Here is a 72,089-nt window from a genome sequence, read left to right on the forward strand (position 1 = left end):
ATTCAGAACGCAAATAATTTTTGAGAACGCGAACATTTCTTGAAAACTGGAACATTTTCTGGAACTCCCGAACAAAATTTTGAAAACACGAACATTTTTTGAAAAAGGGACATTTTTTGAATTTCGTGAACAAGTCTTTTTGGAAAACATGGATTTCTTCAAAACTCTGCAACTTTTGAAAAAGAGAAAAAATTGACAAATAATAAAGCAAAAAGAAACAGAAACAGTAAAAGAAAAAGAAAGGAAACAGAAAAATAAATAATGAAAATAAATTACAAAAGAAAAAACCGGTTCAGGAACCTTCTAGAAGGTTCCCAAAACCGGCAAAAACCAGCTCGGATCACCTAGAAGGTTCCCAAAACCGTTCAGGAGAAAGCTACGCGTAATGTTATTGACGGGCCGGCCCAATTGGTTCGATAGGTCGACTTGCCTGTGTGAAACCCCGACTTTATGACACAGAGGGCGGCACATAGGGAATTCCACGTTGATCACCATTTCGTCCATGGTATGGGCTGCCATGCCGGGTCGCAAACTGACGAGGGCCTAAGATGCAAGTCGATAGGTCGACTTGCCTGTGTGAAACCCCGACTTTATGACACAGAGGGCGGCACATAGGGAATTCCACGTTGATCACCATTTCGTCCATGGTATGGGCTGCCATGCCGGGTCGCAAACTGACGAGGGCCTAAGATGCATGGGCCTTAAGGCAAAGGCCGGAGCGTCACATAGGGAATTCCACGTTGATCACCATTTCGTCCACGACATGGGCTGCCATGCCGGGTCGCAAACTGATTGTAACCCGCAACATGTTGCTTAGGACATCTCCAACGCCGACCTCGAACCGCGAGAGCTATTTATTGCCTTAAGCAAGCGCAGGTGGAACATCTCGCTGAAGGGTCTACTACTGGGGCCGGCCCAGTTGCCTGGAGTTATTGAACAAAAATGGAAGAGAAATGGGGTGCCGATGGGAATCGAACCCTGCTCTCCCGGTTCACAACGACTGCGGCTAGCCACCTGTGCTAGGCCAGTGTCTGTGACATAGGGCGACAGTTGGTAATGCGAAACAAGCCAGGTAATTCATTGTTTATTCTCCATTTTATTTAGAGTTTTTTTTTGTTTTCTCCGTTTTTCTCTGTTTTCATTGTTTTTTTCTCTTTTCTTTCCATCTTTGTTGTCTTTCTTTAGTTTTCTTTTTTTCTTTTTTCTCCTCCATTTTTTTGCTTTCTTTTTTCTTCTCAATTTTTGTTTTTTCTTTTGTTTTTGTGTTCCTCTAAATTTTCATATATGTCAAAAACATTTTTTAATAAGTGATCACCATTTTTTATACACGTTCAACATTATCCAAACGCTTATTCAACATTTTCTAAATACTTCATCAACATTTTTTAATACATGTGCAACATTTTTTAATACTCGTTCAACATTTTTTAATATAATTCAATATTTTTCAGATAGTTGTTCAACATTTCAAATACTTATTCAACATTTTCAAACACTTGTTCAACAATTTTTAATACTTATTCAACAATTTTCAAATATTTGTTCAACATTTTTAATACTTATTCAAAAATTTCAAATACTCATTCAACATTTTCAGATACTCGTTCAATATTTTTAATACTTTTTCAACATTTTCAAATACTTGTTCAAGATTTTTAATAAACTTTCAACATTTTACTTATTCAACATTTTTGAAATTCTTGTTCAACATTTTTTTCAAATATTTTTGTAGAGTGTTTTTTCTAATATATATATTTAGAATATTTTGAAGTATAAACAAAAGTAAACATAAAAAGCAAAGAAAAGAAAACATAAAACACAGAACAGAAAGAAAAAAAAAGAAAAAAAGGAGGCTGGAACGCGGCTGGGCCGCGACCCATGTATAGCTCTGCGACGCGAGAGGCTGCCTTCCTCTCGTGTAGCGCGAGAAATGGGGGAGCCCACCTCGAATCGCCCGCATCCGGACTGCACGGTCCGAACGTGTTGTGCCATTCAACACGGAACTGTATCGGTCCGTAGGTGGTCCGGACGTATTTTTTCCCGCAAAACGAAGATAAACATGGGGGCTTTGTGGGCATCCGCACCACTCCCATGCCCGCGCCTGACCGTCCTAGCCCACCAAAATCACTCCCTCGCCCGCGTGCGCTTACTGTCCGATACGGTCAGCGCCGGTCCAGAGCGTCAACGCCGCATTCATGCCCGACCAAAGCGGACGTGACCTGTCACTAACGACGGCATTGAAGCGGCGCGCTGGCCGAGAGAGCGCCGCCCGCGTGCGCTTCCCAGTGCAGGCGACTGCTCCGCGTTCAAACGACACCACAACCGTATTTTTGTCCGCCAGCCGCCCACATTAATAACACACGGTTGCCAAGGATCCTACTCCGGCGCCACCCGTTTGTCCCTCTGCCGCCCATCATTGCCTCCTCGCCCGCTATATGAACTGCAGCCCCGGCCATAGCTGCATTCATCCTCATCCGGTCCCTTTCCCCTATTTCGCACCACTCCTATCATTGCCTCCTCGCGCGCCAAAGCTCCCTGGGACGGACTGTCGCTGGAGCATAAGAAGGAGATGGCCGCTATTGCTGCTGGCTGGCTGGCCGACAGGCAGCCAGAGGCCGATGTTGCCACAATGAAGTATGCAGCCTGCGACGAGCCGGCACCATCCTTTTCGTTGGCGCCACCCTCAGTGGTGTATTGAACCATGACCATCGGCGAGGCCCGTGCCCATTACATGGACATGGTGCGAGAGGAGCAGGTGAAGAAGTTCCAGGAGACGCTGGCCGACGCAACCTACAACCTCCAGCTCCTTGATACGTCTCCAACGTATCTATAATTTTTGATTGTTCCATGCTATATTATATTCTGTTTTGGACATTAATGGGCTTTATTATACACTTTTATATTATTTTTGGGACTAACCTATTAACCGGAGGCCCAGCCCAGAATTGCTGTTTTTTGCCTATTTCAGAGTTTCGCAGAAAAAGAATATCAAACAGAGTCCAAACGGAATGAAACCTTCGGGAACGTGATTTTCGGAACGAACGTGATCAAGAGGACTTGGACCATACTGTTGGAAATATGCCCTAGAGGCAATAATAAATTGGTTATTATTATATTTCCTTGTTCATGATAATCGTTTATTATCCATGCTAGAATTGTATTGATAGGAAACTCAGATACATGTGTGGATACATAGACAACACCATGTCCCTAGTAAGCCTCTAGTTGACTAGCTCGTTGATCAATAGATGGTTACGGTTTCCCGACCATGGACATTGGATGTCGTTGATAACGGGATCACATCATTAGAAGAATGATGTGATGGACAAGACCCAATCCTAAGCCTAGCACAAGATCGTGTAGTTCGTTTGCTAAGAGCTTTTCTAATGTCAAGTATCATTTCCTTAGACCATGAGATTGTGCAACTCCCGGATACCGTAGGAATGCTTTGGGTGTACCAAATGTTTCAACGTAACTGGGTGGCTATAAAGGTGCACTATAGGTATCTCCGAAAGTGTCTGTTGGGTTGGCACGAATCGAGACTGGGATTTGTCACTCCGTCTAAACGGAGAGGTATCTTTGGGCCCACTCGGTAGGACATCGTCATAATGTGCACAATGTGACCAAGGAGTTGATCACGGGATGATGTGTTACGGAACGAGTAAAGAGACTTGCCGGTAACGAGATTGAACAAGGTATCGGGATACCGACGATCGAATCTCGGGCAAGTAACATACCGATTGACAAAGGGAATTGTATACGGGATTGATTGAATCCCCGACATCGTGGTTCATCCGATGAGATCATCGTGGAACATGTGGGAACCAACATGGGTATCCAGATCCCGCTGTTGGTTATTGGCCGGAGAACGTCTCGGTCATGTTTGCATGGTTCCCGAACCCGTAGGGTCTACACACTTAAGGTTCGATGACGCTAGGGTTATAGGGAATAGATATACGTGGTTACCGAATATTGTTCGGAGTCCCAGATGAGATCCCGGACGTCACGAGGAGTTCCGGAATGGTCCGGAGGTAAATATTTATATATGGGAAGTCCCGTTTTGGCCACCGGAAGAGTTTCAGGCGTCACCGGTAATGTACCGGGACCACCGGAGGGTTCCGGGGGTCCACCGGGAGGGGCCACCAGCCCCGGAGGGCCCTATGGGCTGTATGTGGAGAGGGACCAGCCCCTTAGTGGGCTGGGCGCCTTCCCTCCCAGGGCCCATGCGCCTGGGGGTTTGGGGAACCCTAAGGGGAGGCGCCCCCCTTGCCTTGGGGGGCAAGGCAACCCCCCTGGCCGCCGCCCCCTCCTCAGATTGGATCTGAGGGGGCCGGCCCCCCTCTCCCTTGCCCCTATATATATGTGGGGGTGGGAGGGCAGTACAAACCCAAGTTCTGGCACAACCCTCCCCTCTTCCATGTCCTCATCCTCTCCTGCGGTGCTTGGCGAAGCCCTGCAGGATTGCCACGCTCCTCCATCACCACCACGCCGTCGTGCTGCTGCTGGACGAAGTCTTCCCCAACCTCTCCCTCTCTCCTTACTGGACCAAGGCGTGGGAGATGTCACCGGGCTGCACGTGTGTTGAACGCGGAGGCGCCGTGGTTCGGCGCTTAGATCGGAATCAACCGCGATCTGAATCGCTGCGAGTACGACTCCTTCATCCGCGTTCTTGCAACGCTTCCGCATCGCGATCTACAATGGTATGTAGATGCACTCCCCTTCCCCTCGTTGCTAGATTACTCCATAGATTGATCTTGGTGATGCGTAGAAAATTTTGAATTTCTGCTACGTTACCCAACACCTACGTCAAGACATCAACTAGGAAGGCACGAGGTAGGGGGCGCGCCTACCCCCCAGGGCGCGCCCTCCACCCTCATGGGCCCCACATGGCTCCACCGACGTACTTCTTCCTCCTATATATACCTACGTACCCCCAAACTACCAGATACGGAGCCAAAAACCTAATTCCACCGCCGCAACCTTCTGTACCCGTGAGATCCCATCTTGGGGCCTTTTCCGGAGCTCCGCCGGAGGGGGCATCGATCACGGAGGGCTTCTACATCAACACCGTAGCCTCTCCGATGATGTGTGAGTAGTTTACCTCAGACCTTCGGGTCCATAGTTATTAGCTAGATGACTTCTTCTCTCTTTTTGGATCTCAATACAATGTTCTCCCCCTCTCTCGTGGAGATCTATTCGATGTAATCTTCTTTTGTGGTGTGTTTGTTGAGACCGATGAATTGTGGGTTTATGATCAAGTTTATCTATGAACAATATTTGAATCTTCTCTGAATTCTTTTATGTATGATTGGTTATCTTTGCAAGTCTCTTCGAGTTATCAGTTTGGTTTGGCCTACTAGATTGATCTTTCTTGCAATGGGAGAAGTGCTTAGCTTTGGGTTCAATCTTTTGGTGTCCTTTCCCAGTGACAGTAGGGGCAGCAAGGCACGTATTGTATTGTTGCCATCGAGGATAACAAGATGGGGTTTATATCATATTGCATGAGTTTATCCCTCTACATCATGTCATCTTGCTTAAAGCGTTACTCTGTTCTTATGAACTTAATACTCTAGATGCATGCTGGATAGCGGTTGATGTGTGGAGTAATAATAGTAGATGCAGGCATGAGTCGGTCTACTTGTCTCGGACGTGATGCCTATATACATGATCATACCTAGATATTCTCATAACTATGCTCAATTCTGTCAATTGCTCAACAGTAATTTGTTTACCCACCGTAATACTTATGCTCATGAGAGAAGCCACTAGTGAAACCTATGGCCCCCGGGTCTATTTTCCATCATATTAATCTTCCAACAACAAGCTATTTCTGGCACCGTTTTTATTTTGCTTTCTTTACTTTGCATCTTTATCATAAAAATACCAAAAATATTATCTTATCATGTCTATCAGATCTCACTCTCGTAAGTGACCGTGAAGGGATTGACAACCCCTTTATTGCGTTGGTTGCGAGGATTTATTTGTTTGTGTAGGTGCGAGGGACTCGTGCGTGGCCTCCTACTGGATTGATACCTTGGTTCTCAAAAACTGAGGGAAATACTTACGCTACTTTGCTTCATCACCCTTTCCTCTTTAAGGGAAAACCAACGCAGTGCTCAAGAGGTAGCAAGAAGGATTTCTGGCGCCATTGCCGGGGAGTCTACGCAAAAGTCAACATACCAAGTACCCATCACAAACCCTTATCTCCCGCATTACATTATTTGCCATTTGTCTCTCATTTTCCTCTCCCCCACTTCACCCTTGCCGTTTTATTCGCCCTCTCTTTTCCGTTCGTCTCTTTTCGCTTGCGTCTTGTTTGCTCTTGTGTTGGATTGCTTGCTTGTCACGATGGCTCAAGATAATACCAAATTGTGTAACTTTACCAATACCAACAACAATGATTTCCTTAGCACTCTGATTGCTCCTCTTACCGATACTGAATCTTGTGAAATCAATGCTGCTCTATTGAATCTTGTCATGAAAGATCAATTCGCCGGCCTTCCTAGTGAAGATGCCGCTACCCATCTAAATAGCTTCGTTGATTTGTGTGATATGCAAAAGAAGAAAGATGTGGACAATGATATTGTTAAACTGAAGCTATTTCCTTTTTCGCTTAGAGATCGTGCTAAAGCTTGGTTTTCATCTTTGCCTAAAAATAGTATTGATTCTTGGAATAAGTGCAAAGATGCTTTTATCTCTAAGTAATTTACTCCCGCTAAGATCATCTCTCTTAGAAACGATATCATGAATTTTAAGCAACTTGATCATGAACATGTTGCACAAGCTTGGGAGAGGATGAAATTAATGATACGTAATTGCCCTACACATGGTTTGAATTTGTGGATGATTATACAAAATTTTATGCCGGATTGAATTTTGCTTCTAGAAATCTTTTAGATTCGGCCGCGGGAGGCACTTTTATGGAAATCACTTTAGGAGAAGCTACTAAACTCCTACATAATATTATGGTTAATTATTCTCAATGACACACTGAAAGATCTACTAATAAAAAGTGCATGCGATAGAAGAAATTAATGTTTTGAGTGGAAAGATGGATGAACTTATGAAATTATTTGCTACTAAGAGTGTTTCTTCTGATCCTAATGATATGCCTTTGTCTACTTTGATTGAGAATAATAATGAATCTATGGATGTGAATTTTGTTGGTAGGAATAATTTTGGTAACAAGGCGTATAGAGGAAACTTTAATCCTAGGCCTTATCCTAGTAATTCCTCTAATAATTATGGTAATTCCTACAACAATTCTTATGGAAATTTTAATAAGATGCCTTCTGAATTTGAGACTAGTGTTAAGGAATTTATGAATTCACAAAAGAATTTCAATGCTTTGCTTGAAGAAAAATTGCTTAAAGTTGATGAATTGGCTAGGAACGTTGATAGAATTTCCCTTGATGTTGATTCTTTAAAACTTAGATCTATTCCACCTAAGCATGATATCAATGAGTCTCTCAAAGCCATGAGAATTTCCATTGATGAGTGCAAAGAAAGAACCGCTAGGATGCGTGCTAAGAAAGATTGCTTTGTGAAAGCGTGTTCTTCTAGTTTCTATGAAAATAAAGATGAAGATCTAAAAGTTATTGATGTGTCCCCTATTAAATCTTTGTTTTGCAATATGAATCTTGATAATGATGGGACTGAATATGATCCACCTTTACCTAGAAGGCGTTCCAAAAATTCGGAGTTTTTAGATCTTGATGCAAAAATTGGTAAAAGTGGGATTGAAGAGATCAAAACTTTAGATATTAATGAACCCACTATTTTGGATTTCAAGGAATTTAATTATGATAATTGCTCTTTGATAGATTGTATTTCCTTGTTGCAATCCGTGCTAAATTCTCCTCATGCTTATAGTCAAAATAAAGCCTTTACTAAACATATCGTTGATGCTTTGATGCAATCTTATGAAGAAAAACTTGAGTTGGAAGTTTCTATCCCTAGAAAACTTTATGATGAGTGGGAACCTACTATTAAAATTAAAATTAAAGATCATGAATGCTATGCTTTGTGTGATTTGGGTGCTAGTGTTTCCACGATTCCCAAAAACTTTGTGTGATTTGCTAGGTTTCCGTGATTTTGATGATTGCTCTTTAAACTTGCACCTTGCGGATTCCACCATTAAGAAACCTATGGGAAGAATTAATGATGTTCTTATTGTTGCAAATAGGAATTATGTGCCCGTAGATTTTATTGTTCTTGATATAGATTGCAATCCTTCATGTCCTATTATTCTTGGTAGACCTTTCCTTAGAACGATTGGTGCAATTATTGATATGAAGGAAGGGAATATTAGATTCCAATTTCCGTTAAGGAAAGGCATGGAAAACTTCCCTAGAAATAAAATAAAATCACCTTATGAATCTATTATGAGAGTCACTTATGGATTGCCTACCAAAGATGGCAATACCTAGATCTATCCTTGCTTTTATGCCTAGCTAGGGGCGTTAAACGATAGTGCTTGTTGGGAGGCAACCCAATTTTATTTTTAGTTTTTTGCTTTTTGCTTTTGTTTAGGAATAAATATTTGATCTAGCCTCTGGTTAGATGTATTTTTATGTTTTAATTAGTGTTTGTGCCAAGTTAAACCTATAGGATCTTCTTGGATGATAGTTATTTGATCTTGCTGAAAATTGCAGAAACTTTCTGTTCACGAAAATAATTTTTAAAAATCATCAGAACGTGATAAAATATTGATTCCAATTGCTGCTGATCAATAAACAAATTTTCTAGGTCTTCCTATTTTGTCTGAATTTTTGGAGTTCCAGAAGTTTGCGTTAGATACAGAATACTACAGACTGTTCTGTTTTTGACAGATTCTGTTTTTCGTGTGTTGTTTGCTTATTTTGATGAATCTATGGCTAGTAAAATAGCTTATAAACCATAGAGAAGTTGGAATACAGTAGGTTTAACACCAATATAAATAAAGAATGAGTTCATTACAGTACCTTTAAGTGGTGTTTTGTTTTCTTTCGCTAACGAAGCTCACGAGATTTTCTGTTAAGTTTTGTGTTGTGAAGTTTTCAAGTTTTGGGTGAAAGATTTGATGGATTATGGAATAAGGAGTGGCAAGAGCCTAAGCTTGGGGATGCCCATGGCACCCCAAGATAATCTATGGACACCAAAAATCCAAAGCTTGGGGATGCCCCGGAAGGCATCCCCTCTTTCGTCTACTTCCATTGGTAACTTTACTTGGAGCTATATTTTTATTCACCACATGATATGTGTTTTGCTTGGAGCGTCTTGTATTATTTGAGTCTTTGATTTTTAGTTTACCACAATCATCTTTTCTGTACACACCTTTTGAGAGAGACACACTTGATTCGGAATTTATTAGAATACTCTATGTGCTTCACTTATATCGTTTGAGTTATATAGTTTTTGCTCTAGTGCTTCACTTATATCTTTTAGAGCACGGTGGTGATTTTGTTTTATTGTTCTCTCATTCTTCACTTAGATTATTTTGAGAGTCCTACAAAACAGCATGGTAGTTTGCTTTGACAATGATAGGCATTCAAGATTAGTAAAAAAAATCTTATGAGTGTGTTGAATACTATGAGAAGTTAGATGCTTGATAATTGTTTTGAGATTTGAAGATGGTGATATTAGAGTCATGCTAGTTGAGTAGTTTTGAATTTGAGAAATACTTGTGTTAAATTTTGTGATTCCCGTAGCATGCACGTATGGTGAACCGTTATGTGATGAAGTCGGAGCATGATTTATTTATTGATTGTCTTCCTTATGAGTGGCGGTCGGGGACGAGCGATGGTCTTTTCCTACCAATCTATCCCCCTAGGAGCATGCGCGTAATACTTTGCTTTGATAACTTGTAGATTTTTGCAATAAGTATATGAGTTCTTTATGACTAATGTTGAGTCCATGGATTATACACCTTTTCTCTTTCCACCATTGCTAGCCTCTCTAACACCGCGCACGTTTCGCCGGTATCATACACCCACCATATACCTTCCTCAAAACAGCCACCATACCTACCTATCATGGCATTTCCATAGTCATTCCGAGATATATTGCCATGCAACTTACCACCGTTCCGTTTATTATGACACGCTCCATCATTGTCATATTGCTTCGCATGATCATGTAGTTGACATCGTATTTGTGGCAAAGCCACCGTTCATAATTCTTTCATACATGTCACTCTTGATTTATTGCATATCCCGGTACACCGCCGGAGGCATTCACATAGAGTCATATTTTGTTCTAAGTATTGAGTTGTAATTGTTGAGTTGTAAGTAAATAAAAGTGTGATGAGCATCATCTTTTAGAGCATTGTCCCAAGTGAGGAAAGGATGTTGGAGACTATGATTCCCCCACAAGTCGGGATGAGACTCCGGATGAAAAAAAAGAGGCCATAAAAAAAGAGAAACGGCCCAAATAAAAAAATGAGAGAAAAAGAGAGAAGGGACAATGTTACTATCCTTTTACCACACTTGTGCTTCAAAGTAGCACCATGATCTTCATAATAGAGAGTCTCCTATGATATCACTTTCATATACTAGTGGGAAATTTCTTTCATTATAGAACTTGGCTTGTATATTCCAATGATGGGCTTCCTCAAAATGCCCTAGGTCTTCGTGAGCAAGCGAGTTGGATGCACACCCACTTAGTTTCTTTTGTTGAGCTTTCGTATACTTATAGCTCTAGTGCATCCGTTGCATGGCAATCCCTACTCACTCACATTGATATCTATTAATGGGCATCTCCATAGCCCGTTGATACGCCTAGTTGATGTGAGACTATCTTCTCCTTTTTTTTGTCTTCTCCACAACCACCATTCTATTCCACATATAGTGCTATGTCCATGGCTCACGCTCATGTATTGCGTGAAGATTGAAAAAGTTTGAAAATACTAAAATTATGAAACAATTGCTTGGCTTGTCATCGGGGTTGTGCATGATTTAAATATTTTGTGTGGTGAAGATAGAGCATAGCCAGACTATATGATTTTGTAGGGATAACTTTCTTTGGTCATGTTATTTTGAGAAGACATAATTGCTTAGTTAGTATGCTTGAAGTATTATTATTTTTATGTCAATATTAAACTTTTGTCTTGAATCTTTCGAATCTGAATATTCATACCACAATTAGGAGAATTACATTGAAATTATGCCAAGTAGCATTCCACATCAAAAATTATGTTGTTATCATTTACCTACTCAAGGACGAGCAGGAATTAAGCTTGGGGATGCTTGGTACGTCTCCAACGTATCTATAATTTTTGATTGTTCCATGCTATATTATATTCTGTTTTGGACATTAATGGGCTTTATTATACACTTTTATATTATTTTTGGGACTAACCTATTAACCGGAGGCCCAGCCCAGAATTGCTGTTTTTGCCTATTTCAGAGTTTCGCAGAAAAAGAATATCAAACGGAGTCCAAACGGAATGAAACCTTCGGGAACGTGATTTTCGGAACGAACGTGATCCAGAGGACTTGGACCCTACGTCAAGACATCAACCAGGAAGGCACGAGGTAGGGGCGCGCCTACCCCCCCAGGGCGCGCCCTCCACCCTCGTGGGCCCCACGTTGCTCCACCGACGTACTTCTTCCTCCTATATATACCTATGTACCCCCAAACTACCAGATACGGAGCCAAAAACCTAATTCCACCGCCGCAACCTTCTGTACCCGTGAGATCCCATCTTGGGGCCTTTCCTGGAGCTCCGTCGGATGGGGCATCGATCACGGAGGGCTTCTACATCAACACCGTAGCCTCTCCGATGATGTGTGAGTAGTTTACCTCAGACCTTCGGGTCCATAGTTATTAGCTAGATGGCTTCTTCTCTCTTTTTGGATCTCAATACAATGTTCTCCCCTTCTCTTGTGGAGATCTATTCGATGTAATCTTCTTTTGCGGTGTGTTTGTTGACACCGATGAATTATGGGTTTATGATCAAGTTTATCTATGAACAATATTTGAATCTTCTCTGAATTCTTTTATGTATGATTGGTTATCTTTGCAATTCTCTTCGAATTATCAGTTTGCTTTGGCCTACTAGATTGATCTTTCTTGCAATGGGAGAAGTGCTTAGCTTTGGGTTCAATCTTGCGGTGTCCTTTCCCAGTGACAGTAGGGGCAGCAAGGCACGTATTGTATTGTTGCCATCAAGGATAACAAGATGGGGTTTATATCATATTGCATGAGTTTATCCCTCTACATCATGTCATCTTGCTTAAAGCTGTCGGATGTGAGGTTCCGGCAAACCCTTAAGGTTCGAACACTGGGGTGCGCGCGAAGTCTTTCCCTCCTACCGATCTACGCTCTAGCTCGCTAAGATCTCGCGAACGAACTCGACGAACTCACAACACAAAAAGACACGAGGTTTATACTGGTTCGGGCCACCGTTCTGGTGTAATACCCTACTCAAGTGTGGTGGTGGTGGATTGCCTCTTGGGCTGATGATGAACAGTACAAGGGAAGAACAGCCTCCTGAGGTTGAGGTGTTCTTGTGGCTAGGCTCTCGATCAGATTGGATCAAGCTCAGACCCCCCCCACTATGGTGGCTAGCTCTACTTATATAGGCCCTGATCCTCTTCCCAAATATCGAGCGGGAAGGGAGCCAACAACGGCGGGCAAATTTGAAGGGGGACAACTAGTACAAGCTATCCTGACAAAAGCGGTCTTCGCCTGCGAAAAGCTCTGGTGGTGACGCTGCCTTGGGCTCCACGATGACCTCCGTCTCGCCGTCCCCCTGGTCTTGGTCTCGTTGCACCAATATAGCAACCTTTGCCTGATGTCTCGGTACTCTTCGCCTGCGCTGGCCTCCTTAGCACCAAAGAGGAAATAAGGACGCTGCGCGCGCTGGCGCTCGCCTGGTGCCGTTCGTCATGGCTCACGTCACGAGAGCCTCGTGAGGGTTTGCCCCGCCTTGATATCCCCGCTCCTCGCGAGCCTTCCTGGCTAGGCCACTCCAGAGGGAGTCTTGCATCGTCTGCCTCGCGAGGCTTGGACCCTCGCGAGGGTCTTGGATGCCTTGTCGATGAAGATGGGCCGTACGGCCTGCCTGCTTAGCCACGCCGTGGGCCGCAGGCAGGCAAGTCTGGGGACCCCTGTTCCCAGAACACCGACAGTAGCCCCCGGGCCCAAGGCGCGCTCGGGCTTGGCTTCCCGGTGAAGCCAAGGGTCAAGTTCGGAGCACCGCGGGCCCCAAAAGCCTGCGGCCTCAGTTGACGCGTGGCGGTTGATTGGACGTGGGCGTCTCCACTTCCCCACACTGCCTCGGCAACTGCACGACTTGACAAGTCCCTGCGACATGCAAGGAAAACCATCATTACCTGCGATCATGGGAGATGCCGGTTGGCCTTCTCTTGCTATAAATGGGGAGGGGGGCGGAGCCCCCGTTGCCCATCTCTTCCTTGCTTGCTTGCTCCTTCCTCCTTGCTCCATCGCTTGCAGTGACACCCATGGCACCATGAAGGAAGTTCTCCGCCGCCGAGAAGGGGAAGACCCTCGCGAGGGACCCGGCTCCCCGGCGCCCAAGCGCGGCCGCGGCCGCCCGCGCAAGCATGCCGTGACCCCCGCCGTGGCCCATTGTCGAGACGGCGCCACGGCACGCGGAGTGGGTCATCCCAGCCATGGCGGTCCAGTTGATGAGGGGAGGCATGCTATGGTGGCATGGCCTCCTCGTCCGCGCTTCCACATAGTGGAGGTGTCGCCGGAGTTTGTCGTCTGGTCGGAGAACCCGGCCGGCAACTGGCTCCAACTTCTGCGCTTCTTCACTGGCGAACTGCCGGCCTCTGGTCCAGGCGAACTCTGGCTGCAGGCGGATGGCTACTGCAGCAAGGCCTCTTGGGTTGCGGTCGAGACTTTCGCCGCGGGCAACATAGCCCTGGCCCGCGGCTGGCAGACATTCGCCTGCGCGCGCGGCCTGGGCAGGCGGTGCACCCTCCACTTCAGGTACGATGGTGGATCGACCCTCTATGTGAGGGTGTTTGGGGAAGATGGTCGCCGCGCCGGGTGCTGCCCCGAGGCGAACGACGGTGAGGAGGTATTCGGCCTTGGGGACGGTCGCGACGAGGACGAGGGCGAGCCCACCCTCGGCGGTGACCGCATCTCGTCCAGCTATGGCGGCTCTTCCTCCGGCAACAACTCCAGCAGTGGCGGCTATGACCAGCCGCCGCGCCCGTTTTGAAGGCGGCAGTGGGTCGTCTCGTCGCCGCACCTCCGTGAAGCGTGAGGAAGGATCCGGCTGGGCTCGGGGTAGCGCTAGGGGCCTGTCTTCGCGGATCGCTGCAACGTCAGTTTTGTTTTACTCTTTCCCTGCATCAAGAATGAAACCAGTATGGGCCCAGGAGGGCGTGTATCGAACTATGGTTCCTCGGTTATAGCAGTATGCGTGTTGTTCTTGTTGGGGAACGTAGCAGAAATTTAAAATTTTCTACGTATCACCAAGATCAATCTATGGAGTCATCTAGCAACGAGAGAGAGGGGAGTGCATCTACATACCCTTGTAGATCGTGCGCGGAAGCGTTCAAGAGAACGGGGTTGATGGAGTCGTACTCGTCGTGATCCAAATCACCGATGATCCTAGCGCCGAACGGACGGCACCTCCGCGTTCAACACACATACGGAGCGGGGACGTCTCCTCCTTCTTGATCCAGCAAGGGGGGAGGAGAAGTTGATGGAGATCCAGCAGCACGACGGCGTGGTGGTGGAAGTAGCGGGATCCCGGCAGGGCTTCGCCAAGCGCAAGCGGGGAGGAAGAGGTGTCACGGGAGGGAGGGAGGCGCCAGGGCTTGGGGTGCTGCTCCCATGCGCCTCCCCACTATATATAGGGGTGGAGGGGGCTGGTTTCTTGCCCTCCAAGTCCATTGGGGCGTTGGCAAAGGTGGGGGAAAGAAATCCCATCATTTCCCTTCCCCACCGATTGTTATCCCCCTTTTTTAGGGATCTTGATCTTATCCCTTCGGGATATGATCTTATTCCTTCTAAGGTGGGATCTTGGTGCGCCTTGACCAGGGGTGTGGGGCCTTGCCCCCACTACCCACGTTCATGTGGGTCCCCCCATGCAGGTGGGCCCCACTTCGGAACCTTCTAGAACCTTCCCGGTACAATACCGAAAAATCCCGAACATTTTCCGGTGGCCAAAATAGGACTTCCCATATATAAATCTTTACCTCCGGACCATTCCGGAACTCCTCGTGACGTCCGGGATCTCATCCGGGACTCCGAACAACTTTCGGTTAACCGCATACTAATATCTCTACAACTCTAGCGTCACCGAACCTTAAGTGTGTAGACCCTACGGGTTCGGGAGACATGCAGACATGACCGAGACGACTCTCCGGTCAATAACCAACAGCGGGATCTGGATACCCATGTTGGCTCCCACATGTTCCACGATGATCTCATCGGATGAACCACGATGTCGAGGATTCAATCAATCCCGTATACAATTCCCTTTGTCAATCGGTACGTTACTTGCCCGAGATTCGATCGTCGGTATCCCAATACCTTGTTCAATCTCGTTACCGGCAAGTCACTTTACTCGTACCGTAACGCATGATCCCGTGGCTAACTCCTTAGTCACATTGAGCTCATTATGATGATGCATTACCGAGTGGGCCCAGAGATACCTCTCCGTCATACGGAGTGACAAATCCCAGTCTCGATTCGTGCCAACCCAACAGACACTTTCGGAGATACCTGTAGTGCACCTTTATAGCCACCCAGTTACGTTGTGACGTTTGGTACACCCAAAGCATTCCTACGGTATCCGGGAGTTGCACAATCTCATGGTCTAAGGAAATGATACTTGACATTAGAAAAGCTCTAGCAAACGAACTACACGATCTTGTGCTATGCTTAGGATTGGGTCTTGTCCATCACATCATTCTCCTAATGATGTGATCCCGTTATCAATGACATCCAATGTCCATGGTCAGGAAACCATAACCATCTATTGATCAACGAGCTAGTCAACTAGAGGCTTACTAGGGACATGTTGTGGTCTATGTATTCACACATGTATTACGGTTTCCAGTTAATACAATTATAGCATGAACAACAGACAATTATCATGAACAAGGAAATACAATAATAACCATTTTATTATTGCCTCTAGGGCATATTTCCAACAGTCTCCCACTTGCACTAGAGTCAATAATCTAGTTCACATCACCATGTGATTAACACTCAAAGTTCACATCGCCATGTGACTAATACCCAAGAGTTTACTAGAGTCAATAATCTAGTTCACATCACCATGTGATTAACACTCAATGAGTTCTAGGGTTTGATCATGTTATGCTTACGAGAGAGGTTTTAGTCAACGGGTCTGCAACATTCAGATCCGTGTGTGCTTTACAAATCTCTATGTCATCTTGTAGATGCAGCTACCACGCGCTACTTGGAGCTATTCCAAATAACTGCTCTACTATACGAATCCGGTTCACTACTCAGAGTCATCCGGATTAGTGTCAAAGTTTGCATCGACGTAACCCTTTACGACGAACCCCCTTTCCACCTCCATAATCGAGAAAATTCCTTAGTCCACTAGATACTAAGGATAAGTTCGACCGCTGTCATGTGATCCCTTCCTGGATCACTATTGTACCCCTTGACTAACTCATGGCAAGGCACACTTCAGGTGCGGTACACAGCATAGCATATTGTAGAGCCTACGTCTAAAGCATAGGGGACGACCTTCGTCCTTTCTCTTTCTTCTGCCGTGGTCAGGTCTTGAGTCTTACTCAATACTCACACCTTGTAACACAGCCAAGAACTCCTTCTTTGCTGATCTATTTTGAACTCCTTCAAAATCTTGTCACGGTATGTATTCATTTGAAAGTACTATTAAGCGTTTTTGATCTATCCTTATAGATCTTGATGCTCAATGTTCAAGTAGCTTAATCCAGGTTTTCCATTAAAAACACTTTTCAAATAACCCTGGATGCTTTCCAGAAATTCTACATCATTTCTGATCAACAATATGTTAACAACATATACTCATCAAAAATTCTATAGTGCTCCCACTCACTTCTTTGGAAATACAAGTTTCTCATGAACTTTGTATAAACCCAAAATCTTTGATCATCTCATCAAAGCGTTCATTCCAACTCCGAGATGCTTACTCCAATCCTTAGAAGGATTGCTGGAGCTTTGCATACTTGTTAGCATCTTTCAGGATTGACAAAACCTTCTGGTTGTATCACATACAACCTTTCCTCAAGAAAATCGTCGAGGAAACAATGTTTTGACATCCTATCTGCAAGATTTCATAAATAATGCAGTAACTGCTAATATAATTCTAACAGACTCTTAGCATCGCTACGAGTGAGAAAGTCTCATCGCAGTCAACTCCTTGAACTTGCCGGAAAACATCTTAACGACAAGTCGAGCTTTCTTAATGGTGACACTTACCATCATTGTCTGTCTTCCCTTTAAAATCCATCTGTACCCAACAGCCTTACGACCATCAAGTAGTTCTTTCAAAGTCTATACTTTGTTTTCATACATGGATCCTCTCGGATTTTATGGCCTCGAGCCATTCGTCGGAATCCGGGCCCACCATCGCTTCTCCATAGCTCGTAGGTTCATTGTTGTCTAGCAACATGACTTCCAAGACAGGATTACGTACCACTCTGAAGTAGTACGCATCCTTGTCGTCCTATGAGGTTTGGTAGTGACTTGATCTGAAGTTTCATGATCACTATCATAAGCTTCCACTTCAATTGGTGTAGGTGCCACAGGAACAACTTCCTGTGCCCTGCTACACATTAGTTGAAGTGACGGTTCAATGACCTCATCAAGTCTCCACCATCCTCCCACTCAATTCTTTCGAGAGAAACTTTTCCTCGAGAAAGGACCCGTTTCTAGAAACAATCACTTTTGCTTCCAGATCTGAAATAGGAGGTATACCCAACTGTTTTGGGTATTCTATGAAGATGCATTTATCCGCTTTGGGTTCGAGCTTATCAGCCTGAAACTTTTTCACATAAGCGTCGCAGCCCCAAACTTTTAAGAAACGACAGCTTAGGTTTCTCTAAACCATAGTTCATACGGTGTCGTCTCAACGGAATTGCGTGGTGCCCTATTTAAAGTGAATGCGGTTGTCTCTAATGCCTAACCCATAAACGATAGTTGTAATTCGATAAGAGACATCATGGTATGCACCATATCCAATAGGGTGCAGTTATGATGTTCGGACACACCATCACAATATGGTGTTCCAGGCGGTATTAGTCGTGAAACAATTTCCACAATTTCTTAATTGTGTGCCAAACTCGTAACTCAGATATTCATCTCTATGATCATATCACAGACATTTTATCCTCTTGTCACGACGATCTTCAACTTCACTCTGAAATTACTTGAACCTTTCAATAATTCAGACTTGTGTTTCATCAAGTAAATATTCTCAGCATCTACTCAAATCATCTGTGAAGTAAGAACATAACGATATCCACTGCGTGCCTCAGCACTCATTGGACTGCACACATCAAATGTATTACTTCCAACAAGTTGCTCTCTTGTTCCATCTTACTGAAAACGAGGCCTTTCAGTCATCTTGCCCATGTGGTATGATTTGCATGTCTCAAGTGATTCAAAATCAAGTGAGTCCAAATGATCCATCTGTATGGACTTTCTTCATGCATATATACTAATAGACATGGTTCGCATGTCTCAATCTTTTCAAAAACGAGTGAGTCCAAAGATCCATCAACATGGAGCTTCTTCATGCGTTTTATACCAATATGACTCAAGTGGCAGTGCCACAAGTATGTGGTACTATCATTACTATCTTATATCTTTTGGCATGAACATGTGTATCACTACGATCGAGATTCAATAAACCATTCATTTTAGGTGCAAGACCATTGAAGGTATTATTCAAATAGACAGAGTAACCATTATTCTCCTTTAATGAATAACCGTATTGCGATAAACATAATCCAATCATGTCTATGCTCAACGCAAACACCAAATAATAATTATTCAGGTTTAACCCCAATCTCGATGGTAGAGGGAGCATGCGATGCTTGATCACATCAACCTTGGAAACACTTCCAACACATATCGTCATCTCACCTTTAGCTAGTCTCCGTTTATTCCGCAGCTTTTATTTCGAGTTACTAACACTTAGCAACCGAACCGGTATCTAATACCCTGGTGCTACTAGGAGTACTAGTAAAGTACACATTAATATAATGTATATCCAATATACTTCTGTCGACCTTGCCAGCCTTCTCATCTACGAAGTATCTAGGGTAGTTCTGCTTCAGTGACCGTTCCCCTCATTTCAGAAGCACTTAGTCTCGGGTTTGGGTTCAACCTTGGGTTTCTTCACTAGAGCAGCAACTGATTTGCCGTTTCATGAAGTATCCCTTCTTGCCCTTGCCCTTCTAGAAACTAGTGGTTTTACTAACCATCAACAATTGATGCTCCTTCTTGATTTCTACTTTCGCGGTGTCAAACATCGCGAGTTGCTCAAGGATCATCATGTCTATCCCTGATATGTTATAGTTCATCACGAAGCTCTAATAGCTTGGTGGCAGTGACTATGGAGAACCATCACTATCTCATCTGGAAGATTAACTCCCACTCGATTCAAGTGATTGTAGTACTCAGACAATCTGAGCACATGCTCAACGATTGAGCTTTTCTCCCTTAGTTTGCAGGCTTAAGAAACTTGTCAGAGGTCTCATACCTCTTGACGTGGGCATTAGTCTGAAATCCCAATTTCAGTCTTTGGAACATCTCATATGTTCTGCGACGTTTCAAAACCGTCTTTGGTGCCACAATTTTAAACCGTTAGCATCACACACTGAACTATCACGTAGTCATCAAAACGTGTATGTCAGATGTTTCGTAACATCTACAGACGACGCTCGAGGTTCAGCACACCGAGCGGTGCATTAAGGACATAAGCCTTCTGTGCAGCAATGAGGACAATCCTCAGTTTACGGACCCAGTCCGCATAATTGCTACTATCAACTTTCAACTAAATTTTCTCTAGGAACATATCTTAGTAGAACTAAAGCGTAAGCTACGACATTATTTGCAAAGACCTTTTGACTATGTTCATGATAATTAAGTTCATCTGATTATTTAATGAACTCCCACTTAGATAGACATCCCTCTAGTCATCTAAGTGATACATGATCCGAATCGACTAGGCCGTGTCCGATCATCACGTGAGACGGACTAGTCATCATCGGTGAACATCTCCATGTTGATCGTATCTACTATACGACTCATGTTCGACCTTTCGGTCTCTTGTGTTCCGAGGCCATGTCTGTACATGCTAGGCTCGTCAAGTCAACCTAAGTGTTTTGCTTGTGTTCCGAGGCCATGTCTGTACATGCTAGGCTCGTCAACACCCGTTGTATGCGAACGTTAGAATCTATCACACCCGATCATCACGTGGTGCTTCGAAACAACGAACCTTCGCAACGGTGCACAGTTAGGGGGAACACATCTCTTGAAATTTTAGTGAGGGATCATCTTATTTATGCTACCGTCGTTCTAAGCAAATAAGATGTAAACATGACAAACATCACATGCAAATCATAAAGTGACATGATATGGCCAATATCATCTTGCGCCTTTTGATCTCCATCTTCGAGGCGCGGCATGATCACCTTCGTCACCGGCATGACACCATGATCTCCATCATCATGATCTCCATCATCGTGTCTTCATGAAGTTGTCTCGCCAACTATTACTTCTACTACTATGGCTAACGGTTAGCAATAAAGTAAAGTAATTACATGGCGTTTTTCATTGACACGCAGGTCATACAATAAATTAAGACAACTCCTATGGCTCCTGCCGGTTGTCATACTCATCGACATGCAAGTCGTGATTCCTATTACAAGAACATGATCAATCTCATACATCACATATATCATTCATCACATCCTTTTGGCCATATCACATCACATAGCATACCCTGCAAAAACAAGTTAGACGTCCTCTAATTGTTGTTGCATGTTTTACGTGGCTGCTATGGGTTTCTAGCAAGAACGTTTCTTACCTACGCAAAAGCCACAACGGTGATATGCCAATTGCTATTTACCCTTCATAAGGACCCTTTTCATCGAATCCGATCCGACTAAAGTGGGAGAGACAGACACCCGCTAGCCACCTTATGCATCAAGTGCATGTCAGTCGGTGGAACCTGTCTCACGTAAGAGTACGTGTAAGGTCGGTCCGGGCCGCTTCATCCCACAATGCCGCCGAATCAAGATAAGACTAGTAACGGTAAGCAAATTGAACAAATCATCGCCCACAACTACTTTGTGTTCTACTCGTGCATAGAATCTACGCATAGACCTGGCTCATGATGCCACTGTTGGGGAACGTAGCAGAAATTTAAAATTTTCTACGTATCACCAAGATCAATCTATGGAGTCATCTAGCAACGAGAGAGAGGGGAGTGCATCTACATACCCTTGTAGATCGCGCGCGGAAGCGTTCAAGAGAACGGGGTTGATGGAGTCGTACTCGTCGTGATCCAAATCACCGATGATCCTAGCGCCGAACGGACGGCACCTCCGCGTTCAACACACGTACGGAGCGGGGACGTCTCCTCCTTCTTGATCCAGCAAGGGGGGAGGAGAAGTTGATGGAGATCCAGCAGCACGACGGCGTGGTGGTGGAAGTAGCGGGATCCCGGCAGGGCTTCGCCAAGCGCAAGCGGGGAGGAAGAGGTGTCACGGGAGGGAGGGAGGCGCCAGGGCTTGGGGTGCTGCTCCCATGCGCCTCCCCACTATATATAGGGGTGGAGGGGGCTGGTTTCTTGCCCTCCAAGTCCATTGGGGCGTTGGCAAAGGTGGGGGAAAGAAATCCCATCATTTCCCTTCCCCACCGATTGTTATCCCCCTTTTTTAGGGATCTTGATCTTATCCCTTCGGGATATGATCTTATTCCTTCTAAGGTGGGATCTTGGTGCGCCTTGACCAGGGGTGTGGGGCCTTGCCCCCACTACCCACGTTCATGTGGGTCCCCCCATGCAGGTGGGCCCCACTTCGGAACCTTCTAGAACCTTCCCGGTACAATACCGAAAAATCCCGAACATTTTCCGGTGGCCAAAATAGGACTTCCCATATATAAATCTTTACCTCCGGACCATTCCGGAACTCCTCGTGACGTCCGGGATCTCATCCGGGACTCCGAACAACTTTCGGTTAACCGCATACTAATATCTCTACAACTCTAGCGTCACCGAACCTTAAGTGTGTAGACCCTACGGGTTCGGGAGACATGCAGACATGACCGAGACGACTCTCCGGTCAATAACCAACAGCGGGATCTGGATACCCATGTTGGCTCCCACATGTTCCACGATGATCTCATCGGATGAACCACGATGTCGAGGATTCAATCAATCCCGTATACAATTCCCTTTGTCAATCGGTACGTTACTTGCCCGAGATTCGATCGTCGGTATCCCAATACCTTGTTCAATCTCGTTACCGGCAAGTCACTTTACTCGTACCGTAATGCATGATCCCGTGGCTAACTCCTTAGTCACATTGAGCTCATTATGATGATGCATTACCGAGTGGGCCCAGAGATACCTCTCCGTCATACGGAGTGACAAATCCCAGTCTTGATTCGTGCCAACCCAACAGACACTTTCGGAGATACCTATAGTGCACCTTTATAGCCACCCAGTTACGTTGTGACGTTTGGTACACCCAAAGCATTCCTACGGTATCCGGGAGTTGCACAATCTCATGGTCTAAGGAAATGATACTTGACATTAGAAAAGCTCTAGCAAACGAACTACACGATCTTGTGCTATGCTTAGGATTGGGTCTTGTCCATCACATCATTCTCCTAATGATGTGATCCCGTTATCAATGACATCCAATGTCCATGGTCAGGAAACCATAGTCATCTATTGATCAACGAGCTAGTCAACTAGAGGCTTACTAGGGACATGTTGTGGTCTATGTATTCACACATGTATTACGGTTTCCAGTTAATACAATTATAGCATGAACAACAGACAATTATCATGAACAAGGAAATACAATAATAACCATTTTATTATTGCCTCTAGGGCATATTTCCAACAGTTCTCATGCTGTATCATTATTTTGCGCAAAGATAACTTAACGTGGTATACTCAGGACGCCCTCTTCCTCGCGAGGCGTTTATTTCCTCGCGTCCATCTTGCCTTGGTGGCCTGCATTCGCTCAGGAACTGCGAAAAACTCGTTAGGAAGTGCATTAAAAGATTTGCCGTTCATCCTGGCCCTAACCTGGCGCTTTGTATCGCGGTACCCGAGGGGCACGGACTAGGAGAGGTGCGCCAGCTTTTGGGCTCGAACGAGGGTGGCTCGCGAGAAGGCGGAAAGGAGAAAAAATGCTCATGAGGGCACCTGCCTAGCCCCCTCGTGAGGCATGCGAGAGAGAGAACACGAGCAAATTCGAGCCGAAAAAATGCAGTGAGAGGCGAGGGAATCAAATCAGCAAGGAACGCCAAAGGCAAACTTTGATTAAGGAAAAGCGAGCCAACTACGGAAAGCAAATGAAAAGCCGCGTCTGGCACCTAATCTAGTCTTCAAGTCTTCTCACCAGCGCGGAGCTAAGTGCTGTCCACTAGGCGTGGGAGGGAGCCCCAGGGCCTGAGGCCGGCGCTCCTGAGACTCCGGGGCGTGTACAACCCCACTCATTATTACGTGAGAGTGTCACGGGCGGCGATTCTTCACAGGCACCGGGCCTTCTTCACAGGCTCTGGGCCTTTCTTCTCAGGCTCTGGGCCTTGCTTCTCAGGCTCTGGGCCTTGCTTCATGGATAGAACTTCCGGAGGTGCTGGATGTTCCAGGCGTTCTGGATGGGTATCCCGTCCTGCGTCTCCAGGCGCGCTGCACCCGGCCTGGAGACATGGACGACCCTGAACGGGCCCTCCCACATGGGCGAAAGCTTGTGCAGCCCTTCTCTAGAGAGGACCCGCCTCAGGACGAGGTCTTCCACCTCGAGCGTCCTGGAGCGGATGTTGCGGCAATGGTATCGCCGCAGCGCTTGTTGGTACCTTGCCGCCCTCAATGCAGCTTCGCGACGGTGTTCCTCCCCCAGCATGAGATCCATCCCCCGCATGGCGTCCTGCTGCGTTTCGTCGAACGCTAGGACCCGTGCGGAGCGATGCTTGACCTCGTGAGGAAGGACTGCTTCAGCTCCGTAGACGAGGAAGAATGGAGTCTCGCCCGTTGGCTTGGTGGCGGTGGTGCGGATGGACCACAGCACGGATTGGAGCTCGTCGTGCCAGCCCCTGCCGCATGCCTCTAGCTTCTTCTTGAAGGTCCTGGTCTTGAGGCCCCTCAGGACCTCCACGTTGGCGCGTTTGGCCTGGCCATTACTCCTGGGGTGCGCCACCGAAGCATAGCAGATCTGCGTTCCAAGGTTAGCACAGTAGGTTTTGAAGAGGTTACTAGTAAACTGCGAGCCATTATCTGTGATGATACGATTGGGGACCCCGAAGCGGCTCACGAGGCCCTTGATTAACTTGACAGCAGAGCCGGCTGGGATGGTACGCACGGCTTCCACTTCCGCCCACTTGGTGAACTTGTCGATGGCGATGTAGAGATAGCGGTAGCCCCCTGGCGCCCGTGGGAACGGGCCTAAGATGTCCAGCCCCCAGACTGCGAACGGCCATGTGAGAGGGATGGTTTGGAGGCCCTGGGCAGGCTGATGGATTTTCTTGGCATGGAATTGGCAAGCTTCGCAGGACTTCACCAGCTCGGCTGCGTCGTTGAGTGCTGTAGGCCAGTAGAATCCACTGCGGAACACCTTGCCGACGAGGGTCCGTGACGACGAGTGGTGCCCACAGTCCCTGCCGTGTATGTCAATCAGCAACTCCCTTCCTTGATCGCTGGAGATGCAGTGCAGCGTGACATCGTTCGGTCGTTTTCTGTATAACTCGCCGTCTTGGAGACAGTATGCCGTGGCTTGCCGGGCCACGCGCTCTGCGTCCTCTTCCTTCTCCGGCAGCGTCCCATGCGTCAGGTACTCTTTGAATTCCTTGGTCCAGCATTCCTCCTGGGGCTCGAGCGCCAAGAGTAGCCGGGCTCCTGAGGTCGGGCCACAGGCCGGGGCTCCTGTGGCCGGAGGCTGTGGGAGCTCCTCCTGAGGTTGATTCGTGCTTGAAAGAGGCGGCATAGCTGATGGCTTGAAGAGCCGCTCCTCAAAGACGCCGGGCTCCTACGGTTGCCGCTTGGATGCTCTCCTGGCGATGTCGTCGGTGTTGGTGCCCCGGGGCACGTGTTGCAGCTCCAGGCCCGAGAACTGCTTTTCCATCTTGCGCACCTCCGCGAGGTAGGCCTCCATGTGCTCGTCCTTCGGCTCGTACACCTTGTTGGAGAAGTTGACGAGGAGCTGCGAGTCACCTTTGACGGTGAGGCGCTTCACCCCTAGAGCCGCCGCAGCCTTCAGGCCAGCTATGAGGCCTTCGTATTCTGCGATGTTGTTGGAGACCTTCTCGCCGTGCTGAAAACAGAGTTGCACGGCGTAGTAGAGCTTGTCCTGAGTGGGCGAGATGAGCACTGCTCCAGCCCCCGCGCCCTGGTGCGCGAAGGCACCATCGAAATACATGACCCAGCCGTCTGGTGCCTCGCTTCCTGGGGAGGTGGACCGGTCTTCTCCTTCCTCAAGAGCCGGGACATCTGTCCATTCTGCCACAAAATCGGCGAGCGCGGCTCCCTTGATGACCCTGGTAGTGCTGAACTCCAACTGGAATGCTTGCAACTCGATGTTCCACTCAGCGACCCTTCCGGCTGAGTTAGGGCTCCTGAGTACCCTCTCCAATGGGTAGGCTGAGACGACCTTGATGGGGTGGCCCTGGCAGTAATGCCGCAGCTTGCGCGAGGCCACCAAGAGTGCGAGCAGGAGCTTTTGCGGCATGGGGTAGCGCGCCCTCGCGTCCCGCAGTACGGTGCTGACGAAGTACACCGGGTGCTCGACGAGGGCTGGCACACTGTCAAGGCTCGGATCCTGCGGAGATTGTGGCATATCCTGAGGTGGTGGGTTTCCTGAGACCTGACCGTCCTCAGGAGCTTCTGCGATGTTGCCCTGCTGAGCTTGGTCTTCCGCCGCTGATGGCTTTGCTACGCCTTGCTGACCCTGCGCTGCATCAGCTCTAGCTTGGCGCGGCACACCCTTGTCTTGGTGCTCCTCCCGAACCGCCACTAGCGCCGCGCTGGCGGAGTACGGGGTGGTGGCAAGGTAGAGTACCAGAGGCTCGAGAGGCCGCGGTGCTACCATCACCGGGGGGCTGGTGAGGTATTTCTTGAGGTCTTGGAAGGCCCGGTCGGCCTCCGGGGTCCACTCGAACGGGCCCTTCTTCTTCAAGAGCTTAAAGAAGGGTAAGGCACGCTCGCCTAGCTTGGAGATGAAATGCCCCAGCGCGGTCACCCGCCCAACTAACTTCTGCATCTCCTTGAGGGTCTATGGTGGGCTCATGTCTTCGATGGCCTTGATCTTCTCCGAGTTCGCCTCGATCCCTCTGTAGGATACGAGGAACCCCAGTAGCTTGCCGGAGGGGACGCCAAACACGCACTTCTCCAGGTTAAGCCTCAAGTTCACTTGGCGCAAGCTCTCGAAGGTCTGCTCCAAGTCTTAAATCAATGTCCTCGCCTCGCGAGATTTGACCACTATGTCATCAACGTAGGCCTCTGTGTTTCTGCCGAGCTGCCGCCCCAAGGCGATGTGCATCAAACGCTGAAAGGTTGCGCCCGCGTTGCGCAGCCCGAAGGGCATGCAGGTGTAGCAGTACACCCTGCATGGTGTCTGGAAGGCTGTCTTCTCCACATCCTCCACCGCCATCTTGATTTGGTGGTATCCTGAGAATGCATCCAGGAAACATAGCAAGTCGCACTCGGCGGTGGAGTCGACGATTTGATCGATGCGTGGAAGCGGGAACGGATCTTGGGGGCAAGCTTTGTTAAGGTTGGTGAAGTCGACGCACATCCGTTCCTTCCCTCCTTTCTTCGGTACTACGACGGGGTTTGCCAGCCATTCGGGGTATCGAACTTCTCGGATGGTACCTGCCGCCTCCAGCTTGCGTGTCTCTTGGATGATGAAGGCCTGCTTCTCCGTGGACTGCCGTCTTGCTCGCTGCTTCACGGGGCGTACGTTGGGGCATACCCTTAGGTGATGATGGATCACCTCTCTCCGGACCCCTACTAGCTGGTTGGGCTCCCACGCGAATATCTCCTTGTTCACGTGCAAAAACCTCACCAAAGCATCCTCTTGTCCCGGGTCAAGGCCGGCTCCTATGGTAAAGGTGGCTCCTGAAGACCCGTCCTCGTTGACCGACACCTGCTTGGTTTCCGCCTTGTCTTGGGTGAACAACTGTTTCTTCTTGGTGGGCGCGGTCTCCTTGGCCTCGGGGGTACCGGCGCCGGCTGGCTGTGCTGCTGCCGCGGTCTTGAAGGCGAGCCTGAGCGCCGTCACGACCTCCTTAGTGTCCCCCTTGATGGTGAGGACGCCCTTGCTCCCTGGCATCTTTGTGAGGTTGTAGGCCGGGTGAGTCGCCGCCATGAACTGAGCGAGAGCCGGGTACCCGAGGATGGCGTTGTACGGGAGACCGATGCCGGCGATGTCAAAGTCCACCAGCTTGGTGCGGTAGTTGTCACGCGTGCCGAAGGTGACAGGGAGGCGGATCTGCCCCAGAGAGTGGGCAGCTCCACCACCCACTCCTGAGAAGGGCTTGTTGAGGCCGAGCCGCTCGAGTGGCATGTGCAGAAGGCTAAAGGCTTCTACGGAGAGCAAGTTGAGGCCGGCGTCGCCGTCGATGAGGGTCTTGGTAACGGCCACGTTGCAGATGGTGGGCGTGCAGAGCATTGGGAGCATTCCGGAGCCAGCGGTGGAGCCGGGGTGGTCTTCTGAGCTGAAGGTGAGGTCGGCCTCTGGCGCAGCCCAACCCGGCGGAGCCCCCGGGTGCTTGGAGGCGGCCCCAATCTGACGGAGGAACGGTTTGACATGGTGATCTGAAGGCGGTGCTTGAGAGCCGCCCAACAGAGCCGCGACTGCGTGGTTCACCGGCACCGCGTAGCGAGCGGTGAAGAGGTCGCGGAGTTCCCCCCAGGACGCCACCGTGGATCCAGGGAGGTTGAGCAGCCAGGCGCGCGGCTCACCGGCGAGGGCCATGGGGAACCAGTTGGCCATGACCTTGTCGTCGCCCCCGGCCTCGAGGACGGCCTCCTCGTACGCCAGCAGGAACGACGTCGGGTCTGCCGCACCGTCGTAACGCGGCAGCATCTCTGGCTTGAACTTGGTCGGCCACCGCACTCGGCGCAGGGCGGGGGCCAGGGCTCGGTACCCAGATACCCCGGTGTCGACGTAGGTCGCGGAGGTGGATGGCGGGGCACCCGCCATGGGAGCGAAGTGCGGCGACACGGGGCGCGGGTTGGTGGAGAGGAGCTCCGGCGCACCCCTACATGGCGCGCCAAATGTCGGATGTGGGGTTCCGGCAAACCCTTAAGGTTCAAACACTGGGGTGCGCGCGAAGTATTTCCCTCCTACCGATCTACGCTCTAGCTCGCTAAGATCTCGCGGACGAACTCGACGAACTCGCAACACAGAAAGACACGAGGTTTATACTGGTTCGGGCCACCGTTGTGGTGTAATACCCTACTCCAGTGTGGTGGTGGTGGATTGCCTCTTGGGCTGATGATGAACAGTACAAGGGAAGAACAGCCTCCTGAGGTTGAGGTGTTCTTGTGGCTAGGCTCTCGATCGGATTGGATCAAGCTCAGACCCCCCCCACTATGGTGGCTAGCTCTACTTATATAGGCCCTAGTCCTCTTCCCAAATATCGAGTGGGAAGGGAGCCAACAACGGCGGGCAAATTTGAAGGGAGACAGCTAGTACAAGCTATCCTGACAAAAGCGGTCTTCGCCTGCGAAAAGCTCTGGTGGTGACGCTGCCTTGGGCTCCACGATGACCTCCGTCTCGCCGTCCCCCTGGTCTTGGTCTCATTGCACCAATATAGCAACCTTTGCCTGATGCCTCGGTACTCTTCGCCTGCGCTGGCCTCCTTAGCACCAAAGAGGAAATAAGGACGCTGCGCGCGCTGGCGCCCGCCTGGTGCCGTTCGTCATGGCTCACGTCACGAGAGCCTCGTGAGGTGTGCCCCGCCTTGATATCTTCGCTCCTCGCGAGCCTGCCTGGCTAGGCCACTCCAGAGGGAGTCTTGCGTCGCCCGCCTCGCGAGGCTTGGACCTTCGTGAGGGTCTTGGATGCCTTGTTGATGAAGATGGGCCGTACGGCCTGCCTGCTTAGCCACGCCGTGGGCCGCAGGCAGGCAAGTCTGGGGACTCCCGTTCCCAGAACGCCGACAAAAGCGTTACTCTGTTCTTATGAACTTAATACTCTAGATGCATGCTGGATAGCGGTCGATGTGTGGAGTAATAGTAGTAGATGCAGGCAGGAGTCGGTCTACTTGTCTCGGGCGTGATGCCTATATACATGATCATACCTAGATATTCTCATAACGATGCTCAATTCTGTCAATTGCTCAACAGTAATTTTTTTACCCACCGTAATACTTATGCTCATGAGAGAAGCCACTAGTGAAACCTATGGCCCCCGGGTCTATTTTCCATCATATTAATCTTCCAACAACAAGCTATTTCTGGCAACGTTTTTATTTTGCTTTCTTTACTTTGCATATTTATCATAAAAATACCAAAAAAATTATCTTATCATGTCTATCAGATCTCACTCTTGTAAGTGACCGTGAAGGGATTGACAACCCCTTTATTGCGTTGGTTGCGAGGATTTATTTGTTTGTGTAGGGCGAGGGACTCGTGCGTGGCCTCCTACTGGATTGATACCTTGGTTCTCAAAAACCGAGGGAAATACTTACACTACTTTGCTGCATCACCCTTTCCTCTTCAAGGGAAAACCAATGCAGTGCTCAAGAGGAAGCACTCCTCCAAGAGCACCAGTAGGCGGAGAAGCGGCTCAACTCCGGCAGGGAGATCGCACCGGACGCGGACGTGGCGGAGCAGGCGGCGCTGCTCGAGTCATACCGCTCCGCCCGCCCGATCTAGCTCAACCGATGGTGGTACCGCTAGCGTCAGGCGGAACTAGAGGCCACCTACAAGGATCTTGACGAGGCGGTGGGTGAGGTTTGGGGCAAGACCGACGACGAGGAGGACATCATCGGCTACACCCTGGCCACGCTACGCCGCCACGACCATGAAGCCGACACATCCGCGGGCGCCACCGACAACGAGCAAGAGTAGTGCACGGCAGGTCGCCGCCGCTCGGTCCCAATAAGCCCATCGCTCCTCCCCTTCCATTGAAGCCAAGCTTGGTGGCTGAACATCGTTGGTCGATTAGCCACTTGGCGACGACGTCGAGGCGGATAGCTTCACTTCCTGAGGCTTCGAAGGCGGAGTTGGAGAACAGCGAAGCGGAATTGGAGAAGACAAAGCTTCAGTCTCGGGGCTCATGGCCGGAGACGGGGAACGGGCATTGGCGATCATTTATTGTAGGTATTATACCTCTAGAGTCAGACGAGCACCGTTTGTAGTTGAGGTATGTCCGAAATGTAATAAATTATGTCATGTTTATATGAAATGCAACATGTTTGCGTGAATTAATGTCGTTTGGTTAATATGAAATACGGTCGTGTTTGCACGAATTTCATCTGGTTAGTTCAGATAGTAATTGAAATTTATGCGAACAGCGTTGGATGGCCGCCTCCCGCATCCGTGTCCATAGAATGGTCCTCCTCTATCCGCGGATGAATGTGGGAGGAAATTTGTGGGTCGTCATTGGAGATGCCCTTACCCATCTTAAAATGCAACTTCCCGGGCCGTTTGGATGTTTAACTAGTGATTTCAGGAGAGCTTCTAACTAGGGGAGCAACAAACCGTGGTTACCCCTTGCGGCAAGCCCTCGAATGTCACTTTGATGGATTGAGAGCATGTTAAGTGACGCGCTCTCAGCCACCGTCACGTGTCGCATGTTAGGTGCTCCCTCGGGATATTTTAAGTTATTTTTATGAGTTTCGGGTTTTAGATGGGGTTTTCTCGGTTTTTTCTGCTCTTCGGTTTTTCCTTGGTTATGGACAAAAAAATGACGAGAAAATTATGTTTTTTTAATTCCACAAGAAACAAATATGTGGCTCTCGGAAAAGAAAAGAAAAGAAAACGTGGTTTTTTTCTTTCATGGTAGGCATAGATTTGCCCCTCGTGGAGGCACGGTTACACTACCTTGTGTGTTTGGGCAACTATTTGACACAACGAGCATCCAATAATATTTGCCATAGTTGATGCCTGTAGGCGTCAAATAGATGAGGTGACGGTGAGGTGAGCGCAATAGGCCAGCTCAGTAAGCGTGCTAACCTTTGTTTCTATAGGCATGCAGCGCGGTTTTCCAGTTTATTCATTTTGCTTCATTTTTATGGTTTTCTGCTCTTCATAAATCCACCTCTTGTGAAGAAGCCTATGATTTTTATAGATTATAATCAAATACCCATGTTAATCATAAGGATCGAAGATGGCATGTCACTCCATTTGTGTATTTTAGAAATCCTGCAAATCAAAGAGGCTTGTAGTAGTGTTCAAAACTGCATGTAACAACCACTAATACGTTCTCTTCTTTTGCAAACAAGATTAGGCCTGGTAGTGGATAATGTGATACAATATAACAACCACATCGAATGCCTTGATCTGCATCTCTCAGAAATTACTTTGAACTCCTACCGAGGGACCTTACTAAAGATTATATTCGCTAGGTTCTTTGTTGTGAGAGCAAGGGTCCTAAAGGTAATGAGGTTTGCCCTAGATTTATTTCGCAAAAATGAATGGTTGCTGATCAGCGCCAACGGCTATAGCAGAATGGAAAAGGCTCTACAAAAGCTAAACTTCATTTTGGAAGTTCAGTTGACAGAGTAATCGAAAGTCATTATGTCAAGCCCATACATGACTTTTCAGCGGCTGACCCCTTTGCAGAAATGTTGAGGTTTTGAAACAAGTGTTACAAGTGGTAATATCAGTTTGAACCTCTCATATGTCCGTGTTCAGCTGATCAATGCGAGCATCTGCAGCTGCATGAGCTGAATTTCATTTCTAATATTAGTTTGAACCTTGTAATCTTCGAATTTCATTTCTAATATCAATTTTAACCTTGTAATTTTGGAATTTGAACCTTGTAATATTTTGCGCTTTTCTGGTACAATCATAGAAATGGCATCGTATGAGACTCGTATATTGGTAGTACTATTTTGACTTTAATATGCAATGGACGATTAATATTTGGACCTCAATGGACTTGATTTTATTTACCATTCTCGAATGTGTTTCCCATGTCGATCTCATTGCAAACGATCTATATTGCGAACTCGGCAACGATCTTCGACATTATTGTACACAGTTGGTTTCTTCTGTGTGCCCTGTAGAGCGCAGAATTATTGCACTCGAGTGTCCATCATTACTCGTCTGTGTAACTTTGACCTCATCACCCACGGGTAAACTTATTGTCGAACGTGTGCCTTGCTTTAAGTCATTCCACACACTTCGTTTTTGTAAAGCTTTTGCTAGTAAATTAACGCCCATGATTCCTCTTCAAGCCGACGCCTTGCCAAACGAGCCAGGTGGGAAGCTTGCGTGGTTGCACGCGGTAACTTGCGCGGTTGTGCGGGAACAGGCTCACGAAAGATACATTTGGCGACTCTTCGAGCCCACGCGTGGTCAAATGAAATGTGTATGGGGTGCTCAAGCGTGCACTGGAATCCTCGACTAGGAACGCGATGACAAGATGTGGTGATTACAGACCGTCCGGCCCCCATTTATTACAGCTACCATTTAACCCTTGTGTCTCTTCAACACTTCGATCGCACCCTAGTATTAGAAGAAGCACCTGATGACCCACAAGTATAGGGGATCAATCGTAGTCCTTTCGATAAGTAAGAGTGTCGAACCCAACGAGGAGCAGAAGGAAATGACAAGTGCTTTTCAGCAAGGTAGTTTCTGCAGGCACTGAAATTTTCGGTAACAGGTAGTTTGATAGCAAGATAATTTGTAACAAGTAACAAGTAACAATAGTAACAATAAGTGCAGCAAGGTAGTCCAATCCTTTTGTAGCAAAGGACAGGCCGGAACAATCTTAGATAGTAATTTGATATGTGGGTGGACCGGTGCTTGGGTGTTGTTCTTACTTGAACAAGCCTCCCACTTATGATTAACCCCCTCACAAGCATCTGCAACTAGAAAAGAAGTATTAAGATAAAATCTAACCATAGCATTAAACATATGGATCCAAATCAGCCCCTTACGGAATAGCACATAAACTAGGGTTTAAGCTTCTGTCACTCTAGCAACCCATCATCTAATAATTACTCCACAATGCATTCCCTTAGGCCCAAAGATGGTGAAGTGTCATGTAGTCGACATTCGCATAACACCACTAAGGAAATCACAACATACATATCATCAAAATATCGAACACATATCAAATTCATATGATTACTTGCAACATGACTTCTCCCGTGGCCTCAAGCAAAAGGGAAACTACTGTGTTTTTTGGTCACCAGGTGCCCCCCCTCCGGTAGTTATTTGCTCCAGTAATTTTGATATATTCGAAAATAATTCTCCATAAATTTTCAGCTCATTTGGAGAAGCGCAAAATTGGTATCTCTGACGTAGCTTTTGCCGGTCCAGAATTCCAGCTGCCAGCATTCTCCCTCTTTGTGCAAACCTTGCATATTATGAGAGAAAAGGCATTCGAATTACTCCATAGACCATTATTATGCATAAAAACATTATAAATAACAGTAGGAAAACATGATGCAAAATGGACATATCAACTCCCCCAAGATTAGACCTCGTTTGTCCTCAAGCGAAAGCCGATATCGAAAATCATGTCCATATGTTTAGAGAGAGAGAGAGAGGTGTCAATAAAACAAAATACGGACATAGTAGCATCATGCTTATTATTATAACAGCAAAAAACTTTATCATAATACTTTATCATATAGCTTCTCATGAACAAGTAACAATTCATCACAACATCAAACTAGAAAGCATAAACTTAACTGAAAACTAACAAACTATGTTCTCACTCAACTTTGCAACTACAATTCATCATATTTTCAGGAAGGGTCTCGTATCGGAGCCTTTTGGCAAGTCCACATACTCAACCATCATTTAGTCTTCTATGATTGCTAACACTCACAACATACATATGAGCAAAAAGTTTCAACCAGACACATAGAAAGATAGGGGCTTATAGTTTCGCCTCCCAACTTATTCTCCTCAAGGGTGATGTCAACAATAATAACTCATGATCACTCACATTCAACTGGATATATGTGCCTAGATCTTTCCCCACCACATAGTGCTTGCAAAAAGATAAAATAAAAAGGAATAGAGAAGAAAACTTTGACTCTTGCATAAAAAGTAAATACATAAAAGTAAAAGATAGGCCCTTCGCAGAGGGAAGCAGAGGTTGTCATGCGCCTTTTGGTTTTGTGTGCACAATCTCTTAATGCAAAAGAATGTCATGTTATATTGCCCCTTATGATAGGAACCTTTATTATGCAGTCCGTCGCTTTTATTACTTTGCCGTAACAAGTTCGTACAACGCTCATTTTCCCTTGCACTAAAAGATCAAACACATTTAGGAGCAATTTTTATTGCCTTTTTGCACCGATGACAACTTACTTGAAGGATCTTACTCAATCCATAGGTAGGTATGGTGGACTCTCAAAACATGAATTTGGGTTTAAGGGTTTTGGATGCACAAGTAGTATCTCTACTTAGTGCTGAATTTTGGCTAGCAAAGATATTGAGCAAGCACCACATGTTGGAGGATCTATGAAAATATAGCTTCTATGTGAATATGAGCAAACATAAATCATTACGTTGTCTTCCTTGTCCAACGTCAACGGTTTGGCATAAAATATTTAATGGGGGCTCACAATCATAAAAGATGTCCAAGATAGTATATTTGCATGTGAATCTTCTCTTCCCTTATTAATTCTTTCATGAGTTGCATCATTGACCAATGCTATGTTTGACAACTTTCAATAAATTTTACCACTTATACTTTTCCTTATGTGATGTCATTACTTACCGTAAGATTAGCATATGCTCTTTTTCATTATTTCCCTTTATTTTGGTTAAAACATAAAAGTAAAGAAGCAAAAACTCAAACTAAACTTTATTATATAACTCTCACTCGATTACATAGATAGATAGATCACAAAACTAGCACTTGAAAATAGATCATACTAAATTTGTATTCAACTAAATCACGAAATAGCTAAAGATCGAACTAATATAGGTAAAGGTAATGAAAGTGATAGTGATACGATACCGGGGTCTCTCCCCCAAGCTTGGCACAAGCCAAGGGGAGTGCCCATACCCGTGTACTCAAGTCTCCTTCTTTGGTGATGATGGTGATGGTGTTGGAGAGGATGAGGTAGTAGTGGCTTCGCACTCCAGCTTCAGTAGGTACTCTAATCTACGGTTGACACTCCGAAGGGTGATGTTTTGCTCTTCCAACAAAATAATTTCACGAGTGAGATATTTATTCTGAACGCATACCATTTCAAAGGCCCTAAAAGCCTCGATTTCGGTAGGGTTGAGATGTTCGTAGTATGTTTGAAGGATACCTTCTTCTTTCCCAGCATCCTCCGTGAGCATGGCTTGCCCCCCTTCTTGAGCTTGATCCTCCATAACCTCTTCGACCTTGTCCTCCTTAGTGGCTTCTTTTAGTTCTTCCCTCTTTAGTTCCATCTTAAACAGCCAAGCATCTTCTTCTATGCTTTTGGAGGAGGGAGAAGATATGGTGCCTGGCTTGGTAGATCTGATAGAAAACAACATGAAACAAGAACAGAGGATTTCTCCGTGATGCGGTGGTCAAATCATCTAGGGGAGTATATAAAGATTTTTTTTATCTTGGGAAACAAGTATACAGAAGGAAAACAGAGTCGAGAAGGTGCCCGAGGGGCCCACTACCCACTAGGGCGCGCCAGGTGGGGCAGGCGTGCCCTGCTGTCTTGTGGGCACCTGGATTGCCTTCTCGGTTGCTTCTTATTTTTCTATTTTTTTCTAATAGTCTAAAATTGACAGAAAAATATTTTTGTAAATTTTTTGGAGTCCGTTTACTTACCGTATCACGTACCTCTTCCTTTTCGGGGTTCTGGAGTGTTCTGAAAGGTTTCTTTTATGTGTTCCTCCGGTGTCATGGTTTGAATAATATTAGTTCCTCCGGCGTACCTGAAATATAGTGCTTAATTCTTTGCCTGTTGACCACCTTCGGATTAGTGCCTTCAGCATTATTGATCTTAATAGCCCCAGAACGATAAACTTCTTTGATAATATATGGCCCTTCCCATTTGGAGAGAAGTTTACCTGCAAAAAATTGGAAACGAGAATTGTACAATAGAACATGTTGACCAACTTTGAATTCCCGCTTTTGGATTCTTTTGTCATGCCACCTTTTAACCTTTTCTTTGAATAATTTGGCATTTTCGTAGGCCTGGGTTCTCCATTCATCTAGTGATCTAATAACAAATAACCTCTTCTCACCGGCAAGCTTGAAGTCATAATTAAGTTATTTAATCGCCCAATATGCTTTATGTTCTAACTCAAGAGGCAAATTACAAGCTTTTCCATAAACCATTTTGTACGGAGACATACCCATGGGATTTTTATAAGCTATCCTATAGGCCCAAAGTGCATCATCAAGTTTCTTAGACCAATTCTTTCAGGACCTATTGACAGTTTTTTGTAATATTAATTTTATTTCTCTATTGATAAGTTCAACTTGACCACTAGACTGAGGATGATAGGGTGATGCAATTCTATGGTTGACATCATATTTAGCAAGCATTTTAGGGAAAGCACCATGAATAAAGTGTGAATCACCATAAGTCATTAAATATCTAGGGACTCCAAACCTTGGGAAGATAATTTCTTTAAGCAATTTAATGGAAGTGTTATGATCAGCACTGCTAGTTGGCATAGCTTCTACCCACTTGGTGACATAATCAACAGCAACCAAAATATGTGTATACCCAGTAGAGGAAGGAAAAGGTCCCATATAATCAAAACCCCAAACATCAAATGGTTCAACAACAAGTGAATAATTCATAGGCATTTCCTGACACTTACCAATGTTACCAATTCTTTGACATTCATCACAAGACAAGACAAACTTACGAGCATCTTTGAAAAGGGTAGGCCAATAAAAACCAAATTGTAATACCTTGTGTCGTAGTTTTGTCACGGCAGATGTCCTAGTGTGAGGACTACTTAGTCGTGAGTCCATCGCAACTAGGAGGTTAGCTTGTCGGGGTTGAACAGGAACGAGAGACACGGGTTACCCAGGTTCGGCCCGTCATGATCGAGGTAATAGCCTACTTCCTGCTTGTTTGCTTATTGCTCTGGAGATCAATACAAGGGAGCAGATTCACTTGACCTAGCTATTGATCGATCGTAACTTAGCCCTATCTGCCCCTGAGACTCGCATTTATATACAGGTCGAGACCCATGCTTACAAGAGTCTGAGTCGTACTACGATTCGTGACTTAGCATATTTACGACTTTTCTCCTAAGTAAGGAAACTCTCTGTGACTTGGGCTGCGGGGTCACGAGCTGCCGTCTTCGGATGCTAAGCCCTAAACCGGCCCACTCTGTGAACCACCCAAATGGTCTTGCTCCTGGGTGCCTCGACCCATCTGGATTCTTGCTTCTAAACCGCCATCTGGATGACCCGGCCCAATCATGGCGGGTTATATCATGGGGCTACATCCCCAACATTAGGCCCCAGATTGATTTGAATTTATTCATGTCAATCTCCACCCTTCAACCTGGTGGCTCATCTTCCGATCCGGTCCACATCTTCTTCGGGTCATCAAGCGCTGGCTTACAACACTTTCAAACTTATCAATCTTCACATCTTACTGCTGACGTCACATTCGGAAACCCTAGAAATCCTTGATGACATCATAGCGAATCTTTAAGCATATCTGATTATCCCAAAAATTGAGGTGTCTTGTGCTCCGAAAGTTACTGTGCCCCCTCGCATTTCACGCCCGCCTTTACTCTTCGGTCCTTTACCTTATAAATAGACACGGGGAGTCCTCCTTTTCACTTTTACTCCGCCCCTGGTGCTTCTTATTCCTCAAGCCGAAGCTCCTCACCGCGCCGTCGCCTCCATTTGTGTGCCGCCAGCGAACTCATCCAGGACTGTGGCGCCATCGCCAAAGGCTCAGCCGCGCATCACCGTCGTCCTCCGCAACTGTCAGGTGCGCCATCCCTTCTTCTACAGATTTGTAGCAGTTCATCAGAGTTCATCGGGGTTGACACCTTCATTATCACCATTGTTAGCATATATGTAGCTTGATAGGTTTTCTCATAGAAATATAGCGGCAGGAGTGGTGACACCATTTTTGCATCTGAAAATACTTAAATCCCCTTACGACTCCCTTAGCTAGGCATCCACTGTTCCGAAGCTTCATCTTAGGTTTAACACTATTTTTCCTTTTAGACTTCTCGGTAGATCCGTAATTATAACTGCTTTGGTAGAAACTTGTTTGTGTCATACTTAGCAGAATTTTAGAAAACCCTCAATTTAGTATGAGATGCCTTCAGGCTATCTGTGGCTAATCATTGTAATCACAACCTGCCAGATATCAAAAACTGCCACTGTTGCTAAGCCGACTCATCTGTTGGGCGACTCATCCGCCATTAATGATTAAGCCGTCTTATGTTTAATCACAACCAGCAGTATTGTCTCATCACACAATTGACGCGGTGATTTATCATCTCATAAGTAATCTGCCATTTATACTTATGCAGTCATCGATCCTTTTTTAGGCGATTCAATATGTTAAAAACTACCATTTGCAACTGGGTGCCGTCTCAAGTCTCCCAACTCGTGCTCCAAGATTATGTAGCACAAGGCTTTCTGCCGGCTCAAGAAGAGATTGGTTGGCGAGCTGCCCAAGGAGATAATGTCCCTCGACCCGGCGAAGGAGAGGTTGTGGTTTTTATAGACCATCTCATGAGAGGCTTTTCTCATCCTGGCTCAAAATTCTTCCAGGATTTCTTAAACTTCTTCAACCTTCATCCTCAAGATCTTGCTCCAAACTCTATATCCAACTTCTGTCAGTTTCAAGTCTTCTGCGAGGTGTATCCGCAGATGGAACCCACAGTTCCCCTTTTCAAGGAATTCTTCTATGTCAACCGCCAAACGGTATTTACTGATGGCCCCTATCTAGAGCTTGGCGGGATCTCAGTTCAATGGCGGAGAGACAACTCATTTCCTCCAGTCACCTTACCGAGTCATCCTAAAGGATGGGTTAAGACTTGGTTCTACTATAGGAATACGGCTCCCGCTGGTGAAAACCACTTGCCTGGTTACAGAGCTGATCGGCTTCCAATGGATTTTGTCTTCCAATGCCGAGTTATTCCAGAAGAGCATGCTCAAGCCATCCCCGTGTATTCAAAACTCAGGGCCCTGCTAGCCCATGGCTTAACTGGGGTTGATCTAACCCACTATTGGGTTGCCTGGAGGATCCTACCATTCAGCCGCCATAGCAATTTGATGTGCAATTATTCCGGTGGGTCAGACGATCCACAACGATATAGCAACACTGACTTGGAGGCTGATGAAATCAATAAAATTGTGAAGAAATTACTCGGAGAGCCTCAAGACACCTACAACAAAGTGGGGCTGAATCCTTTCTGTTCTCTCAACCTAGCACCTCCCGTAAGTGTACACACAATTATTTGTCCGTCCTTCCAATCTTTATTTAACCAGTGTTTTCACTTGCTAACTTTGTTTAACTATGCAGACCAACTCTCCCTTCCGGAAGAAGAAGAAAACACAAGTAACCAAGACCAAAACCGTGCCAGCTCAAAGAAAGAACAAGCCTGCTGCTGTGATTGAGCCGGCGGCAAGAGGCGGGTCACTAGCAACTGATAATCAGTCAGAGGTAGAACTTGAGTCCCTCGTCCGTCTCTTTATTGAACCCACTGACGCTTCTTATTCTTAGGGTGATGTCGCAACAAGCCGAGCCGACAACGCCGAGGTAATTTCCATCTCTTCCATCTCAGAACCCTTGCCTCCAAACAAAACAAGGTGGGTCATCTGGAAAGTAAATTTTTCTCATATTGACACTTACCTGGACCCAAAATTTCTTTTGAACAGACACAACATGAATCAAGACGCCAGACTCGGAGTGGTGGCTCTGGGGACCTGCTAGCCAGGTGACCTAATGAACCATCCGCCCGCAAGCGACGTAATGAGGTTCCACATAGTCCAACTACTTCTCTTCGAAAAGCTGGTCTTATCAGGCAGCCTCTTAACCCTTCTTATTCAAATTATCAGGAGTCGCCACCATCTTCCGGTGATTCGTCCTCTACTCAGCTGTCGGCTTTGGTTATAAACCCAGGGTCAGTACTCTTACTAACTGTTGGTGGCTTATCATAATTATTGTCATGTGTTTTTGAATGTATCATCTTGCTCACAGGGCCAAAGCCAAGAAAAGAAAAGTGGGCGAGTCTTCCACAAACCCAGAGATTCCTGAGTTTAAGATCAGGTCTTGGTGACCCCTGAGGACAACATTCAGAACCCCGAAGATCATCAGGTTGAACCGCCCCAGCTTAATGACCTGTCTGGAACTGAAGGTATGGATACTGAAGCCAACCCGGTGGATAATCTTAACCCGCCAAGCTCTGCCCCAACTCCGAGTCCTACCAAGGTGGCTCAAGACGTTCTTCTTGAGAAGAACAATGATGAAGTTACCATTACGGGTGGGGCTTATCAGCCCCCAGAAGTCTCCAACGTCTTGACCAAAACCAAAGCCAAAGCCAAAGCTGAGACTCCCTTATTTGAGAAGGGCAAAGACAAACTTGAACTGCCCAGTTATGAGGAATTCAGCGCTGAAGAATTACATGCGGGCTATCTGAGCTGCCTCTCCACGAGCCGGGACCTAGAAGCCAGCCTCGTCAATACGTTGAAGAGAAAATATGAGGTATGCCCCATCATATAGTCCTCAGCATATCTATCCTCATGTAGCCCCCAAGGTCCGGGTTATCATTTTGATGATAAGTCGGCTCTTAAATATATGTCTTGTAAAGAAAGAACATTAGGCAGCCCCCAAGGGCCGACTCAAATTCATGATATGAGTCGGGTGTTTTGTAAATAGAGACTTTGAAGAAAAACGACCTGTAGTCCCCAAGGACCGGCTCAACTTCCATATAGATGAGTCGGGTCTTTTTTATGTATTGGAAAGAAAATGATATGCATTAGCCCCCAAGTGCAAAGTGCATTGCTTGCAATCTCCTTGGGACTTGCATTATAAGCAGAATTGTGTTTGTCATAGCCCCCAAGCACCGGGTTAAACATAGTTGCCGGCTTAACTTGACTTCTTTATGTGACACGAAGCTTTGAATACGGCCGAGTCAAATTTGACTGGCCTGAAAAAAGAACTAGAATCGGAACAAGATCTGCGATAAAAGGCTGAATCAAGCCTGTAATCTTCGTTAGGAGAGTTGGATAAAATCAAGGCGGTATTTGAATCTAAAAAACAGTCCTTTGAGACTGAAAAAGCCGCCCACTTAAAGCATGCGGAAGATGCCGAAGGCAAACTTAAGCCAGTGGCTGAAGAATTAGCTGGCATAAAACATCATATTTCCCAGATGACCAATGCTATCTTTGGTAAGTGAAACTTTGGATCAATAGCATAACCCGCCTGGCGACTTGCATATTTTGAAAATAACTCGCCTGGCGATTCTTGTTGTGAAAATATTGCAGGTAGCAGAAGCGCCAATCTTGGGCAAAACATTCTTATGAAGCTCAAGGCTGTATATTCCTTAGCAGAACAACTATATGCTGGGAGTCTACGTACCATTGTGACTGTCTCTGGTGGCCGAAAGCCGCCGCAGCGCATAAGAGATGTATTGGACCAATTGTGCACCATGCCAAATCAAATTGAAGAATTGAAGAAATCAGTCACCCGCACAGGTGCCATGACATCCTTGAGTCGGGCCGTCGCTTACGCCCCAGTTAGACCCAGCATAAATTGCCGGTGGGTTCCCGCAATTTAAAGACGATGGGACTGAGTTTTCTGCAGCCGACTATGCTCGATGTGCGAGATTGACTCGAGTACTGGCGATTCAACTTGTCGAAGATATGGACCTGAAGAAATATCAGACGGCTTATGATAGCAACAATGCTCAAGTACAACCGCCAACCTTTGAAGTCGCGGATCTGACCTCACAACGGCGTAAGCATATCTTCCCCCCCGACATTGACCCGTCCCTTATATTGAATGAAGAAGCCGTCTTCCAGGCTTTAATAGGTATCAACTGGAATCTGGACCCTCAGATCCAAGAAGTAGAAGAGACAGCGTAGGGTAACCCGGAGGCGTCCACTGCAGGGGGTCATCAAGAAGTCAACCGAAATGACACAGAGGCTGGCTTGTAGTAGTACTGCAGTAGTTTATACTCTGCTGAAAAACTGTGAATATTCTGGGCTCAGCTATAGCCATGTAATAGTTGTAGCAAAACACTTGGTTGCCCTTGTTGTGCCTTCGTGCACGTTAACTTTTGCGCAAACACTTATCGCCCTGTGGGTTGGAAAGATTCTGTGATCAATGCACGCGAATTAACCCGTCTTGGGCGTCTTATGTTGAAACCATTGTTTTGCTTGTGCTTAATAAACCACCTGCATCAATTTGTAAGTGCAGAAACTTCTGATATCTGCAAAAATTCCACCAAGTTATAATTGGCATTAAATAATTCCGTCGAGTTCTGTACCGGGGACTTATAGTCGTAAAAACGCGATTGCTAAAAAGCAATGCTGAATTTAATAGTTTGGCGACTGATGGCCAAAAACTCCATATTCATCACAAGCAACCCGAAGTTCTTTTGACCTGGAAAAATATAGGTATTGCCATAGCGTGATTAAGAGAAAAGGATTCCTGCGGAATCAATAGTGATATATATTATGATAAGTCGACTTTTGAGGCTCGACAAAAGACTAGCTTTCGAGGCTCAAGTCTTCCTTCGATGAAGCTGGCATGATAGCCTTGGTTTATCCTTCCTTTCTGCAAGCCGGATCTCACATGACTTAAGCCGCCGTTTTAACCTTGACAAGTTCAGGGTCATAAAGATTGACTATCAAGAGTACGGCGGGGTCATTTGTTTAGAGTAGCATCAAGCATACAGGCAAGTTTAACCAATAGTGTGGCATTTTTGCCGGGTCAAGAGGGTGACAAAGCTAAACTCGTTGAGTTGGAAGCCCCCAAGTGCCCTATGATCAACAAATAAAAGACTCATGCACAATATATGAGATGAAACAACAGAGGCCCCGAGTTCTGGGATGCCGGCTTTATTGTATTTGATCATAAAAGATATATACATTATATGTATGTACAAGAACTAGAGCCAATGGCTCAAGTGTAATAAGGCCGAAGATGAGCAATATTCCAAGACCTGTTGGTCTCCTCCTCAGAGGTACACGACTTCTTGTCCTCACGTATATCAATGAGATAATATGATCCATTTTTGAGGTTTTTGCTAACCACAAAAGGCCCTTCCCAAGGAGGTGAAAGCTTATGCATACCCGCCTGATCTTGAATCAGACGGAGCACTAAGTCGTCCTCCTGGAAAGTGCGGCTTCGAACCCTGCGGCTATGATAATGACGTAGGTCTTACTGGTAAATCGCAGATCGAGCCGCCGCGAGATCACATTCTTCCTCCAAAGCATCGAAAGCGTTCTGTCGCATTGTCTCATTATCTGTTTCAACGTAAGCCGCCACCCGGGGCGAGTCATGACGGATGCCACTTGGAAGAACGCCTCTGTACCATAAAACCATGAAGAATAGCGTATAGCATGTTGATCTGCTGGGGGTAGTCCTTATGCTACATAGAACTGTAGGAAGCTCTTCAACCCAACAACCCGGAGTACGCTCCAGGGGAACCATGAGTCGGGGCTCGATCCCCTGCAAAATCTCCTAGTTAGCACGCTCAGCTTGGCCATTGGACTGTGGATGAGCCACAGATGAAACATCTAGCCGTATGTGTTCCCTTTGACAGAACTCTTTCATAGCACCCTTGGAAAAATTTGTCCCATTAACATTGATAATAGTATGAGGATGACCAAAGCGGAAGATCAGCCTTTTCACAAACTGAACTGCAGTCGCTGCCTAACAATTACTCATTGGCTCTGCTTCAACCCACTTGGTAAACTTATCAACTGCCACCAATAGGTGAGTTTTCTTATCCTTGGACCTCTTAAAGGGTCCAACCATATCAAGCCCCCATACCGCAAACGACCAAGTTATTGGGATCATCCTCAACTCTTGAGCCGGCACATGAGCCTGTGTTGCAAACTTCTGGCAACCATCACACTTTCAGGCAATATCCTCCGCATCGGCACGAGCTGTCAACCAGAAAAAAATGTGTCTAAAAGCTTTACCACTAGAGATCTTGACCCGACATGATGATCGTAGTCCCCAGCATGGATTTCTTGAAGAATCTCACGGCCTTCCTCAGGGGAAACACAACATTGGAACACGCCTGTTATGCTGCACCTGTGTAACTCAACATTAACAATTGTCATGGACTTAGATCACCGGATGATCTGCTGCGCCAAGAGCCCATCTTCTCGTACCTCGCCCCTAGCAAGGTAAGCCAGATAAGGCATCGTCCAATCCGGAGTAGCACGCAGAGACGCCACAAGCTATTCTTCCGGGTCAGGAATAGCCAGATCCTCTTCTGAAGGTAACTTGACCGAAGCATTGTGAAGCACATCAAGGAACACATTGGGCGGCACCGGCTTATGCTGAGATCCAAGCCGGGACAATGCATCAGCCGCCTCATTATGCCACCGGTCTATGTGATCCACTTGACAACCCTTAAAGTGACCAGCAATATTAGTCATTGCTTGATGATAAGCCGCCATGCGCGGGTCTTTAGAATCCCATTTCCCTGAAACTTGTTGTGCCACAAGATCTGAATCGCCAAGGCACCCAACCCGGCTCAGGTTCATCTCCTTGGCCAGTCGGGGCATATGTAACAAAGCCTCATATTCAGCTGCATTGTTAGTACAGGGAAACATCAGCCTTAAAACATAACAAAACTGGTCACCTCGAGGGGAAGATATTACAACTCCAACCCTGAGCCTTCCAATTGCCTAGATCCATCAAAGTGTATCGTCCAGTATGTATGATCCAGCTTCTCCTCAGGTGTTTGCAGCTTCGTCCAATCATTTATGAAATCTACCAAAGCCCGAGACTTGATAGCAGTCCTGGGCACATACTTCAGATGATGTGGCCCAAGCTCAATTTCCCACTTAACAACCCGGTCTGTAGCTTCTCTGTTTTGTATGATATGTCCGAGAGGGGCTGAACTGACCACAGTGGTTGGATGTCCAAGGAAATAATGCTTCAACTTGCGACTCACCATGAATACTCCAAACACCAGCTTCTGCCGGTGTGGGCACCTTTGCTTAGACTCTGTTAACACCTCACTGAATAAACCGGCCACTGGACTAGATACTCTTTTCCTACCTCCTTGCGCTCAACAACAACTGCTAGCTGACAACTTTATTATTAGCCACCACGTACAGGAGCATAGGCGCTTTGCCAACCAGCGCAGCCAAGACAGGCGGCTTAGCCAACTGCCTTTTGAGGGCCTCAAAAGCCTCATTAGCAACATCGCTCCAGACAAAATGATCAGTCTTTTTCATCATCTGATAAAGGGGAATCCCCTTCTCACCAAGGCGGCTTATGAACCGACTCAGAGCCGCAATATGACCCGCCAGGCGTTGAACGTCATTGATACATGCCGGCTTAGACAACGAAGTGATGGCTTCAATCTTCTCCGGGTTGGCCTTAATGCCCCGTTCTGAAACAAGAAATCCTAGCAATTTACCAGTTGGAACACCAAAAACACACTTGGTCGGGTTAAGCATCATCTTGTACACCCGGAGGTTCTCAAAGGTCTCCCTCAAATCATCAAGAAAAGTCTCTTTCTTTCTAGACTTAATCACAATGTCGTCCACATAAGCCTGCACATTGCGTCCAACCTGTCCATGCAAACAATTTTGAACACAATGTTGGTGAGCGCCTGGGGACCCTTGAGTCCAAAAGGCATAGAAACATAGCAGAAAGCTCCAAAAGGTGTGATAAAAGCTGTCCTCTCCTGATCCTCAACTGCCATCTTAATCTGATGATAACCAGAATAAGCATCCAGGAAACATAGCCTCTCACAACCCGTCATTACATCAATAATCTGGTCGATACAGGGAAGAGCAAAAGGATCAGTTGGATACACCTTATTGAGATATGTGTAATCAACACACATACGCCACGTGCCATTCTTCTTGAGCACAAGCAGAGGGTTAGCCAACCACCGCGGATGAAAAACTTCAATTATGAACCTAGCCGCCAAGAGCCGGGCTACCTCTTCTCCAATAGCCTTACACCTCTCCTCGTTAAAATGACAGAGGAAATTCCTGACCGGTTTCATCTTAGGATCTACATTAAGGTGGTGCTCAACGAATTCTCTCGGTACACCCGACATGTCAGAAGGTTTCCATGCAAAGATGTCCCGATTCTCATGGATGAACTCGATGAGCACGCTTTTCTATTTGGGATCCATGTTAGTCCCCACAATGAGCTGCTGAGTAGAGTCGCCTGGAACAAAATCAACTTGCTGTGTCCTTTGCCGACTTAAACTTAAGCAGAGGGTCCTTCTCAGTAGTGGGCATTTGAGAGGGGTCATATCAGCCGGGTCAACGTTATCTTTATAAAACTTGAGCTCTGCAGCCGCACAAGCCATCTCTACGTAAGCAACATCTCCTTCTTCACATTCCAAGGCTATCTTATGATCACCATGAACCGTAATTGCGTTGTTTGGCCCTGGCATCTTAAGCTGCAAATATATGTAACAGGGGCGAGCCATGAACTTAGTGCTAGCCGCCCAAACAGTGCATGATATGGACTTTTGATCTTTACTACCTCGAACCACAATGTCTCTACTCTGTAGTTGTACTCATCACCAAAAGCCACCTCAACAGGAATCTTCCCCACAGGATAAGCCGACTTGCCAGGAACCACCCTGTGAAAAACAATGGGGGACGGCCTGAGATCCTTCTCTGTTAGGTTCATTCGTCAAAAAATGTCATAGTATAAGATGTTGATGCTACAGCCACCATCCATAAGCACCTTAGTGAATTTATAACCACCCACTTGAGGGGCTACTACCTGGTCCAGGTGACCCGGATTATCAACATGGGGAGGGTGATCCGCATAGCTCCAAGTGATCGTATGCTCAGACCACTTTAAAAATTGTGGTACTGCCGGCTCAACCATACTGATCGCTCGCTTATGGACTTTCTGGTCACGCTTGCATGTACTTGTAGTGAAGACATGGTATTGGTCACTGTTAAGTTGCTTAGGATTACTCCAGTATCCTGATTGATTGTTCTGTTGCTGATTTCCTTGACCAGAATACTGATTATGACCACCATGGTTCCCTTGATCCTGATAACCAGAACTTGAGTCGCCACCGCCAAAGCCGGCTCCCTGAAAACCGCCTAAGCCTGACCCGTCGAGCGGCCCATTACAATTGCCATGGTGCTGCTGAAAAAGATTGATTCCTGAAATCCCGCATGATATAACAATCCTTCCAAGCATGAGAAGATAGCTTGTTAGGAAAACTGTGCTTTGGACATGGCGCATTAAGAGCCTCCTCATAATTCTTGGGCTTTCCCCAGCATACAGTTGCTTTCCATTACGAGGATGATTCTTATACCCAGCGTTAGTGTTTGCCACCAAATCAGACCCGCCATCAGGGTACTTACGCTTTCCACCATTACCATGGTTATTTCCATTATGAGCCGGGCCATTCTGCTGCTGACCCTTGCCACCACCGTTCCGCTTGCCTTTGCCAGATTTATCCTCATCAGAGTTGGGATCCTTCATACCATCAGAGTCTTCATATCTGGTAAGTGCATCCATGAGATTGCCCATATCCTAACACTTGCGCTTAAGCTGCCCTAGCTTCTGCTTAAGAGGCTGGAAGTGACAGTTCTTTTCTAGGATCAAAACAGCTTGAGCCGCCGCAATGTTATCTGAAGAGTGGATCATTGCAGCAACCCGGCAGGCCCAATGATGGGCCGACTCATCCTCACGCTGCACACGTTGCTCCAAGTCCACCATGGTCATTGGCTGCTTACACGTTCCTTGAAAATTCTTGATGAAGTGCTCCTTCAACTCAACCCATGTATTAATGGAGTTGGGGGCAGGTTTTTCAACCACGTCCGAGCCGGCCCCTCCAACATCATGGTAAAATACTTTGCACACACTGCATCACTAACATCCAACATATCCATGGCCAGCTCATAACTCTCAATCCAACCCGCCGGCTCAAGATCCGTCGTATAATTGGGTATTTTGCAGGGACCCTTGAAGTCTTTAGGCATGCGCTCGTTGCGCAAAGCAGGCACTAGGAACGACACTCCGAGGGTTCTGGTGCTTGATCCGACTCCTAGCGAGGTTGAAGGAACTTCCGGGGGCGGCTGATAAGCCCCCTAGTTTGCTGCCTTCATCTCACGATGGGCCCCTGCGCCGTCCACAATTGCATGAGCGTCAGTTCGTGGGTTACGGGGCAGGTTACGACGTCATTCGCTGCTAGAAACCGCCGGTGACTCAGCATGCCGGTTGTAGCTACGACTCGACAATGGGGTTGAATGCACACGGTGCTGGCTATATGAGTAATTCGCCTGCTGCGCAATCACCATTTGCAGAAGTTCGATGGAGTTCCAGGTTTCCACCGCGACTGGTGACTCGCCAATGATCGGTATTGCAGTAAGGCGGGTTGCCGCTGCCACCATATTATCCACCGGGTTAGAGAAGTGACCCGATGGTGTCAGGAACCGATGTGTTGGCGCCTGGACGCGGGATGGATCTAGAACTGGCTCCTCCCTCCGAGCCGGCTCTGGCTGGTGAGGTTGAGCCACCGCCCGGCTTCCGGGCACATATAAAGTTAATTGGGGTATAACCGGTGCTCCAGGAGTGCTTGGACCTGCCCCTGGCGTGTTAAATAAACGCAAAGGCTCATAACCTAGAGGTGAATGGGACTGGTGCCTCCATCGAAGGACAACATTAGAAGCGTTCTGATATAGATTTAGGTGCCAAGCCTCCATCTTCAGGCGCTCTTCCTCTACATGAACATGAGCTCGCAATGTGGCCATCCGGACACTTTCAGCATTGATATCTTCTTGGGCCTTAGCCATCTGCTCTCGAATCTTTGCAATCTCCGCGTTGCGTTCCACTTGATTTTCCGCAGTAACTTCAGTCGCTAGCAAGGTTATTAGAGTGCGCATCAGGTCGGATAATACTTGAGTCGGCGGCCTGACTGAGCCGGAAGCACCAGCGGTCGCGGCCGCTGGGTCAGCTGTCACTGTTGCTCCCACCGCAGAGGAATTGAGAGTCGACGCCGTCCCCTCCATGAAGATGGCGGCTCGGTTCGGCGGCTCGTAGGGGTCCGGAATAATGTTGCCATCGGAACAGCCCCCAAGCCCGCCGTCCTGAAGTTGGTAAATTGACCCTGTCTCCCCGGTCGAGGACTCATCGCCTGTGTAGGCCAGAGTCTCTCCTCCAGACACGGAGTTTTCCGTGAGCTCCATTCCTTGTGTGAAACCCACGAAGACGTGCTTCCGGCCGGCTTGGATCCGGGCGGATTGCGTGCGCCGAGCCGGCTCGACGAGGTCGGTGCAGATGTCCAGCTCGGGCTCAGATCCGCCGATCTTGCCGATGAAGACGTGGATTCCGCCGAAGGGGGCTTGATACCCGTACTCTATTGAGTCGGCCTCGAGACCCCAGCCAGCGTCGTCGATTTAGAGCTTGCCTCGGCGACTCTTCGTCATCCTGTTGAGCGTATTCGTCGATCCCCGGAAAAGAGCCCTTCAAGAACTCAAAACCACCATGTGCTGGCCCCATGGTGGGCGCCAACTGTCATGGTTTTGTCACGGCAGATGTCCTAGTGTGAGGACTTAGTCGTGAGGCCAACACAACTAGGAGGCTAGCTTGTCGGGGTTGAACGGGAACGAGAGACACGAGTTACCCAGGTTCGGCCCCTCACGATCGAGGTAATAGCCTACTTCCTGCTTGTTTGCTTATTGCTCTGGAAATCAATACAAGGGAGCGGATTCGCTTGACCTAGCTATTGATCGATCCTAACTTAGCCCTATCCGCCCCCGAGACTCGCCTTTATATACATGTCGAGACCCAGGGCTTACAAGAGTCCGGGTCGTACTACGATCCGTGACTTAGCATATTTACAACTTGTCTCCTAAGTAAGGAAACTCTCAGCGACTTGGGCTTCGGGGTCACGAGCCGCCGTCTTCAGATGCTAAGACCTAACCGGCCCACTCTATGAACCGCCCAACCGTTCTTGCTCCTGGGCTCCTCGGACCATGTGGATAACCCGGCCCAATCATGGCGAGTTATATCACGGGTTTATATCCCCAACACCTTGTGTGCAGTTCTATCTCCTGCATGATGCCCTCCATAAGCTCCAGAGTGACATTTCCGTAGGATTTGTTCCTGTTCATGCTCAGGTATGCAACGTCTAATAACACCATCTACTCCTTTATAAAGATGTGGGTCATCCCAAAAATAATGTCTTAAGTCATAGAAGATTTTTTTCTTTTGTTGGTATGTGAAACTAGGTGGTTTAAATTTAGCAACGATATAATTAGCATAGTCAGCATACCAAGGAGTATTATGAGAAGCATTTATGACAGCTAGTTGTTCATCAGGAAAGCTATCATCAATATGTAGTGGGTCATCAAGAATATTTTCTAACCTAGACAAGTTATCAGCTACGGGGTTCTCAGCTCCTTTCCTGTCAGTAATGTGTAAATCAAATTCTTGTAGCAGGAGAACCCACCTAATGAGTCTAGGTTTAGCATCTTTCTTTTCCATAAGATATTTCATAGCAGCATGATCAGTGTGAACAGTTACTTTGGAATCAGCAATGTAAGATCTGAATTTATCACAGGCAAACACAACTGCTAAAAATTCTTTTTCAGTAGTAGCATAATTTATTTGGTCACTTGGAAGCACAAGTGCTCCCTGGGTGATTTTGGTACTTAATGTCAACATATCTCTTGTTGGACTAATACCTTTACCTAGTGTATTTCAGACAACTTCAACAATGGTGTGGAAAGGACAAGAGGATGTGGAACCCCTTCAAAATGCTAAGGACACATATCGGCAAAAGCTCAAGACTCTTCATTTTACTTTTAGTGATCCAAGATCACATTGAGTCCATAGGAAAGACAATACTATTAAAAGGGGATGAGGTGTTGCTTAATGGCTTGCTTGCTCAAAGTGCTTAGTGATATTGCTCCAAAAGCCCTCAGCCACTTTCTCATTCCAAATATTTCCAAAACTCAAAGTCAAACTCGGCTCCACCGATTCATCCTATCCGGAGCCATCGAGTTCATATGACATAGCCACTACCAGAAACCCTAACAGTTTAGTCACACCGATACGGATCTCGGTGTCACCGAGATGACCCTGCAATCTCTCTGTTTCTCTTCGTAACATTTCGGCCTCACCGAAATGAGCGATCGGTCCCACCGAGTTTGCTTGACATCTTCTCTGTTTGCTCTTTGCTAAATTCGGTCTCACCGAGTTGATGCAATCGGCGCCACCGAGTTGATGTTTTCCCTACGCCCTAGCACATTGGTCCCACCGAGTTGTTTCAGTCGGTCCCACCAAGTTTCCTAACATTCACATTTTGAACTGAATCGGTGTCACCGAGTTCTTCTATTCGGTCTGACCGAGTTGGGTCAAATGTGTGTAACAGTTGGATTTGTGTGGAGGCTATATATACCCCTCCACCACCTTCTCCATTCAGGAGAGAGCCATCAGAATGTGCCTACACTTCTAGCATACATTTTCTGAGAGAGAACCACCTACTCATGTGTTGAGATCAAGATATACCATTCCTACCACAAGAATCTTAATTTCTAGCCTTCCCCAGGTTGCTTTCCACTCATATCATCTTTCCACCATATCCAAATCTGTGTGAGAGAGAGTTGAGTGTTGGGGAGACTATCATTTGAAGCACAAGAGCAAGGAGTTCATCACCAACACACTATCTATTACCTTTTGGAGAGTGGTGTCTCCTAGATTGGTTAGGTGTCGCTTGGGAGCCTCTGAAAGTTATGGAGTTCAACTAAGAAGTTTGTAAGGGCAAGGAGATCGCCTACCTCGTGAAGACCTACCCGAGTGAGGCAAGTCCTTCATGGGCGATGGCCATGGTGGGATAGACAAGGTTGCTTCTTCGTGGACCCTTCGTGGGTGGAGCCCTCCGTGGACTCGCGCAGCTGGGTTGAAGTCTCCATCAACGTGGACGTACGATAGCACCACCTATCGGAACCATGCCAAAAATCTCCGAGTCTACATTGCGTTTGCACACTCCAATCCCATCCCTTTAATTTCTTGCAATTAGCATGCTTTACTCTTTCCGCTGCATATACTCTTGCCATGCTTGCTTGAAATGTATTGTGAATGCTTAAACTTGTGATAAAACCCCACCTTGACTTGAAGAACTTAAAAATTTCCTTTTTTACTTGTTGAGGGTCTAATCACCCCCCTCTAGACCCCTCTTCTCGATCCTTTCAATTGCTATCAGAGCATTGGTCTCCATTGCTTTGGTTTAATCACCATTGTAGGAAGATGGATGAGTCTACGATTGGGAGAATTAGACGTAGAGTGCCGATGCTTGACGGAGAGTTCTATAATTCTTGGAAGAATGAGATGCTTGAGATTTTCAATGAGTATGATTTGAACAAGTATATTACTATCCCTTGTGCGCCCCCATTGATCCTTTGCATCCTACCTCGATGAGTATCTTGACATGACACACAATCTTAGAACTATTGATCTTATCATTAGAGGAATGCCTAAAAATTTGCTCATATGCTTGCCTACATTTGAATGTACTTATACTATATGGAAATATCTTGAGGAGCGCTTTCCAAACTATTCCTTGAAAAATCTAGATGAGAATCTTCAAAAGTCCATTGCTTTTTTATAAAATGGAACCAAGTGATCCTAAATTTGATGATTGTCTATTTGAGCTCCGTGATCTTATGCGTGCCAAAGGAGATGTTGGAGTCATTAGTAGCATCAGCTCACAAGTTATTAGAATTCATAAACATGCACATTGTCATGGTCATAAATCTAATGAATCACTCTCTCTAGGTGATGATCATCCACATGATGATATTGAACATAGATATTATGATGAGGATGATGATGGTGACTTTGATCTTGATGAGTCAATGAGACACTTTGGTCTTATGGCTAATCTTTGTGGTTACATTGTCGGAGGAAAGGAATGGGTTCTCGATAGTGGATGTACTGATCATATGACCAGAGATAAGGACATGTTCCATGAGCTTGCAAAAAACGATGGTCCACACAAGTATTTCACTTTTGGAGACAACTCCAAGGGTAAGGTACTTGGCCTTGGTAAGGTGGCCATTTCCAATGATAGCTCTATCCAAAATGTAATGCTCGTTGAATCTCTTGGCTACAATTTACTTTCTGTATCTAGACTAGCCAGCTTTGGTTCCAATGTTCTAGTTACTGAAGTAGATTGCCTAAGTGTTTCGAAGAGATAATCATAATATGGTCTTTACCGGTATTCGTAGAGGTGATCTATACATTGTTGATTTCACTAAGAGAGCTCAACCTCGTACTTGCTTAATTGCTAAATCTTCTAAAGGTTGGTTATGGCATAGAAGGTTAGGTCACGTGGGCATGCGAAATCTTGATAAGTTTATTAAAGGTGATCATATCCTTGGTGTTAAATATGTCATGTTTGACAAGGATAGACTTTGTAGTGCTTGTCAAGCAGGAAAACAGGTTGGAGGAAGTCATCCCGTGAAGAACATCATGACCATGAGAAGACCGCTTGAGCTACTTCACATGGATCTTTTTGGTCCTAACGCCTACAAGAGTCTCGGTGGTAACTCGTTCCGTTTGGTCATTGTTGATGATTTTTCCAGATTTACGTGGGTGTTCTTTCTTGATGATAAATCGCAGGTCCAAAAGATTTTCAAGAACTTCGCTAGGAAGGCCCAAAACCAATTTGAAGTGAAGATCAAGAAGGTTCAAAGTGACAATGGGACGGAGTTCAAGAACGCCTATGTGGATACCTTTCTTGATGAAGAAGGGATTTCACATGAGTTCTCGGCTATGTACACACCTCAACAAAATGGAGTTGTTGAGAGGAAGAACCGGACACTCATTGAGATGGCTAGAACGATGATTGATGAATACAAGATGCGAAGACACTTTTGGGCGGAAGCGGTTGAGACAGCTTGTCATGCTACTAATCGATTATACCTTCACAAGCTTCTCGGCAAGACGGCATACGAGCTTCTCACCGGTAACAAACCCCAAGTTGGACACTTTCGAGTATTTGGATCAAAGTGTTACATTCTTGATAAGCATCGTCGTTCAAAATTTGCTCCTATATCTCATGAAGGTTTCCTACTTGGTTATGGATCGAACTCTCACACATACCATGTCTACAACAATTTCACCCGAAAGGTTGAAGAGACGGTAGATGTGAATTTTGATGAACCTAACGGCTCGCAAATAGAGCAATTGCCAATTGATGTAGGAGAAAAAGATCCTTCGGAAGCAATCCAAGATATGTCCATTGGCAAGATTCGTCCAATGGATGTGAAGGAGAGTACTTCGTCCATACAAGTGGAAGCCTCAACTTCACATCATGGTGAACCACAAGTTGACTTGGAGGCATCCACAAGTGGAACACGTCAAGACGGAGGAAATGAGGAACTACAACAAGATGATCCATGTCGACCTCCTTCTCCACCTCCACAAGAGAACGACAACGCCAACACCAACGAATAAGGAGAAGAAGAAGACAATGAAGAGGATGTTCCACCTCAACCCAAACAAAAGCTCTCACGAGTTAGAGCAAGAGTTACAAGAGATCACCCCGTCGAACAAATCTTCGATGACATTCAAACCGGGAGAATTACTCGCTCTAAAACTCATTTAGCTAACTTGTGTGAACATTACTCATTCATTTCTAGCATTGAAACTAAGAAGGTTGGAGCAGCCCTTGAGGATCCGGATTGGGTGAACGCTATGCACGAAGAGCTACACAACTTCGAGAGGAGTCAAGTGTGGACATTGGTTGTAGCGACCCAACCTCAAACGGTCAAGTCTCTGTGCTTCCGTGTCATCCCTGGATCGGTAATGCTGACACACACAGTACTTGAAGGATTTATAACAGAGTAGCAATCACACACTTATTACATCGAATGTCTCAAAAGAGAACTTATTACAATAAATATGGCATAAGGCCATCTAATATGATAACAGCGGAAGGCTTGGAAGATAAAGTGAGTCCATCAACTCCAACGGCATAGCAGAGCTGCACGGAAATGACCTAACGAACCTTACTCCTCGTCTGAAAAGTCTGCAACATAATACGTTGCAGCCCGAAAACGGGTCAGCACATGGAATATGCTGGCAATATAACACAGTAGAGCAAGAACAGAATAATGCTACCACTACATGCATATTTGGTTGTTGGAAAGGCTCTATGGTTATAGTTTTGCGAAAAGCCAATTTTTTCCTACAACAAAGGAATATATTTTATTTAACTATCATGGTAGTTGAAACATCATTGAGAAGGTTCCTCCAACTCAATCCCAATTAAAAAGTACTTATCAAGCCAACAATATTAAATTAGAGTTATGAGATACATATGATAATCCAAGTACTAGATACTCAAGATGTCCATAACCGGGGACACGGCTAACCATGATTAGATTGTACACTCTGCAGAGGTTTGCACACTTTTCCCCACAAGACTCGATCGCCTTCGTTGGATTTCTCGCACAACATGGTGTTTGAGAAACGGATGACCGAGACAAGGTCTTTCAGAAGCATTAACTCTAACCCCGGGTAGACAGTACCAACCTACATCCCTCTACATCTGCTAGCCTACCACTGGAAGAGGTCATGCAACTTACTTAACTATGCTAGAGCCCATAATAGCTTGTGGCTGCACACGGAAGTTTCTAGCATGAAATATCTCAGTTCCCTTTGAGCCTGGGTGGCGGGCCTTAGGATTATCACATGGGTACTCCGGGATATCCTAGGACAACACTGGCTTCTCCAGGTGCCCGACAAGCAATCCACCCAGATGTGTATTAAAGTTGCCACCTTAAGTTGAACCATTAATTAACAATCTCACATCTGTCATGGATTCACTCACCCAAACCACGTCTACGAGCATAGCATAGCAATATAAGCAATACGTAGAAGTAACTCCCAAGGGTTTGATAATAACAGGGCTATAGGTTCTACCTCATCAACTACTTCCCAATACCCACAAGTTAATCACATCCTAATCATGCAGTGTTTGAGGATTGGAGCTAATGCATAAAACTGGGTAATAATGGGATATGATCAAAGTGTTACTTGCCTTGCTGATGCTCCGCAAAACCTAGAGACTCGTAGTAGCACGCTTCGCACTCCGGGAATTCTATCGCAAACAAACAATAGCATACATAAGTAGTCAAGCAAAGATGCACGGGTAAAACTCAAATAAGAAGATCTAACCAGAAAGTTCAACTTAGGAACTCCGGTTTGCAAAAAGAATCAAATCAAATGGAGCAACGAAACTCAAACTGCGAAAGAAACAAGATTCGTTTACTAATCTGGACTAAAGTCAAATTTTACAATACCAAAATCTTGTTCAAGTTGGTTAAACAGAAAGAGGGCTTCGAGACGAAGATCTAGGCGCTTGAATCGCCTGATTCCGACAAACGAGCGAAAAGTTAAACTAAAACAAAAATGGATCAGAAATCGTGATCGAGAATAATCGCGAAAAATTCGAGAAAAAGACAAACTAACGAACAGGCTAACGAACGAACGTTCGCTGTCTGCGGGTAACGGGTGAAAACCGTTCGTTAAAACGAACGAACGAACAGGCGTTCGCTAAATAAATAAACCGACGGGAAAAACCGAACTAGAAGAATAAACCGGAATTTAAAAAAACCGGATCTAGATCTAGGGTTTACCGAAATAAACCGACGAGAGAGAAAAAAAAACGGCGGCGGCTCCGGCGAAGTCGGCGGCGGCGGCGTCGGCTGGCACAGCGGCGGTCTGCAGCGGCAGCGGTGGAGCTGCAGCGGCGGGGCGGCGCTGCGGCTCGGGGCGGCGGGGCTGGCGGCGGTGGTGGTGTGGGGGTCGAGGCGGGGCCGGCTCGGCCTTTAAAGGGCCGGGCGAGGCGGCGGCTTGGGCAAGGGGCCGGGGGAGGAGGAGTCCTCCCCGGACACGGCGGCGGTGGCGTGCGCCGGCCGGACTCCGGTCGGAGTCGGTCGGGGCGAGGGGTGGGCTGGCGCAGCTGGCCAACTCGGCCTCGGCCCAGTTCGGTCCGGCGGGAAAACTTTTTTTTAAATAAATTCCACGCAGAAAAACACCGAAAATAAATACTAAACGGACGCCAAAAATCCCAAAATAAATTTTCCCCGTCCTCTAAAAATCTACCGGACAGGGTGAACATTTATTTGGGCCTAAAATGCAAATTTTGAAAAACACGAATTTTTCATATGCAAATAAAATCCCAAATAAAATATTTATTTGTTTTTAATATTTTTCCTCCAATATTTCATTGTTTTGGAGAAGTCATATTATCCCCTCTCATATTTTTTATATGAAATATTTTGGGAGAGAAAAATAATAAAACAAATAATCCTCGTTTCAATATTTGATAAAATTCAAATATGAAAACAGTGAAATCCCCAACTCTCTTCGAGGGTCCTTGAGTTGCTTAGAATTTTGAGGATCGCGAAACGAATATGCAATAAAAATATGATATGCATGAATGATCTATGTATAACATTCCAAATTGAAAATTTGGGATGTTACATTGGTTTAGAAGCCCGATGACAATCACAATGTCATTGGAACCAAATGGGTGTTTCGGAATAAGCAAGATGAGGATGGACAAGTTGTATGCAACAAGGCCCTTCTCGTCGCTCAAGGCTACACTCAAGTCGAAGGTATGGACTATGGTGAGACATATGCCCCCGTTGCTAGACTTGAGTCCATACGCATCTTAATTGCTTATGCCAATCACCATGATATCACTTTATACCAAATGGACATTAAAATTGCTTTTTCTCAATGGAGAAATTGATGAGGAGGTGTATGTTAACCAACTTCCTGACTTTGTCAATCCTAAGAAACCTAATCATGTCTACAAAGTTCACAAAGCTCTTTATGGTCTTAAACAAGCTGCTAGAGCATGGTATAAATGCTTGACTAAATTCCTAAGTGAAAAAGGCTTTGAAATTGGGATATTGATTCTACATTTTTTACTAAAAGGGTTAACGGTGAATTGTTTGTGTGCCAAATATATGTGGATGATATCATATTTGGATCTACTAACCCCCATTTTAGTGAAAAGTTTGGAAGGCTAATATCGGAGAAGTTTGAGATGTCTATGATGAGTGAACTCAAATTTTTCCTTGGTTTGGAAATCAAGCAAACTAAGGAAGGTACCTTTGTTTCTCAAACAAAGTATATCAAGGATCTTTTCAAGAAGTTCAACATGCAAGAAAGCAAAGGTATGAAAACACCCATGCCTACTAGTGGACATCTTGACTTAACTAAGGATGGCAAACCGGTTGACCAAAAGGTTTACCGCTCTATGATTGGTTCATTGTTATATCTATGTGCCTCCCATCCCGATATTATGCTTAGTGTGTGCATGTGTGCACGATATCAAGCAGCCCCTAAAGAGTGTCATCTTAAGGCCGTGAAAAAGGATAATGAGATACTTAATTCATACACCAAACTTTGGCATTTGGTATCCTAAGAGGTCATCTTTTGATCTTGTTGGCTACTCCGATTCGGACTATGCCGGTGACAAGGTTCATAGAAAGTCCACTTTGGGTACTTGTCAGTTTCTTGGTAGATCCCTTGTGTCTTGGTCCTCGAAGAAACAAAATTCGGTATCCTTATCCACTACCGAAGCGAAATACATTGCCACCGGATCATGTTGTGCTCAATTACTTTGGATGACCCAAACTCTTAAAGGTTACGGGATACACGTGAAACATATTCCATTGCTTTGTGACAATGAAAGTGCTATCAAGATTGCTCACAATCCCGTGCATCATTCTTGAACTAAACACATTGAAGTTTGTCATCATTTCATTCAAGATCATGTTGCTAAAGGAGACATCAATCTTAGGCATGTTCGTACCGATAAGCAATTGGCGGATATATTCACCAAACCGCTTAATGAGAAAGTATTTTGCTGTTTGAGAGGTGAATTGAATATCATTGATGCCTCAAACTTGGAGTAGAAACTCCATGTGGATACATGCAAGGCATGAGTCTTTTTATGACTAATCCTTGATATTTCTCTTATGATGATGATCATATGTCTTGGATATATATTTGTACCCTTGCATGTTCGCTAACCCTTGTAGGTACTTGGACGAGCCCAAATCTATGAGATTGAAAGCCACTCACATTTTGAGCAATCTCTACATCACCAAGTTCCTATGATATGGTTGTTGAACACAAGGAAGCATGAACTCACTCAACATATCCTTGGACTATTTCAATATATCAAATTTCAATTTGTATCAAGCTTCATGATTGTCATTTTGGATACACAAGTGCTCTTCCTTGCAAGACTAACCCATGTAGGAAGAGGAACTCAAACTACTACCGTGCTCCAATTCTTGATGGACAACATCAACCTTGAGCATCCAACACAAGTTCAACTACATGATCAAGATCAACACCACAACCCAAGGTATGTCATTCCACCTTAGAGATGATTTGCTCCAAGTCATGAGTTAAAGCAACTCAACAAAGTGTGAATACATCAAAATGCTTAAATTGAAAATGGTAACCCCATTTTGAGCTTAAACGATGAGTTTGACCTATGATCAAGTGATCTCACTTGACTCCTAAGTCAATATACTCTAACATAATGACTATGTTGCCGACCACATCTAGATGAAGTTCTCTAGTGTTCTTTTGCTCAATTGATCCTTGTTTTATGATCTTCTTGTTTTTATGTCTCCCTCTTAATCTACCAAAAAAACTTCGTCTAGATCTATTAACTTTTTTCACTTTTAATTGTGTTTAATTCATTGCAAATCTTTCTGTTAATTCCTTGCAAATCTTTGTGAGATATCTTTTGCCAAGTGAGCTGAGTTGACAATTTTTTACTCTGTGTTGAACTCGGTCCCCCCGATCCAAACCCATCGGCTTGACCGAAATACAAGGTTTCCTTATGAATAGTTCATCGGTACAACCAACATGGCCTATTTCGGTCTCACGGATCGGGACCTTCCGTGACTCTGTCATCTCGGCGTCACCGACGGAAAACAAATCGACGTCATCGGTTTCAACTCTGAATTTGTTTTTTCATTTCTTACTGCCTATTTTCTCCAGCTCCACTCAATGATTCTTATCCTCTACCAGCATCTTAAGCTACATGCTGCTTTGTAGTATTTCTCAAGGATCACACCTACTTGAGTCATGCTCTAGAAGTGCCCTTCTTGGAAATTGATGTCAAAGGGGGAGAGAGAGAACATCAAAGCTTATCAAATGAGAACATGTAAGCTCTTCTGCAGATCTAAAGATGCCTGTTAACAAAAAGAGGAGAGAAGTCACATGTATCTAAGAGGGGAAAGACATGTCAATTTGTTTGATCTCAGCTTTTGGCTGATATTTCTTGTTGCTCTGATTTTAGTTGATATTACCTTTTCTTGCTCTGATTTTCTCTCACCCTACCTTCTCCCATTATCCAATATCAGATTCAGGGGGGGGGGGAAGAGTCCATGTCTAGGGGATAAAATCTTTGGAATTCATTGCACATCTTTAAAATCTTTGGGGACATGTCTATATCTAAATGAAGTACTCAGTACTCACCCATTACATGTCATCCCATTCTTGGTATTCTTGTGGTTCTCTAAAACTGTTTTACTTAGAGTGATCTTGTGTTATCTAACCCTGTTTTCTCAAGTCTACTCTTTCCAGAGCCAGCTCAAGACCACAAGGTAAGTATATGCATCACACTCATGTGCATGATGATCTCTTGCTGGTGTACATATTGTTTGCAAGAGGGATTCATAAATATGGAGGTACATTTTCAAATCACACCATTTGCTCTGATGCATATAGCTAAGATACATGTAACTCTATGCTTGCTCTGTCATGATAACGCATTCACATGTTATTATATTCTATCCTCACACGCTTGCATACATGCATGTAGGGGGAGCTTATGCATGTTACATGTCCTTCCAAAGCGTTACCTATTACTGTTCATATCTTTTACCTAAAGCTTTGATGTATGTTGTCATAAATTACCAAAAAGGGGGAGATTGAAAGCACAACTGCTCCCTTTGTGATTTTGGCAATTAATGTCAACATATCTCTTGTTGGACTAATACCTTTACCTAGTGTATTTCAGACAAGTTCAACAATGGCATGGAAAGGACAAGAGGATGTGGAACCCCATCAAAATGCTAAGGACACATATTGGCAAAAGCTCAAGACTCTTCATTTTACTTTTAGTGATCCAAGATCACATTGAGTCCATAGGAAAGCCAATACTATTAAAAGGGGATGAGGTGTTGCTTAATGGCTTGCTTGCTCAAAGTTCTTAGTGACATTGCTCCAAAATCCCTCAACCACTTTATCATTCCAAATATGTCCAAAACTCAAAGTCAAACTCGGCCCCACCGATTCATCCTATCCGGAGCTAGCAAGTTCATATGACATAGCCACTGCCAGAAACCCTAACAGTTCGGTCACACTGATGCGGATCTCGGTCTCACCGAGATGGCCCTGCAATCTCTCTTTTTTCCTTAGTAACATTTCGGTCTCACCGAGATGGCCCTGCAATCTCTCTTTTTTCCTTAGTAACATTTCGGTCTCACCGAAATGAGCGATCGGTCCCACCGAGTTTGCTTGACATCTTCTTTGTTTGCTCTTTGCTAAATCCGGTCTCACCGAGTTGATGCAATCGACGCCACCGAGTTGATGTTTTCCCTATGCCCTAGCACATCGGTCCCACCGAGTAGTTCCAGTCGGTCCCACCGAGATTCCTAACATTCACATTTTGAACTGAATCGGTCTCACCGAGTTCTTCTATTCGGTCTGACCAAGTTGGGTCAAATGTGTGTAACTGTTGGATTTTGTGTGGATGTTATATATACCCCTCTACCCCCTTCTCCATTCAGGAGAGAGCCATCAGAACATGCCTACACTTCCAGCATACATTTTCTGAGAGAGAACCACCTACTCATGTGTTGAGATCAAGATATACCATTCCTACCACAAGAATCTTAATTTCTAGCCTTCCCCAAGTTGCTTTCCACTCATATCATCTTTCCACCATATCCAAATCTATGTGGGAGAGTTGAGTGTTGGGGAGACTATCATTTGAAGCACAAGAGCAAGGAGTTCCTCACCAACACACCATCTATTACCTTTTGGAGAGTGGTGTCTCCTAGATTGGTTAGGTGTCGCTTGGGAGCCTCCGACAAGTTGTGGAGTTGAACCAACAAGTTTGTAAGGGCAAGGAGATCGCCTACCTCGTGAAGATCTACCCGAGTGATGCAAGTCCTTCTTGGGCGATGGCCATCGTGGAATAGACAATGTTGCTTCTTCGTGGAGCCATCGTGGGTGGAGCCCTCCATGGACTCACGCAGCTGTTACCCTTTGTGGGTTTAAGTCCCCATCAACGTGGACGTATGATAGCACCACCTATCGGAACCACGCCAAAAATCTCCGAGTCTACATTGCGTTTGCACACTCCAATCCCATCCCTTTACTTTCTTGCAATTTGCATGCTTTACTCTTTCCGCTGCATATACTCTTGCCATGCTTGCTTGAAATGTATTGTGAATGCTTAAACTTGTGATAGAACTCCACCTTGACTTGAAGAACTTAAAATTTGCATTTTTTACTTGTTGAGGGTCTAATCACCCCCCCTCTAGACCCCTCTTCACGATCCTTTCATCACTGTCTAGATTTTTAGAGCCTGTTTGGGACTGCTCTGCTCCGTAAAAATCAGCTCCGTTCCCAAAATCATAAGCCAAACAGGGTAGCTCCACAATTTGCAGCTCCGTGAAAAAACTCGAATATGGGAGTCAGCTTCGCACTTTCTAGGGAGCTACTCGAGGGGTACTCCAAAAATTCGAGTTTTGAAAGTACTCGTGGAGTTGGTGGGTAATTACCCACCACTGCCACCCATAAGTCATACCCCTTCGTTTTTTTTCAACTCTTTTGTTTTTTTATAGCCATCACGAACGAGAGATCTCAATAGCTTATCCTTTCGCTTTCAGGAGGCACGGACGAGAGACCTACCGCCGCCGCCGCCGCCGCCACCTGCATCGGCCGGCCGGAGCACGACGCCGGCGAGGAGACCACCAGAATGGGTCGATCCGGTGGTCCTCCTCCTCCTCCCTCCAATTTCTCTGCCCATCTCCACCATCCAAATCCCATACCTTCGAGGACGGCCATGGCCCCGGTGAAGAGGGTCGGCCTTTCCCGTCCCGACCAGTCCTTGACGGCAGCAGCCCCGTCCGTTGTGGCATCCGCCTCTTCTAGGCCAACGCCAGCAAGCCATGGGGGGACCCCTACAGCACCCTTTCCTGCGAGCCAGGAGTCAGCGTCCGCCATGGATGCTGAAGCTTCGGTCAGGCACACCACCGGCATGAGCGGCAACGTCGGCCAGACCGGTGCCCCGACCAAGAGACGTGCAGCATGCTCAGCCACTAAGGAAGAGCAGGTATACCATTTTTTCCACTTGTGTTCTATTGAAGATGATTTGTTTCCACAATACACGACCATGGTCTTGAATTTGGACAAATAATTAGATACAGTATGTAGATTGAAGTAGTATGTCTGTAGCAACGATTTGTTGAGAAATATATACTGAACTATCATGGTCAGGGTGATTCAATGGAGTGGACTGATGAGTACGTCCAAATTGTTTGTTCCTTGATGGCTGAACAAGTGGGACAGGGGAATCGTCCCAACACTCATTTGAACCCTTTAGGCTATAACACTGTGTCAGAAAGGTTCTACCAGATGACCGGAATTAGTTTATCAAAGACACAACTGAAGAACAAGTGGGATAAGTTAAAGGGCGACTGGTCTTGTTGGAATAAATTAATGAGGAAGCAAACTGGGACAGGTTGGGACAATTCGAAGGGAGTTATTGTCATGGACAATGAGTGGTGGAAGAAGGCGAGAAAGGTTAGTGTTGTCATATATTACATTATAATGGTAATTGTAGTTCATAAACATGTTATGTTGATGATTTTTCTTTTCTTTAGGACATTCCTGGATGTGGCAAGTTTAGAAAAAAGCCTCTTCAAAATCTGGAGCATCTTTCCAAAATGTTTGGTGATATTTTGAATGATGAACAAGATCATTGGAATCCCATGAGTGACAACCCCATCATACCCCCAAGTCAAGAGAATTTTGTTGATGCTGATAATGTTGTTGGAATTGGAGAGGAAGAGGTTCATGACATCCCTGATGATATTGGTAATGTGGTTGGAGGTGAGGAGGATGAGGTTCATGAGGTTTCGCCTTGCATTGCTAATGCAAAGAAAAACCTCGTGTTCTTTTTGAAAAAAATAAGAAGCCAAAGTCAAGCACAACACTTGTTATCCAAGATAAAATCACAAAGATAGCTGAATCCGCCGCTTCTTTTACTTCAATGAAGCAAGGAGAGGTGACAATCAAGGAAGTCATGGATATGGTCTTGGAATTTGGGGCCGTGCACGGTTCCGATGAGCATGATATTGCCACGCAGTTATTTGTGAAGAAGGACCAACGGGAAATGTTCAAGACCCTTCCTAAAGAGTTTAGGTTCAATTGGCTTAAGAGGAGATACAACGACAAGTATGGAAATTGAAGAAGTAGTGTGTTGGCGCATGAATTTTTCTTACGTCATGTCATTTGAACTATTTGCTTTATGTATGTTGGAGTGAACTATTTTGTCATTGTATGCCACTTGAACTATTTTCTTTATCTATATTGGAGTGAACTATTTTATCATCATATGTCACTTCAACTATTTGTTTTATGTATGTTGGAGTGAACTATTGTATCGTTGTATGTGACTTGAATTATTTCTCTATGTAATGTCACTTAAAATATTTTCTCTATGTATGCAGATGTTTGATAGTGACAACGATGATTCTGATGATGAGAGTATGAAGTTTCGCAATCTTGTTCTGGTTGCTGCTACACTTGCACAAGTGTATTGTGATACATATCTTGATAAGAATCCACCGAGGACATCAATTCTAAGTGGTATGGGATGGTTGCAAGAGACTTTGAGGACTCCAGGTGAATGCCTTTCACAACTTCGCATGAGCATAGAAGTATTCATGGACCTTCACGACTTGTTGGTGCGAAGGTACGGGTTAGAATCATCCATGCATGTGAGCACCTATGAAAGTCTTGCAATGTTCCTCTTCATTTGTGGTGGAAATGAGTCCAACAGAAGAGTTCAAAATCGTTTCAAGCACTCTGGCGAAACCATTAGTAGGAAATTTGATGAGGTTCTCAATTGTTTGATGAAAATGGCAAAAGATTTCATTAGACCTAAAAACCCCAACTTCCCAACTGTTCATAAGAGGATAAGAGATGATAGACGGGCGTATCCACACTTCAAAGATTGCATTGGTGCACTTGATGGCACGCATATTTCAGTGTCTCTGTCTCTTGAGGATAGTGTCAGATATATTGGGAAATCAGGGATACCGACTCAAAATGTTCTTGCAATTTGTGACTTTGACATGCTATTCACTTATGTGTCCGTGGGGCAACCAGGAGCTATGCATGACACTAGTGTGTTATACAATGCAATAAGTGTTGATGAAAGTTTCTTCCCACACCCTCCAAAAGGTAAACATGTTTGCATAAACTCATACAATTACCTATTTGTTCAAACATGAAATGTCCATTAAAGAATAGCTCATATCATCTCCTCCCTTTATAGGCAAATACTATGTTGTTGATGCGGGATATCCCAATCGTCCGGGATACCTGGCTCCTTACAAGGGTGAGAGGTATCATATGCCAGAATGGCATAGAGGTATGGAGCCCAAGACTCCAACAGAAAAATTCAATCGTGTTCACTCATCTATCCGCAATGTTATTGAGCGATCATTTGGAGTGCTAAAAATGAAGTGGCAGATTCTCTATAAGATGCGACCGTACCCGATGTTCAAACAAAAAATGATCGTTGTTGCCACTATGGTCCTTCACAACTTTATCCGCGAGCATAACAGCATAGACTTGGACTTTGAGCGGTTCGACCGTGATCCTGATTATGTGCCTACAATTCCAGATAGGTATAACAAATTTGTTGCTGCCTCAGATAGATCTACTGCGGAACTGGATGCTCCGACCATGGATAAATTCCGTGACGAGTTAGCCACCGCTATTTCCTCTGGTTGGAAGTAGCTATGTTCTAATCAAAGATGGTCTGGTTCTTATTTGAATCATTTCTTTTCGTTTCTTTTCAAGGAAGTCAAACAATGTATCGTCGCACATTCATGTGAAACTTTTTAATTATCTATCGATGGATATTTATGTCGAACTTTAATTTATATATCAGTCGATATATATTGGTTGTATTAATTCACATCATTTTACATCTTTGTAATCCGGCGACATGTTCATGCATACAACACTCAAACCGTGAGCACATGAGTTCACTTGTAATATTGTATTTTTTAAGTACAAAACTTGAAGAAAAAAACAATCCCTCAAGGGGCACAAATGTTAGCCCGCTCAAAACATCATCCATAATAAAATAGGGGCACAATAGACTTTTCCCACCAAATATTCCTATTCTTGAAGCTGGAGCTAACTGGAAGCCAAACAGTATAAAGTGGAGCTCGAACTTCTGGGTGAAACTGCTCTAAAGTGAAGTTGGTGGAGTGAAGCTGGTTTTCCTGGAGTGGAGTAGTCCCAAACAGGCTCTTACTAGCATAATGGATAACATTTAAGTTTTTATCAACTATTTTGTCCTAAAACAACACCAACGACATAATCGCTAGCGTCACACATAATCGCTTTCTTAAGTCTTTCGAAGGCTCCTACACAATAGTCGTCAAAGACAAATGGAACATCCTTTTTTAAAAGATTAGGAAGAGGCCCAGAAATTTTAGAGAAATCTTTAATAAACATGCTATAGAAACCAACATGACCAAGGAAACTATGATTACCTTTAATGTCTTTAGGACATGGCATTTCCTCAATTGCACCAACTTTAGCTCTATCCATCTCAATACCTTACTCAAAAATTTTATGCCCCAAGACAATACCTTCATTTACTATAAAGTGGCACTTCTCCCAATTCAAGACAAGATTAGTTTGTTCACATCTCTGCAAAACTCGATCAAGGTTGCTTAAGCAATCATCAAAAGAGGTTCTGTAAACAGAAAAATCATCCATGGAAAACTCAACAATCTTTTCACAAAAATAAGAGAATATAGAAGTCATACATCTTTGAAACGTAGCAGGTGCATTACATAAACCAAAAGGCATACGTCTATAAGCATAAGTTCCAAAAGGGCAAGTAAAAGTGGTTTTCTCTTGATCAGGTTGCGATACAGGTATTTGAGAAAACCCAAAATATCCATCAAGAAAACAAAAGTGTGTGTGCTTAGACAATCTTTCTAACATTTGATCAATGAAAGGCAAAGGGTAATGATCTTTTCTAGTAGCTTCATTTAATTTCTGAAATCAATTACCATTCTATAGCCAGTCACTATTCTTTGTGGAATAAGTTCGTTTTTATCATTAGGAACAATAGTGATACCTCCTTTCTAAGGGACACAATGAACGAGACTTACCCATCTACTATCCGCTATGAGATAGATTATACCTTCTTCCTGAAGTTTTAGTATTTCAGTTCTTACCACTTCCTTCATCTTAGGATTCAATCATCGTTGATGATCAACAACGGGTTTAGCATCAGGTTCCATATTAATCTTGTGCTGACAGAGAGTGGGACTAATGCGCTTAAGATCATCAAGAGTATATCCAATAGCAGCATGGTGCTTCTTCGGAATTTTTAATAATCTTTATTCTACATGTTCTGAAAGGTTAGCACTAATAATAACAGGATATATCTTTTTCCCTTCAAGATAAGCGTACTTCAGAGTATCAGGTAATTGCTTTAATTCAAACACAGGATCACCTTTAGGAGGAGGAGGTCCTCCTAGAATTTCAGCAGACAAATTGTGTTTAAGGATAGGTTGTTGTTCAAAGAATATTTTATCTATTTCATTTCTTTCATGCAAGTGCATATCATTTTCATGGTCTAGCAAATATTGTTCTAGTGGATCAGTTGGAGGTATGGCAATAGAAGCAAGACCAATAATTTCATCCTTACTAGGTAATTCTTTATTATGAGGTTGTCTACGAAACTTACAGAAGTTAAACTCATGAGACACATCACCAAAGTTGACACTGACCATTTCTTATGGCAATCTATCTTAGCATTAGCAGTGTTCAAGAAAGGTCTACCAAAGATAATGGGACAAAAGTCATATTGTGGGGAACCAAGAACTAGAAAATCAGTAGGGTATTTTATTTTTCCACACAAGACTTCAACATCTCTAACAATCTCAAGTGATGTAATAGTATCTCTATTAGCAAGTTTAATAGTAACATCTATGTCTCCTATTTCAGCGGGTGCTATATCATTCATATTTTCTTGGTATAAGGTAAAAAGATAAGCACTCACACTAGCACCCAAATCACATAAGCCATGATAGCAATGATTTGCTATTTTAACTGAGACAACAGGTATGCCAACAACAGGCTTATTCTTATCTTTAGTGTCGGGTTTGGCAATTCTAGCTGGTTCAGCACATAAACATGCCCTTTAATATTTTCGACTAAGAGATCTTTAACCATAGCAACACTAGGTTCTACTTTAATTTATTCCGAGGGTTTAGGTGCTTTAATATTACTTTTGCGAACCACTGTTGACACTTTAGCATGTTTCTTTATCCTAATAGGGAAATGTGGTTTTTCAATATCAGCAGTAGGAACAACTGGGCCAACATTATAAATGATAGTTTCATATTTAACTAAAACTGGTTCTTTAATTTCTTCTTTAATAGGGGAATGGTATTTAAACCACTTCTCCTTAGGGAGATCAACATGAGTAGCAAAAGATTCACAAAAAGAGGCTACTATCTTATAGTCAAGTCCATACTTAGTGCTAAACTTGTGAAAAGCATCGGTATTCATAAAAGATTTAACAAAATCAAACTCAAGTCCATTCTAATTCTTTCCAAAAGATCCCACCTGAATTCAATAGCTTTCTTCATAAAAGAACCAATACAAGAAGTATCGAGCATGGATTGATCATCACGAGAAAGCCAAGCTATCACGCCCAATATGCGATCCTATCCGAGAGGAACTCGAAGGTCCCACCAAGGATAGAGCCGCATATTGAAGACGCTTTTGCAAGGTGGATATCATTACACCGTACCATTACATAATAGATGGGGATACATAAAAATGCCACCTAAATACATCAATAAATAGCAACCATCATATAGAAGAGCGGCATCCGACTATGGATGAAAACAAATGAAAAACAAGAACGACATCCACCCTGCTAGCCCAGACTGCCGACTAGGAACCAATCCCTCAATCGAAGAAGAACTCCAAAACAAGTAAACATCGCTCTCACGTCATGATCATCACATTACCTATACCTACAACTGTTGTTGTAGTAATCTGTGAGCCACAAGGACTCAACAATCCCATTACCATGGGTATCAAGACTAGCAAAGCTTAATGGGAATGGAATGGATAAGTGGTGAAGTTGCAGCAGCACTAAGCATTGTATGGTGGCTAACTTACGAGTACAAGAATAAGATGAGAAACTACGCAACGGTCGCAAACTAGTAATGATGAAGAAGTGATCCTGAAATACTTACATCCAAACATAACCCAACCGTGTTCTCTTCCCGAACTTCATCAAAAAGAGACAATCACGGTTACACACGCGGTTGGTGTATTTTATTTTGGATCTGGTGTCAAGTTCTCTACAACCGGATATTAAAAACTCCCATCTGCCACATAACCGTGGGCACGGCTTTCAAAAGATTAAACCCTGCAGGGGTGTCCCAACTTAGCTCATGACAAGCTCTCACGATCAACGGAGGAAAATCCTCCTCTTGGGACAACCCGATCAAGCTCGGAATCCCGGTTCACAAGACATTTCGACAATGGTAAAACAAAACCAGCAAGACCTCCCGACGTGCCAACACCTTGATAGTAGCCGCGCGTATCTTGTCTCAGGCCACAATCAGATGGGTCAAGCTACGAGTAAAACCAGACCTCGAGTTTCCCCATGGTGGCCCCGCAGGTTGCCTGGTTTGGACCAACACTCATGAGGAGCACTGACCTGGGTTGTTAATTAAGAGTACTCAGGTGCTAGCCGGTCCCTATGCAAGTTCTAGTTGTTATTAGGCAAATAGTAAAACCAATGTTGGGCCTTGTTGGAAGAGTTTTATTCAAAGCGAACTGTCAAGGGGGGCCCATAAACCGCGGACGCGTTAGGAATGCAAAATTCAAGGAACATAACACCGGTATGACGGAAACTAGGGCGGCAAGAGTGGAACAAAACACCAAGCAAAAGGCCGAGCCTTCCACCCTTTACCACGTATATAGATGCATTGATTAAATAAGAGATATTGTGATATCCCATGATATCCATGTCCCAACATGGAACAACCTGCAACTACACCTGCAACTAGCAATGCTATAAGAGGGGGTAACATTGCCAAACAACTGTTTGCTGGGATGGTGAAAAGGTTAGAGGTTGTTTCATGGCATATTGGGAGGCTTGATAAACAAGTGATGGGTAGCGCGACATAGCGATAGCATCGAGACAACTAGCATAGCAAAGATAGTAGTGAGATCCAAGGGAATGGTCATCTTGCCTGAAATCCCGCTAGGAAGAAGATCGAGTCCAAGAAGTAGACGAACGGGCGTAGACGAACCAAGCATAGTCGAACGTATCCTCACGATCGCAACGAAACAGGAACTATCGAGAAGAAGCAAAAAACATGGTAAACACACAAGCACATACACATGGCATGATGCGCAACCAAGTATGATGCATGAAAAGGCTACATGATGCTACTCATGGCAAGAGACGATGCATACAAGAAGCCCACATCAAGCAAGTTTAAATGAGGCCGGAATCAACATACAACAATTCCGGAAACTCCCCATAAGAAAATTTCGAAATTGGTCCATATATGAATAACACATTATGTTGAAGTTGTTAAACAACAAGTTAATATGCACCATGATGATCTACACGTCTTTCTAGTCAAGTTACATATAAGGTTCATTTAATCCGGAGCTACGGCCTAGAAGATATGAGCAAAACAAGTTAAACATGGCATTGATGCAAAATGCATACAAACATCAAGCTCACATACTCAAATCAATGATGCAACATGACATGATGAAACTACACGCAAAACCAAGCAAGTTTCATATAGAGCATGTTCAAAACGGAGCAACGGTTCAACACATACACTCAAAGCAAGTTTTATTAACAATCTTCCCTAAACAACAAGTAGGCACTTTGCAATCATCAAAACAACATGCTACAGGAACCATATGAGCACAAACTTGATAAGCACTTGAAGTACAGATTTCGTACTTCAAATAACTTTAAGGTTCGGGAACATAGGTATCAAGATTAAACCAATTTGATCAATGCAAAGTTCTGTTACAGATTCATGACTTGTTGGACTAATACCTTTACCTAGTGTATTTCAGACAAGTCTCTTGGGTGATTTTGGCAAAGTTCTGTTACATATTCATGACTTGGTGAAAAACTGGGCACATACATGAGCAGAGTTAATATGATGGCATGTTGGAGGCATTAAACAAAGATGCTACAATACAAGAACAAGGCATCAAAAGGCATAGAATTCTAG

This window comes from Triticum aestivum, chromosome 1D (genome assembly GCF_018294505.1).
Source record: "Triticum aestivum cultivar Chinese Spring chromosome 1D, IWGSC CS RefSeq v2.1, whole genome shotgun sequence".
In the NCBI taxonomy this organism is placed as follows: Eukaryota; Viridiplantae; Streptophyta; class Magnoliopsida; order Poales; family Poaceae; genus Triticum; species Triticum aestivum.